This window comes from Peromyscus eremicus, chromosome 7, assembly GCF_949786415.1.
Source record: "Peromyscus eremicus chromosome 7, PerEre_H2_v1, whole genome shotgun sequence".
NCBI lineage: Eukaryota > Metazoa > Chordata > Mammalia > Rodentia > Cricetidae > Peromyscus > Peromyscus eremicus.
In genome coordinates, this window is record NC_081422.1 from 115833359 (window position 1) to 115904415 (window position 71057).

The 71057-nt window shown below is 49.3% G+C and overlaps 2 protein-coding genes across 2 annotated transcripts; one reads left to right on the plus strand and one right to left on the minus strand.

Moving 5' to 3' along the window:
• Positions 1 to 7877: 7877 nt before the first annotated feature.
• Positions 7878 to 41523, plus strand: Gask1a (golgi associated kinase 1A). Its single transcript, XM_059268952.1, has 5 exons — positions 7878 to 8085; positions 25409 to 26677; positions 37643 to 37765; positions 40356 to 40459; positions 41065 to 41523. The coding sequence occupies exons 1-5, from the start codon at positions 8083 to 8085 to the stop codon at positions 41273 to 41275; spliced, it is 1710 nt and encodes a 569-aa protein (XP_059124935.1). The 5' UTR covers positions 7878 to 8082; the 3' UTR covers positions 41276 to 41523.
• A 2432-nt stretch (positions 41524 to 43955) lies between these two features.
• Pomgnt2 (protein O-linked mannose N-acetylglucosaminyltransferase 2 (beta 1,4-)) lies at positions 43956 to 59632 on the minus strand. Its single transcript, XM_059268953.1, has 2 exons — positions 59515 to 59632; positions 43956 to 46698 (listed from the first exon to the last, which is right to left on the minus strand). The coding sequence occupies exon 2, from the start codon at positions 46588 to 46590 to the stop codon at positions 44848 to 44850; it is 1743 nt and encodes a 580-aa protein (XP_059124936.1). The 5' UTR covers positions 46591 to 46698; positions 59515 to 59632; the 3' UTR covers positions 43956 to 44847.
• Positions 59633 to 71057: the final 11425 nt, after the last annotated feature.

Consider the following 71057-nt stretch of genomic DNA (forward strand, 5'->3'; position numbering starts at 1 on the left):
AGCACTCATAGAGTTTAAGATAGCTGTGGGATGCTATTATCTCTGAACAAAGTTGGGGTTGACTGGTGAGTAAAGAGCTGTGGCAAAAAAAAAAAAAAAAAAAAACATTGTGGGCTAGTCCTCGAGTCCTTCTGTGTCCTGCCGTTCAGAGTGTCCCATCTCCACATCCAGCTCTGCTTCTCCCCTCCAGTTCTGACATGGTTGGGATGGATACCACTACAAGGAAATACGTGAAGGAGAAGTGGGCAAGTTATCAAAACGGCCCCGTCTATGAGAGAGGTGGCACTGGAGAGGTGATGGAAGCGACTGCTGTTGGCCCTGCGCCAAGCCCTCCTCTTGGCATTGGAGACTATGGCAGTTGCAGTTTCCTGTTCTCACTGAGCTTGGAGTTGGCTGGTGAAGACAAATTCAGAGAAGCAGTAATGATAAGAAGGATTGACTCGGTGCCAAAAAAAGATTGACTTAAGTCAGATCTGCTTCCAGCACTTAGTGACAGGATAGGCATGAGCGACACTGGAGAGGCCCAGCACAGGCAGGGTAGACGCCACTATGCTAAGCAAATACACGCTGGAGAGAAGGCAGAGAATGAAGCGGATCTGTTTAAACACTATGAAGAGAGACCAAACCGGCGATGAGAGAGTGGTGAGGAACAGTCTGATGTGAGTAGTCAGCGCCACCTGAGACCATGGAAATCCCTGGGCCTGTGCTGCCAAGGAGGGCCATATTTAGGTCTGTGGTCCTGAAGTAGCACGGGCCTGGGTCAATGTCTGTGGCCCATTGTACACATCCTCCTGCTCTGGGCTGCCATCTGGGGCCATGTTGATGTCCAAGGACTGCACAGAGCTGCCCCCTACCCCCAACCCCTCACCCCACCACATGGCCTGGGCATCATGGGAGAGCTGGCCCTACCCCTTGCTGGCTGCAGTACTTGGGAGCTCACCTGGGCAGCACAGTAGAGCTGACCCTGGTGGTATGGACATAGGAGAGCAAACCCTGTTGTAGAATATTGTTTTAAGGTGTGTTACATTTATTTATGCTGTGGAACATTTGTTTAATAATGCAAAGCTGTGTTGCATTCTTTTATGTTGCATTTATTTAACTCTGTGAAGCTGTGTTACTGTGCCTGTCTAAAACACTTGATGGCCTAATGAAGAGCTGAATGGCCAGTAGTGAGGCAGGAGAAAGGATAGGTGGGGCTGGTGGGCAGAGAGAATAAATAGAAGGAGAAATCTGGGAGAAAAGGAAGAAAGCAAGAGAACAAGGAGAGGAGGATGCTAGGGGCCAGCCACCCAGCTACACAACCAGCCATGGAGTAAGAGTGAAAGTAATATATACAGAAGTAAGAGAATAGGAAAAGCCCAAAGGCAAAAGAAAGATGGGGTAATTTAAAGTTAAGAAAAGCTAGCTAGAAACCAGCCAAGCTAAGGCTGGGCATTTATAATTAAGAATAAGCCTTCATGTGTGTGATTTATTTGGGAGCTGGGTGGTGGGCCCCAAAAGAGCAAAGACTAAAGAGTTAAAAAAACAACCAACAACACGACCCCAAATGTGTAAGTGGGAGAGCTGGCCCTGCCCCTCACTGGCTCTGGAATTCAGGCGATCTGGCCCCTCCCCTCACCAGGGCAATGCTGGAAAGCTGGCCCTTGTGGTGTGGGTTTGGGAGAGCTGTCCCTAAAGGTGTAAGCGTGGGAGAGCTGGCCCTGCACCTCACCTGGGAAAATGGGAGAGCTGGCCCTGGTGGCCTGGGTGCAGAACTGACTGATGACCATCTCAACAACCACCCAGGCCCAGATCCAGGAGAGTTGGTCCACCCTTACAGCTACCCCCATCTAAGAACTGCTGGAATTCGTGAAGGGGTAGTCCTGCAGAACCAAAGCTGCAGAATCTCCATGACTCAGGACAACAGCAGGATATCTGAGAGGAGTCCCAGTGAGGCTCCAGTATTGATAGTGTAGCAGAAGCAGAGGCCTTGAAACAGACAAATGGCTCATTGCAATGAACATTTGCAAGCAAAGCTGTTTGGGCAAAAGGGTATCCTGGGTGACACTGTGACATACCACAGCTTCCATGGTGACATTTTCCCCCCATTTTTTTATTTTTCGATATTTTTGTTTTCTTTGGGGGCAGTTTCAAGGGTGGAGGGCAGATATAGAGAGATGGGAAGATGAAGGATGCATGATGTAAAATCCATAAAGAATAAGTTTTTTTTAAGTATTTATGCATCTTTGCTCTGAATCCCCAAAGTGCCATGTATCTTCATACTTGTTCTACATTTAGGTATCTACAGTGTTGAGAATCACTTCATTTGCTTTAAAATACAGTGTTTTGGAGAAATTATTGTGACAACTTTTATAAATACGTTTTGAGATATTTCAGTATTAGTACATTCCTGGACAAAATACTGTTTCATGAAGTACCAAAGTGGCACTGTCACACTGAACAGACTGGAAACAACCATTTCAGCAGTATAATTCATAACGTGCAAATTCACAAGACTTTTCCTGAAGACATTTGGATTATTAAGACTTGGTTGTTGGCTTGATGATGGTTAATCTTGATTATTAGTCTGTTTGGTCTAGAGTCAGGATGGAAACCCAGGTACATCTGAGAGTGAGTTTCCTTTATTAGGCTCACTGAGGTGTGGGTGTGGACTAAGCAGGAGAAAGCTGAGAACCGGGACCCATTGATTCCTGACAGGTACAATGAGACCGTCCACCTTGTACTCCTGCTGTTAGCATTTCCAGACACTGTGGACTGTGCCCTCAAACCTGGAGCCAATGAGGCCTTTTTACAGTTGCTTTTGTCTGCATACTGAGAAAAGTAATAAAACTGGTACCAGAAGTAGTGATAAACCTGACCATGTGGTTCTTAGGCCTTTGGAACTGGTTTGCATGGGAGTGTAGTTTGCTTGGGGTAGAAAAGCCCTAGAACATGGAAGCAGAGGCTAATGGATCGTTCTGGTGGGATTTAGAAGGCTCTAATGCTGAGAGAAGTGAGGATAGTGCAGTCCCATTTAATTATATTTCCAGAACGTGAACAAGGACTACATCAGGAACTGGGCTAAGGGCTATTTGTGTGGTAAATGGACAGAATCTTCTGGGAGTAAAGGATCAACTTGGTGACAGAAATCGTGAGAGAAGATAACATCTGATGTGTGGCATGGATGCTTCCCTTATCCAGGTCTGCAGTCAGAAAAGAGTGAGACAGAAAGCTGAAAAATGCAGTTTAGTGAAGGAACTGTTTGTTTTTGTTAAAGATGAGGCAACTTTGAAAGTAGCTATATGTGTTAAAGAGAGCGGCTGTCATTGTTAAAAGGAAATCGGCACTATTGAAGAGGAGCCTGGCACTGCTGGGACAGCAGTAAGGTACCCTGAGGGCAAGATTCTACTCACTGAAGTCTAGTGAAAATGCTCATTTGTTAGAAAGGAGAAAACACAACATAAATGCCACTAAATACCCTGCTCCAAACCAAGGCTTAGGGAAGTATTTCTGCACTGAAGTGTGGTCTAAGAGTCCCAGGCTCCAGCCCTAGGTGGCAGCAGAACTTAGCACCATTGTCTACATGGTTTTACAGGCATGAAAGATTCAAGAATGAGAGAGAAAAGAAACTGGAAACAGTACCAAGATTGCAGAAAACCGCTGAGGCCAGACGATGAGTGGCAGTGTCTGAATCTGCAGTGAGGCCACTCTAAAGCTGTGAAGGTGAAGGCTAAGCTACAACAAAGCTCCCAGGATGTTAGAGATGTCAGAACCATGACACCATCAAAGACAAATGCCGGCATGGAGCAGAGTTGGCCCAAGAGGCTGTGGGTGCACAGGCAGCAGAACTAGAGGGGGAGACCTGTCAAAGCCCTTGGGAGCCTAGATGATTCTTTCACAGGTCCTAAGTGCTAGACTCAGGGAACTGTAGAATTTGGAGTTTGCCCTGCTGGGTTTCAGTCCTGCTTTGCTCTGATGACAAGGCCTGGCTGTCTCCATTCTTCCCTAGAATGGAAGAGTTTATGCTGTGCCACTGTATTGGAAACACACAACTTTTATTTTACAGGACCTCAGCTTCTACCTGACACCCAGAAACCTAGCTCCCATGATTATATAACCCAGGGAGTCTCACAAAAATTTCAGAGGAAAGAATAATATTTTATAACCATTTTGATGCATACTTCAAAGGGCTAATTGTAAACATTCACACATATACACACCCTTAGGTTGCTATGATATGCTTGAAGAAATGGGCCTTGGGGCTGGAGGGATGGCTTAGCAGTGAAGAGCACTGGATACTGTCTTAGTTACTTTTATATTGCTATGAAGAGAAGACACCATGACCAAGGCAACTTATAAAAGAAAGCATTTAATTGGGGTCTTACTGTCAGAGGGTGAGTCCATGACCATCATGGCGGGGGGCATGGTTGTAGGAGAGAGGCATGATGCTAGAGCAGTGGCTGGGAGTTCACACTCTTGTTTGAAAACATGAGGCAAAGGGAAGGGGAGGAAGAGAGGAGAGAAATGGCCTCAGAGCTCACAACTCCTCCAACAAGGCCACATCCCATAGTCCTTCCCAAACAGTTCTACCAACTCAGGACCAAGCATTCAAATGCATGAGCCTTTGGGGACCATTCTCATTTTAACCACCACACAATCTTGCATAGGACCCAAGTTTGGCTCCCAGCACCCACACTAGGCAGCTCACAGCTGCCTATAATTCTAGTTCCAGGGGATCTGACACCTGTTTTTGGCCACTGTGGGCTCCTGCATACACATGGTACACACAAATTCAAGCAGCATGTGTGCCAAATAATAAACCTTTAGAAATGGGCCATGTAGAAGCTATGTCTTGACCTCGAAGGCTGAGAATAGGATCCAGTTCTGTTTTACTTCAGGGATTGACCTGGACCTGTACTTCGACTGTGTTCTTTCCATCACTCCATTTATCTGCAAAATCCCATGCTGTAGCAGGCACATTTAGCTCAGCCACCAGGCGGGAAACATATTTTGGTGATTTTAAAAGTATATCATCAAAAAAAAAAAAAACCCCTTTTCTTTGCTCATTCTCTGGGGCATCGTGAAGCAAAAGTAATTTAATAACTGATGTTTTTGTCCTCAGGGTCCTCTCTCCGTCCCTCCCTCCCTCCCCCCTTCCCTCCTTCCCTCCCTCTCTCTCATCTCCAAGTCTGTTTTGGAGTAGACTGGCAGATTTATGGGGTTGTTGAATTACAATTGAATCAACTTTATGCTATTGGTCTAAATAATCTTGAATCAAATTCCACAGTGTGAACCCCCCAATATGAAACTGGTGGGTTTCATAAGACTTCTTCATACATCCTTAGTTTTGGTTAACCCACTTAATGTCCTTCTCACCCACCCCCTTTGGGAGACAGGGTTTCACTTGGTAGCCTAGGCTGGCCTGCGACTCTGTTATCTAGGCTGGCCTTGAGCTTGCAGTAATCTTTCTGTCTTAGTCTCCAAAGTGCTGGGAATACAAAGTGAGCTATCATGCCTAGGTGGATGCTTCTTTCTCTTTCCCCCTTTTCTATTCAGCCTGGGATCCCAGCCCATGGGATGGTGCCACCCACATTCAGGATTCATCCCTTCTCAGTTAACCCTTGCCCTTACTATAACAAAATACTGGAGACAATCACTTTAGAAAGAGAAGGGCTTCTCGAGTTTACAGCCCACGATCAGTGGCTTTGGACGTGTAGTGAGGCAGCAAGGCTTGGTAAGAAGTAAGGCTCACAAACCAGGGGCCATAGAAAAAGAGGAAAGGACTACAGTCCCACATCACCTTTGAGAACATAACCCAGTGACCAACGAACCACACAGAAGTCATCTAAAGGTCCTACTCTCCCAACAGCACTACCCTGGGACCAAGCCTTAGCCTTGGGACATTTTCAAAATCCAAGCTGCAGCAGCATCTGCTGCACTTGCTGCCACAAATAGCAGCCATGTGCAGGAGGATATAAGGACTGTGGTGACAAGAGTCCCTCTGAGCTATCACCTGGCAGGAAGCAGGAGGAGGGTGGGGCTTATTCAGCTAGTACCCTTAAGATGCCCAATGGAGAGGTGGAATCAGTCTGGCTGTGAAGATAGAAGCTCTAAGCGCTAGATCTTGTTGAAGGGTCTAGACTGTGGGGTCATTTATGCTCATTGTCTCAAACTGAGTTCTGTCTGTACCCCTCTGAGACCAGGGCTGGGGGACCTGCAGCTAAACCAAAGCCCAGAATATTGTCTGCGTGGAATGTTGGCCACACAAGGGTGTCATTCCTTCCTAAGCTTTGGTTAAAAGCATTTCTTGTGTTTTCGCTTCAGGCATCCACCTGGATGGATCCAACGCAGCCTGCCAACCTGGAAGTTCTGTGCCCGTGCCTGGTGAGAGACATGCAGAGTCCAGAAGAGGGCGCAGATCTGCTGAAGCGGCAGTCGGTTGGGAGCCAGTGGATGTGGGTGCTGGGATTTGGAAACTACTCTGGTCCTCTGTAAGGGCAGGCACTTTGACTCACCTGTTCCATTTGTTAACACAGGTTCTTCAGATCTTATTCATTAGTAGTTGGGCATGAAATCGAGTTAACTTGAGATCATCATTAAGAATATTAAAATAAAATATAAAAATATCAATTGGGGTGATGAGCTGGCTCAGCAGGCAAGTGATTGCCGCCAAGCCTGACGACCTTGCACACATGGGACCCTCATGGTGGAGGGAGAGACCAGACTCCAACAGGTTGTCCTCCAACCTCCACATGCACACACATTCACAAACACACACACTAAATAAAACGTAATTAAAAGCATATGAGAGTGTCACATGAATTGTTTTCATTTCCTTTCTGTTGCTATGTTAAAACACCCTGACAAAGCTGCTTCGAGGAAAAGAGTTTATTTTGCTCACACTTCTGGGGTACATTTCTTTACATTTCATCAACAGAGGAAGCTGAGGAAGCTGAGTCAGCAGGAACTTGAAGCAGCTGGTCACATCCCATCCACAGTCAAGAGCAGAGCATTGGAAGCGTGTGTGTGTGTGTGTGTGTGTGTGTGTGTGTGTGTGTGTGTGTGTGTGTTATGTGCGCTCAACTGACTCAGTTTTACTCAGTCCACAACTCCAGCCTGTGAAACAGGGCTTCCCACTCAGGTGAGGCTTCCTACCTCAGTACAATAAAGAAGGCCCTTCTCAGGCCAACCTCATCTAGACAATGCCCTCGCGGAGACTTCTTCCCTGCTGATTCTAGATTACATCAAGTTAAAGTTAATGAGACGGGGCTGGAGAGATGGTTCAGCATTTAAGAACACTGGCTACTCTTGCAGAGGACCTGGGTTTGATTCCCAGCGCCCACATGACAGCTCAAAACCACCTGTAATGCCACTTCCAGGCAATCTGACATCTGGCCCCTGCTGCAGCCGGCCCCGGGGACACAGAGGAACGAACTATCAGCGGCCAGGTCAGTATCCAGTATTGATTCTTTACTCTGGTCCCTTGAATGAGGGTCTGCTCCTTGTTAATGACCTTCAGTGGTTAAAGGATTTGCCATCCAAGCCTCCCTTGGGCACTGTGCCCAAAGCAACTGGAGAGGTCCAATAACTGACCTGTGATCCTGAGTTTTCACAGAGAGAGGCAATGTGGGCAATCCTCGGCCGGCCCCGCCCGGTGGGTTGCATCCGCACACCTTAGAGGCGCGATTGGGCTCCTCTATGTCCAGCCCTGGCGCTGAACCCGGCACGGGGCGGGTAGGGGACCCTTTCCTTCCCAGCACCGGGCCCTCGCCCCAGGCGGCTGCGGCTGGCCAGACGTGGGCAGGGCTTTTATTGTGAAAGGGGCCTCCCCCTCCCGCGCTTTCTGGGGACTGGGGAGGCTGGCCGTGCCTTAGGCTTTGCAAACTCTGAAAAGGTCCCCAGCGGTTGGAGGCGCCTCGCGGCAGCAGGACCCCGCAGACCCACGCGCGGAGCAGCCTACTGTGTGTCCTCCCCCGCTCCCCGCCGCGATGTGGCGGCGGGAAAGGTGCGGACCCGAGCCCAGCGCAGCCTGGCAAGTCTGAGCTCCAGGGATGGGACTGCCAGTAGGCTGAGCTGGGGAACCTGCTGGAGGACCGCGGGGACATGGTAGGAGTCCTGGGATGGGGCGGTGGGCACTGAGGCAGGCGGCCTCGAAGGCGTGCACGGCCTGCACACGCGGTATCCCAGGCCACAGTTATCCCTCAAGCTTTCTTATGGGGCCGCTTGACTTTTATTTCTGCCCGGAACTGGGGGTGCCCTTGGAAGAGGGTGGTGATAAAGGATTCGTGAAGGACCGACCCTCACATCGTAGCTGAATAGCCATCTAAGCAAAACGCTTGCTGACCAGCCCTTAGGGTGGGAGAGAAGATTCCATTGGGCACCCAAGGCAGACCTGATAGGGGAGAGCCTTTGGCTTCCTTCTTGAATTCCACAGTGTTCTGTGGCTTAGTGGTGTATTAATGTTTTTAAAAATGCCTTGCATCACCAGTGAGTTAGTCTCACTGCAGAGATTCAATGGCCTCACCTCCCTACCTGCTGGATAGGGGACTGTAGAGCAGTCGTGGGGTGCTGGCAGGTCTGAGGAGTCATTGATACAGTCCTGTGGGCTGGATTCTTCTCCAACCTCACAGACATCAAGAGAGGAAAACAAGAATTTGAAAGCCTGCCCACGTGGCTTTAGCTGAGGTACTGATGTAAACCCTCAGGCAGGCTGGTGAGCTTTGCTTCGGACAGAAAACCTGCAGCCCAGGGAGGGCAGTGAGTGGGGGGAGTGTCCCTGTCGGCTTTGTGAACTCCTGAGGGATCCCTTTCTCTCCAGGTTTTGGGGGGCAGATGGGAGATCCCCAGAGATGCTTTATGGGAAGCTGACCCACGGGGCCAGGAATTCAGGAGAGTCCTTTGTAGGTCAGTGTGGGAGCAGATGTGAGGGCCGGACACGGAGGCCTGAGCAGTGGGGGCTGGGGGCTCATGAGATGCCAAGGCCTGTATTTGGCCTCTCTCCAGGCCTTATGAGCATGAACTCTAAGTCTGAAAAGAGGCGTGGCTGGAGGTGTGGGGTATGAACTCAGATTTTACTGCATTCCTGGTTTAGGAGCAAGCCTGACATCCAAAAAGTATGAGCCACAGCCATGTACTCTGAGGGGTGTTAGTGATCTCTGGTCATGGACCACTTTTAGGAGTCTGTTCCTCCTTCCATTGTGTGGGTTCTGGGGATTGAACTCAGCATGGTGGTGTCTTTACCACCACCACCACCACCCCCCCCCCCCGCCCCCAGCCATCACAATGGCCAAAGTTCTGTAAAATACATTATCCTTCAGAACAAGGCTAAATGATATTTCTCCGTTAGTCTTCTGAACTAGTCTTTTACAAAGCAGAATGGAAGCAATTCCAGTAATAATTGAGTATTCATGTCCCTGGTGCTGCCTTGCCTGTGGGTTCTGATGCCAGTGCAGTCACCTGGCTGCCTACCTCCTGGCTTCCAGGCAGGCCCAGCCAGCTAGCCACCCCTGCTGGAGGCTGGGTGAGCCCCACCTGCAGCTGCTGCAGAATTCAGCCCACCTCCCTGCTGCTGGCCATGGACTTGGGTTTCTCCTAAGTGGCTGCTGGGAGGGCTATGTCACATGCTGTTGACTTGTGGGCAGTTTTTGTTTGGCTTTGGAAGGTGTTTGCTTGCAATGGGCTAACATCCTCTTCCAGTACCATCCAGAGAAGTCAAATCCCCCATCTTGGCTGGGGCAGCAGGTTTGTGGCTTTGTGCTTGGGAGCCAAGATGGGTAGTGGTTTTTCCAGAAATGCCATCAGCCAAGAACTGGCTAACAACTGTGGAAGGTCTGGGAGGAGGAGGAAAAAGAGATGAGTCTGTGGATTGTAATGGAGAGAGGGAGCAGGGGCATGCCTCAGGCTAGCTCTGTGGGTAGCCCTTTCCCTGTGAGATGGCCTGGGAGCAGGCAATGTCCCTGGAAGCCTGAGGGTGTGCCATGAGGCGGAGGTTCTGGGCTTCGGTACACGCTGCTCTGAGTTGGCTTTCCTCCGAGGTGCGGCCCCTTGGTAAGACAGTGTTGCTTCCCACTGGCAGGACAGTTGAAGGCTGGTGGTCATGTTCACGTGTTCATCCAGGTAGAGGTTGAACTTTGTGCTCAGGCTAAGGAGGCAATGCCAACAAGAGAAGCCCGACTCCATCCAGCTCCAGCCTAGGCTCTGTCCCACCACGCTGTAAGGTGAATTCTCACGCTCTAGGCTGAAGGAGACACAAGTTTCCATCAAGGAATAAAAAGTTGACTTGGTACTTAAAGATGCTTGGTGGCACATTTGAAGTAGCTCAGGAAGCCTCTGTGAGGTGAGTTCGGCAATATCAGAGGGTGAGAATTTAAAACATACGGAACCCACAGCTCCCTTCATCCTTTCTCCAAGGAAATGAAGGACTCCAGCCTGGGGCTTATAGGAAAACTTTTCGCAGTCAGAAGGAGAGGAGAGGGCTGTGGAGGCTTGGTGTGTGTGTGTGTGTGTGTGTGTGTGTGTGTGTGTGTGTGTGGTCAAGAGCAAGGGGCAGGGTTTCTAAGACGCTCATAAGAGGTGTGCTCTGTGGCAGGCCTTATCAGGAAGGAGGCTGTGTCTGTGATGGTCTGTATGGAGCAGGGTATGGCCTCAGGCCTGCTGTCTCCTGGTCTGTACAGTTTCTGGATTTCTCCTTCTGTCTGTCTGTCTGGGCTCTCCTTGTAGGATGCAAAGTGCAGTTGATTTTAATTTTTTTTTATGTAGAGTTGAGGCACAGTTCTGACAGAGTTCTTTTAAAGCTTGTTGCTGTTTCTCCTCCTGACTTGATTATCAAACATTTCCCTTTGGAGACCTGCTGCAGTTCTTTGCGCCGCTGGGACAGGACATACCTAAAAAGCAAGTTGAGGAAGGAGGATCTACTTTGGCCACAGTTTGAAGGTGCAGTCCATCTGGGCAGGGCAGGAATGGCGGCAGCTGGTCACATCACATGGCATCCACAGTCAGGAAGCAGAGATGAACGGGTGCCCAGCTTGCTTTCTTCTCTGTAGTCAGTCCTGAGCCCCAGGGATGGTGCTCCCCACATTCAGGTGGGTCTTCTCACCTCCGTTAAACCTTTCTGAAAAATCTCTCACAGACACCCCAGAGATGTGTCTCTTGGGGATTCCAAATCCAGTCAACTTGATAATAAAGGTGAAGCTTCATGGGGTTCAGCTGTGCTTTGAAAATCTCTCTCTCTGTTTTTAATCATCTTTCTCTTCTTTAATGATAAGCAATTCCTCCTTGTGTGGAATCTCACCTGTTTTTGTGTCTCTTTGGAGTCTCTGGGCAGCAATTCCCTGGAGAGTAGAGGCAGAGGGGCGGGCTGCCTGCCTCACAGCAGGCTGTTCTGAAGCAGAGGTATAAGATGGGCTGCAAAGGCTGGAGTGGGCTGAAGCTGTGTGAGGCTGTGGATGGGTCTTCTTGAATTCTGGAACTAGTGGGAGCGGAGTCTGAGAGTCAGAGGCTGGGATGCTGTGCAGGGGCCATGTGGGTACCCAGCCTATGCTGGGGGAGGGGAGGTGGGACACACTCTTCTTCCAGGACAGAATAGCTCTGTTCCCCACACAAAGGTTCAGTGTGTGCTTCTTGGGGACCTGGACCTTGCTCAGGCACTGGCCACCACAGGGCTTCTTCATGGATACTACAGGAGCGTCCTTTGGCCTCTGCACAGCAGACTTCCTGCAGGCATTGGTTCAATTGGCCCCACTGGTCAGCCACCCCGATTTCTCCCCAGATCCTACTGCAGCTACAAAGATGCTATTGTGTCCCTTCTTTCAGAAATGCCAGTTAAAATTATTCCTCTCCCCAGGAGCAGGTATGACTGGCTAAGTGCAGTGACGCCCTGCCTAGGAGCTCCTCCATCATATGCATGTCCTTTGTGGCTGTGGTCCAGGGTGACGGGTTTAGACTTTCACGATACCTTCCTTGGTTTTAAAGCATGAAGGGCTCAGAAGGTGAGTTCTGGATTCAACTCTGCCAGCACCTGGTGTCAGTCTGTGAACATGTAACCTCTAGCCTCAGTTTCCCTGCAGATCACAGTGCCTGCAGGTAGGGTTGTGTACACTGTGCTGTAAGGAGAGGGGAATCTCCTCTGCATGTGTGTAACCACACAGCCACACCCAGTCAATGGGGGCAGAGAAGTTGTTGTATTGAAGACAGCAAAGGAGGCCTGGGTTTGGCCTCTGAGACTGCCTTGTCACGGGTCTTTCAGGGCACCAAGCCGAGTAAGCACTGGGAATCCTACGATTTATGATCCCAGGAAGGAGGGGATCAGAGTTGAGACAACTGCTTTGATACCAGTCCTGTAGTCGTTCCCCATAATGGTAAACTAGAGAAGATGAACTCAAAGCAACAGAGGAGGCACTTAGTGTAGCAGGAACCTTAAAAGTCTTACTAATAAAAACAAACCCAGATCCAGGTACTGGGGTGAACACTGAAAGATCAGAGAAACAGAACCAGTCACAGCTAACCTCGCCTTGTCAATTCCTCAGCTGATCTCGTTTCCTCAATCTGGAAGTCTCTGAGTCCTCATCCGAATGGATCTCAGCTGAACTGCTGCTCGAAAGCTTAAAAGCTTAACAGACTCTAGTTCCTGGTCCTCACACCTTATATACCTTTCTGCTTCCTGCCATCACTCCCTGGGATTAAAGGCATGAGTCACCATGCCTGGCTGTTTCCAGTGTGGCTTTGAACTCACAGAGATCCGGATGGATCTCTGCCTCCAGAATGCTAGGATTAAAGGTGTGAGTGCCACCATTTTCTGGCCTCTATGTCTGTCTAGTGGCTGTTCTGTTCTCTGACCCCAGATAAGTTTATTAGGGTGCACAATATATTGGGGGACACAATACCACCACAACTTAGTTCAAGGATTCTTGACCTGGGGCCCAGGCATAGAATTCAAGGAGTCCTAAGCTTAGTTGAAACCTGTTAACCACTTTGATTTTACAGACCTCTAGCTAAATCTAGCATTTCTTTGATAATGAATGTGGCCACCTATGGCTTGATCACTAAGAGAAATCACTAACATTTTCTATCAGGAGAGTGGGGACATACTGTGAAGTACTGTCTGCTCATATCAGGAGAGTGGAAACATTGTGAAGTACTGTCTGCTGATATCAGGAGAGTGGGAACATACTGTGAAGTACTGTCTGCTGATATCAGGAGAGTGGGAACATACTGTGAAGTACTGTCTGCTGATATCAGGAGAGTGGGAACACTGTGAAGTACTGTCTGCTCATATCAGGAGAGTGGGAACATACTGTGAAGTACTGTCTGCTCATATCAGGAGAGTGGAAACATTGTGAAGTACTGTCTGCTGATATCAGGAGAGTGGGAACATACTGTGAAGTACTGTCTGCTCATATCAGGAGAGTGGAAACATTGTGAAGTACTGTCTGCTGATATCAGGAGAGTGGGAACATACTGTGAAGTACTGTCTGCTGATATCAGGAGAGTGGGAACATACTGTGAAGTACTGTCTGCTGATATCAGGAGAGTGGGAACACTGTGAAGTACTGTCTGCTCATATCAGGAGAGTGGGAACATACTGTGAAGTACTGTCTGCTCATATCAGGAGAGTGGAAACATTGTGAAGTACTGTCTGCTGATATCAGGAGAGTGGGAACATACTGTGAAGTACTGTCTGCTGATATCAGGAGAGTGGGAACATACTGTGAAGTACTGTCTGCTGATATCAGGAGGGTGGGAACATACTGTGAAGTACTGTCTGCTGATATCAGGAGAGTGGGAACATTGTGAAGTACTGTCTGCTGATATCAGGAGAGTGGGAACATACTGTGAAGTACTGTCTGCTGATATCAGGAGAGTGGGAACATACTGTGAAGTACTGTCTGCTGATATCAGGAGAGTGGGAACATACTGTGAAGTACTGTCTGCTGATATCAGGAGAGTGGGAACATACTGTGAAGTACTGTCTGCTCATTACAAACTTTGAAAGCCCACTGGCTTGATGTGCTTAGTGGGTTCATAGGGAAATATGGACACAAGTTTATTTTTATCAGCACATTTTAATCAGCCCATTTGATTGTCAGCAATTACCTTTGTAACCCTGCATCTTTAATTTCTCTGTTTAAAAAGTCCCCATCCATGGCTTTATGAGATAGACCAAATAATCTCTGGCATTAGGAAGCTTTAGAGGCTGTTTCTATGTTACATATGTGTGGGAGACCCGCTCCCACCTTTACCCCAGGGTACTCTTGAGGAGGGAGAGGTGAGAAATATTTAGGTAAAAGGATAGAGGGGAGAGAAACAGATAGAAACATAGGATAGCTCAGGAGGGCCTGGATCCTTATCCACTGGCCCCTTCTGTCTCTTCTAAAGGACTTTTTAAAGGAATACCATGGGATGTAGCAAAAGATCTCCCCTTGCTAGACCAAAGCACACTGCACATCCAAGTGCAGACCCTTCCAAACACCTGATAACCATGCATGTGGTCAAGCAATCCTCTAATTCAGCTCTGCTGGGTAAAGCAAGCTTAGATTTCACTAGGAACAAGCCTGCCACGGCCATACAGTTTGTAACCAAAATAAGTCTCTGTGTTTACTTGGTTGGGTCTGAGCGGCTGTGGGACTGGCAGGTGAGAGAGATTTGTCCTGACTGTGGGCCAGGCAGGAAAACTCTAGCTACAGCTGGCCTTGAACTCACAGAGATCCACCTGCCTCTGCCTCCTGAGTGCTGGGATTAAAGGCGTGCGGCGCTGCCGCTACCGCTACCGCCACCACCACCGCCTGGTCGATCACAGCAACTCTTATAAAATAAAGCATTTAATTGGGGGCTTGCTTACAGTTTCAGAGGTGAGTCCATTGACATTATGGTGGGGAGCGTGGCATCAGCAGGTGCTGGAGAAGTAGCCGAGAGTTCTACATCCTGATCCTCAGGCAGAGAGACAGAGACTGGGCCCACCCTGTCAAATAGTTCTACTCCTTAGTGAGCATTCAAATCTATGAGCCTATGGGAATCATTCTTATTCAAACCACCACAGGGGGCATTTTCTTGACTGAGGTTCCCTCTTCCCAAATGACTTAAGCTTGTGTAAAGTTGACATAATATTAGCATAGAGGTTAAGGCAGAATTATTGTTCTAAGTTCAAGGCCAGCCTGGGTTACATAGTGAGACCCTGTCTCAAACAAACAGTGAAACAAAGAAACAAACACCACAAACACATCTAAAAACCAAAACAGCCGGGCAGTGGTGGCACACGTCTTTAATCCCAGCACTTGGGAGGCAGAGCCAGGCCGATCTCTGGGTTTGAGGCCAGCCTGGGCTACACAGCGAGATCCAGGACAGGTTCCAAAGCTACACAGAGAGAAACCCTGTCTCGAAGAAGAAGAAGAAGAAGAAGAAGAAGAAGAAGAAGAAGAAGAAGAAGAAGAAGAAGAAGAAGAAGAAGAAGGAGAAACCCAAACAGCAAAAGTGTCTTCAACAAGCTTCTCCTGGGCACTGGGCACCACATTGGTCATGGCAGGACAGACATGCAGGACTTTATTGTATTACATCACTACAGAGTAATGTTATAATTCTGCTAAAATGCTGAGATTTCAAGATTTCTTATTCATTATCTTATTGAGTTCTTAATCCTTTGGATGCATAGGCTATGATCATTGGGCCCATTTTAGAGATCAATAGATAGAGGCTCACCAAGTCTGAGTATCAGCCAAGTTACAGGGATCCAAGGTGAGTTCCCAGGCACCAGTGCCAACTCTTCCCACCATTAGATACACCTTTTCCTGTGTCAACACCTCAGACCTTGTTCCAGAAGCATTTCCATTCTTTATAGTCAGACATAAACCATGAGCTTGAATGATACATTCCTCTAATTTAATCCTCTCCTTGGTTTTCTGCCGGTGATGATTACCAGATTGTGCAAATGTTGCTTTTGATTGTTCTGACTGGGCTCATCCGGGTTCTTCACATCCCCCAGAGGTGTGTTTTGAGGTGCCGTCCTTTATCCTGGCCCAGCTTCTTGCTCAACTCCAGGATCAACCAAGTAAACAACTGTTTGCAGCTGTGTTAGTTTTCCTAACTCTTTGGTGGCACTGTGGCGTCAGGCCATGATGTCTGGTGTCCGTGCCTCCTTTGGTCTCGGGTACCGGCAGGTGCAGGTAGAGACCATGGCCACCGACCCAGCCTTGAATAAGAAGCAAATGGCTGCCTTGAGGCTCCCTGTGCCCTCTTAACTGTGGCTTTCTTCCTAGTTAGATGGTGAATTTCTGGAAGGCAGCAGCCTAATGTGTATGATTCCTCCCACAGTGCCCAGAACAGTGTGGGGCAAGGGCAGAGGGCTTGTGCAAAAATTCTCCCCTCTCTCCTCCTCCCCTCCCCTCCCCTCCCCTCCCCTCCCCTCCCCTCCCCTCCCCTCCCCTCTTCTCTCCTCTCAACCTCTGTCTCTCTTGTTTTTCCTTTTGAGACCCAGGCTGGCCTGGACTCTCTCTCTGACCTCAGTCTCCTGAGTTCTGGGAGAGCCAGGGCTTTGTCTGACTGTTAAATACTCTCACATCTTATATTCCAGTCCCCCAGAGGTGCCTGGCAGGACTCTCTGAGATTATGACAATCCTTGCTTTTGTGGGTCTAACACAGTAGCTGCTGCTCACAAGTGGCAAATGAGCTCTTCGAATGTGGCCAGTGTTCCCAGGAACAAAATTCTGGTGTTACTGAACTCAGATGTGGGGTTCAGGCCAGTGGTTCTTGTACTGGACAGGGCAGCCTTGCACCGATAACTGTGCACTGTGTGGCTGGTGGACCAGGCTGCTGGCATCAGAAAGGGAGTGGGCCCAGAAAAAGAGAGATGTCCAAGACAAGTTAGTGTTGGGAGATAATGGTTCTGTGTGTGTGTGTGTGTGTGTGTGTGTGTGTGTGTGTGTGTGTGTGTGTTATGAGTACTGGGGCTAGCCACCTTGTCATGGTCAGGGGGAGACATGTTTCACTCTAGCTGTGAGGATGTAGGCTCTGGTGTATCTATCTCTATCCCACCTCCACCCCATGCCTTGCCCAGGGAAGCTGCAAATATGAATGTTTTTATGGGATTTTCAGCATCAGCCCAGATTTATTTTAAACACTTCAGGCCAAACAAAACACATCTGCAGGCCAGAACGGACCCACAGGTCTGGTTCACAAACTTTTTCTTTGTCCAGTCCTGTAGAAGTCCTTGACCTGCTGGAGGCTGGGGTAGACCTTAGAGCCAGGGAGTCGGGTTATCTCCTCTTATCATGAGTGTCTTCAGAAGAGGGGAGATGTGTGACTGGAAGACAGTCTGGCCCCCTTTGTCTCTGTGTCTGGGCCTCTGAGCAGCCAGAAAGTAGAAATATTTGGAAGCAGCAGCCAGAGAGTAACATGCCATTACTTTTTCAGTCACAATTTTCATTCTGCTCCACCCCGGCCCCAATTCCTGGCATTTGAGAGCAAAAAGTGTGGCAGACAGGAAATTTCTAACAAATGATGGTTCTCCAACATTCCAACTAGCCTGTGGTGTCACCACAGTGGTACTCATGTGAGCTCGGATCAAATGATGCTGCAGCTGAGTCTGTGAGGAGGGGGCTCCCAGGGCCAGTGGGTCCCCAACCCCCCTGTACAACCAGGCTAAGACTGGAGCCTGGCATCCAGCAGACACCCTGCTCTCATGAGCAGGCAGAGGGCTCACACTCTATCAGTGAAGGTCCCAGGGCTGCTGCCGTGGAGCTGTTCCTAGAAGCATTGCTGCCAAGTCACGGTCGTGGTCAGAGTGACCGCGGCACCAACAGCTGGGACCCATCGAACTGACCGTGGGTCACACTTGGCTTTGAATGCCTTGTACTGAGTCAAGTGATCTGAGCCTTATGAATGACAGATCACATTCATATATCACTACCCTGCAACTGTGTGTGTATGTGTGCATGGGTGTGTGTGTTGGAGACCAGAGGTGGATACCACCTGTCTCCTTCAATCACTGTCTTACGTTTTGAGAAAGGGATTTCTCAGTGAACCTGGAGCTCACTGGTTCAGCTAGACCAGCTGGCCAGGATGCTCCAATGACTCCCCTGTCTCTGCCTCATTACATTCGGCACCATTGCAGTCCCTCATACTTCCAAAGCAAGCAGTTTACCAACTGAGCCATCCCCCTGGCTTCCTTTTATTTTTCTTATTTTTGATGGCTCTTTTCCCTGGGGACAGTGCTTGTCTTAAGAAAGGCCTGTTTAGTGTATTCAACAATGGGCCACACTACCAGGGACATACTGCTGTTGTGGAATATTTAACTAGGCAAAGATGTGTTACATTTGTTTATGCTGCAGAATATTACTTTAACTGTGTAAAGATGTGTTACTTTTATTTCTGCTGCATTTGTTCATTAATTATGAACAGATGTGTCACATCTGTTTCACCGGCCTGTCTAAGGTACCTGATTGGTCTAATAAAGAGCTGAACAGCCAGTAGCTAGGCAGAGAAAGGACAGGCAGGGCTGGCAGGCAGAGAGATAAATAGGAGAAATCTAGGCTCAAGGAAGAAGAGGGAGAATGAGAGACGGAGGAGAGAAGGAGGGACATGCTGGGGACAAGAAGCCAGGCAACCCCAGCCAGTCAGACACAGAGAAGCTTCTGCCCCGGGAGTGTCCCTCATTCTCTCCTCCTCCTCCTTCTCTCTTCCTGTTTACTCTCTGCCCTGCAGCCCTGCCTATCCTTCTCCTGCCTAACTATTGGCCGTTCAGCTTTAAAACCAATCAGGTGCCTTAGGCAGGCAAGGTGAAACAGATGCAACCATCTTTACATAATTAAACACACATCCTCATATCATTAAACAAATGCAGCATAAACAAATGTAACACATCTTTGCTTAGTTAAAATAATATTCCACAACATACTGCCATAATCCCATTGGATGGATGAAGACTTTTGAGGCCCAAGGTCACACAGCAAGGACATGGTAGAGTTGGGATTTGGCAGCTGGCTTTGAGCCTGTGTGCTAGGTGAGGCAGGTGGCCCAGCCCAGAGAGGGAACTTGTCAAACAGCATGGAGATTAGAGAAAGATTTCAGTGGTCAGGTTTGTCTTGGAGCATGGTTCTGGGATCAAGATTCCCTAGAATCATTTGGTCCCAGGAAGTTCAGTTCTTTCAAAAAAAGAAATGTTAGGTGCTAGAGAGATGTCTCGGTAGTTAAGAGTGCTGACTCACTGGATGGATGGTGGTGGCGCAGGCCTTTAATCCCAGCACTCGGGAGGCAGAGCCAGGCGGATCTCTGTGAGTTCGAGGCCAGCCTGGTCTACAGAGTGAGATCCAGGACAGGCTCCAAAACTACACAGAGAAACCCTGTCTCGAAAAACCAAATAAATAAATAAATAAATAAATAAATAAATAAATAAATAAATAGTGCTGGCCGCTCCTCAGAGGACCTGGGTTTAATTTTCAGTAGTCACTTGGCAGTTCACAACCATCTGTAACTCCAGTCCCAGGAGGTCCAACGCCCTCTTCTGGCCTCCATAGGCACCAGGTATGCACACGGTACACATACATACATGATATGGACAAAACATTCATGCACATAAAATAAATAATAAAAATGTACATTTATTTATTTTGTGGGTGACTGTGTGTGTGTGTAGGTCAGAAAACAAGTTGTGAGAGTTGATTCTCTTCTTCCACCATGTGGGTCCTGAGAATTGAACTCAGGTCCTCAGGCTTGGTGGCAGGTGCCTTTACCCACAGAGTTGCTCACTGGCCCAGTGGCCACGGAAGCTTAGTTCTTAGCTGATCCAAGGCAGAGTGCATGCATGAGTTAGTTCATGCTGCACACAACATTGTTGTAATGGGGACTTCTGGGAGACCACTGGTAGCAGGGAGCCATACTTCCCCAGGGCTTTTGAAAAAGACACATATTGCTTCTGTCTTGGGTAGAAGCTACTGGGCTTGTTACTTTTGAGACCATCTCATTCTGTAGCCCAGGCTGGCCTCAAATACACAGCAATCCTTCTGTCTCAGCCTCTCAGTGCTGGGGTTATAGCTGTAAGCCACCACACCCAGTTATGAGAACACTTTAAATTTCAGGAGTGATTTGCTTCAGTTCTGGTTGGATGGCTCTGGGTTAGAGGGACAGTGGGTCACAACAGAAGCGGTCCCCAGCCCTCTTGCTCTTGAGAGCAATGCCCAGCACCCCCACACTCCTTGTTTCCTGGCCATTTCCTCTGGTTTTCATTTCTGAGTGCTTGAGGATGAAAGTTCACTGGACTGTGATTGGCTTATTCAAATGCCCCTGGACTCTGTCTGGGTGACTTAGGTCTTCCATCCACACAGTAACCAGGCCCAACCCCTACAAGATCAGACCAGATTGGGCAATTGGGAACATTCAGGGCGATATGGCCATGGGTGCATTCGTTGATTTCTGAGGTGACTCTCTTGGCTGCTGAAGTCAGGGTTGGTGTTCCTTCAGATTCACCCAGGAGCCTCTTGGTTCCATGGTGCTGTCAGCTCTCTCCAGTGCACTGTAGCTGATTCAGTTCTGTGAAGGCTAGGGAGGAGGGCTGTGTGAAGAAGTCACAGGAAGTGTCTGTGTGAAGCTTGGAGAAGGGGCTGTGGAGCAGCAGGAAGTGTGTGAAGTTACAGGGTTGCATGACGGTTAGGGAAGGGGCTGTGTGAAGTTGGGACTTCATGAGGCCTGGGGTAGGGCTGTGTGAAATCTCCGATGTGTCCATGTGAAGCCTGGGGATGCCTAGGGAAGGGGCTGTGTGAAGGGACAGGGCAGCTGTTTGAAGATCCCACAGTGGTGGCTTTCCCATGTCTGGCCCTCTATAAACTCACCCCTGCTTTTCAGGACCTGAAGTCTTCCCACCATTCTGTGGTGGGGGAGAAGTGTATTATCTTGGGAAACAATTAAATCCTGCCAGCCACATACTAGTCAGCTGATTTTGAATACAGTTCTTTGATCCTGTGGTCTGGGTGTTTCTGGTAACCAGTGTATGCATGGTAGGGTGTAGAGAGAGCCTGGTGCAGGACATGTGGGCAGTCAGAGGCTGTTATCAGGCATAGGCATCTCACCACCTTGGCCAGATGTTTTTAACTTTCTGGGCTCCAGTCTTGAATGCTGATCTGGTTCTGGAACAATCAGGAAGTGTAGAACCTGCCTGGTTCTTCTGTCTTTGTTTGTTTTGAATACTATAGATAATTAGAAACCGCTTCTGAAGTTGCTTCTCAAATATGCCCAGAAAGGAAGGAGTCAGATCCTGGCATTTCTAATTTGATATTGTTAGTCTTATAGAAATTAAGGAACAACACAGACAAGAAACATAGCAGCTTTTGTTTTGAATGAATGTGTAGCTCAAAACATTTTTATTTTCCGTCAGTGATTTTGCCTTGGTGCCCAGGGGTTACCACACACATCTGGTCTCATTCACGTCTCCTTTGCAGATGAGTTGGCCAGTCCCAAACAGTTAAATCTCCATTCAGAGCCAGTCCATTCCTGAAACACATCATAATCTCCATGAGTTCAATCTGGAAGAGCTTGCTGGGATATAACAGCAATTCTGCCAGCTGGCCTGGGTTTGTGCCTGGTGCTGCCCTTGATGCCTGCGTGGGCCTCACTCTCCTCCCCTGTAAAATGGGGCCAATGGATAAGTAACTGCACTAGTCTCTGGCTCATAACTCTGGCATGAGGATCAGTGAGTTAATGTAAGTCCCTCAAACAGTCCAAGGCACACAAGGAACACCAAGTGAATGTTCAGCTTCATTCCTTAGCTTTACTTCCTTTAAAATGGCTGAGCCAGAAATTACAGGGGTGAAAGCCCTTTCCTGCCTTGGAGTTGTTGATGTGGAGAGAAAATCACAAGCCCCCAAGGGGATGAGCACTGGAGCCTGGCCAGCTGGTGGCCTTGGAGACAGACAGCCTGGAACTCAGCCCGCAGTGAAAGGGACAGCTCAGCCTCCTGAGGCCCCACAGATCTGGACAGGAAAGGGTCCCTGTGTGCTTGGTGGCTCTGTGGCTGGGCCTTTTTCCAGGCCCATGCCCATACCATGTTCCCTGCCTGGGGTCTGACTCTGGGAAACAGCAGAATCCCACAGTCACAGTGACAAGTGACGATGGTGACATGTGGCTTTCATCTGACTCTGGAAGTCAGCTCATGTGTTCCTTCTCACCCCAGCCAGTGTTTTGTCATGACAGTTATGTAACTAAACCTGAGGAAAATGCACAGGATCTCCACATTCAGGACTCTCTGCCAGCCCCAGTCTGAGTAGTGATGAGTCAGTGGTCCGTAGAAAAGGGTGGAGGGGTCAGAAAGGGACAATGGTCAGGAACCAAGGCTTAGCACAGCTTTAGAAATGACCCCCAAATCAGATCCAGAACTGACTTTTACTAAACACACACACTGTCACAGGACACTGTGACACTGTCACTGGACACACTCATACTCACAGGTCTTTCACAGACACACTGTCACTGGACTCATATATATACACGTACACACACATGCCCTATCACAGGACTCAAACACACATATACGCACACAGGGCTTACATATATATACACACAGGACTTACACACTTACATACACAATCACATGGCATACCTACACACACTCGTGCCCACATATAACACAAAATAAATAAAACATAATAAGAATTAAGAAAAAAAACCCATAAGACTCAGCCACTAAGATACCTCCATCCTTCTCCGAGGATTGTGTCTCTGTTTTGGTCTCCAATACTCATCCTCCTGCCCGCCATTGGCCACGGCCTTCTCTGCTCACTTCCCCAAACACTCCAGCCTATCCCCTTCTCATGTCTGGACAGAACCTCTGCCGGACCCTACCAGGTGGCCTCTTCCCAGCCCACACTTGAGGTTTTAGCATGAAAAGAGAATTTCTTCTATGCTTCGGCCTTGGGTATCCTGATCTTACAACGTGCCCAGACCCGTGGGACTGGTTTCAGACCCCAGAAAGATAAGGGGTCGTCTGGAAAGTGGGGCATGTGTTACTTTTCTCCTTGCAGGAAGCAACTTGAAGGAGGAAGGGCTTGTGGACTCAGGTCTGAGGAGGAGGAGTCCATCATGGTAGAGAAACTATGGCAGCGGGAGCATGGGGCCGCTGCTCACACTGCACCCACAGTCAGAAGTTGAGGGAGGACAGAAAGTGGGGGTCAGCTATCAAACCTTAAGGCCCATCCACCCCAGTGACCCCATCTTCTATCAAGACTCCCTAAAGGTCCCCCAACTTTCTGAAGCAGTGCCAGCTGCTGGGTCCAAGTGTTCAAACACAGGTACCTATCAAACCCCAATAGGAAAGAACAGCAGTGACCCCAGCACTCATGGGAAGGGTGCAGCGGTGACCCCCAAACACTCACAGGAAGGGTGCAGCGGTAATCCCCCAACACTCATGGGAACGGTGCAGCGGTAATCCCCCAACACTCATGGGAACGGTGCAGCAGGCCTAATTACATAGTTTGATTGATTTAGTCCACATGTGGGCCCTCAGAGGGAGCAGTAATTGCATTCCATCTTCTGAGTCACAGGGACAGAGATGTGTGGCTTACACATCGTTCATAGCTTTGGAAGCTTAGCCCTGGGCCCAGGGTGTGGAAGCCCATTTTCAGGTTCCTCGTGACTTTACCCAGCAGGTCCGCATAGAGAGTGATTGGACCATGGGCCTGAGTGCAGGTGTCTGAGATGGTCTGCACTTGGCTGTGCTGGGGGGAGGTCTTTTGCTCCACCCCTTGGCGTTTCTATAAATACCAAAGGGCAGAGACAGGGCTCATTGGAATAGGTTCCAGACCCTCTCGAGGGTATTCTGTATTTTCTACCTGTTTATCTCCACATTCTAAATCCTATCTACTATTTCCTGCTCTCACTCAAGAAAACTCTGGGGAACTGTAGGGTTGGTGGGTAAACACCCCGCACTAGGGTGCCTGGACTGTAGGTTCTCTGGATCTCACGCTCTTCTGCAGCTCTGAGAGGGTGTAGATACTGGCTGGTGGCATCTTCCCCCAGGAACTAAAAGGCATCCTGGTGACTGGGTAGAGGGTGGGGACTTGAGAGGAGAGCTGTGGCTGAGCTAGGCAGAGGACAGGCTGTTTCTCTTTCCTCTCAGGCCGACAGCGCATGTGCTGGGATACTGAGAATTGTCGGGAGAGGCAGGGAAGGTCAGCTTAGGCTCCACTCATTGACTCTCCTTGCCTTTTCACAAACACTTTTCTTTTCCCAAAGTTTCATGTGTGTGGCCCGGCAGGGACATCTGCTCTTGGCCATCTGAGCCTCCCTTGGTACAACTGCCAACTCCTCCCAGGCTTCCTGAAGCCAAGTTAGGCCGGCATCAGGACCCAAACAGCCCCCCTTCTGCCCATCTTAGAAGGGGATTCATTTTCCTGGGGATAGCTAGCCCTTTGAGAACACATATTACGAATTCAACTTGGGAACACATGTTTTGTTTCAATTATAGAAGGAAAACCCAAACGAATGTTCCCTGGACTCTTCTCCTCTGTGTTATCTGAATATTTTCATCCATGCTTACTGGCCCTGATCTTCCTGCTCTCAGCTTTAAAATAGGAATTATCTAATCCCGATTTCTCTAGTTCTGATGGTTAAAGGAGTTCCCATACCATGGAGAGATGGCGGGAAGTGGGCCCAAGAACTCCTCTTGGTATCATTTGTAGAAATTCTCAGATGTTTCTGCAGAGATGTGCACACTGATGTTCAGCAGAACGTTGTGTGGCATACCCTCAGATTAGGGCCATGGCTTCCTGCATGGAGAAGGAGGTGGGTTTTGTTCCCTCCAATTTTCTTTACTTTTTATTTTTCTAAAGTTTATTTAGGGGTGTGTGTGTGTGTGTGTGTGTGTGAGAGAGAGAGAGAGAGAGAGAGAGAGAGAGAGAGAGAGAGAGAGAGAGAGAGAGAGAGAGTATGGGTACCCCACGGAGGCTGGAAGAGGGGACCAGGTCTCACGCTAGTGGAGTTATAAGCAGCTGTGAGCTGCCCAGTGTGGGTGCTGGGAACTGAACTGGGGTCCACTGGAAGAACAGCATGTGCTCTCAATGGCTGAGCCCCTTGCTCTGATTTTCTTAGCATGACTTGGACTTTCTATGGATGCTTTATTGGTATTTGTGTTTGAAATGGTAATAAAGACCACAGAATTGAAAGGAATGGGGTCAGCACTAGATGGTGGGTGAGTGTTGTGAGGCATGGTGATCAATGTTGTGCAGTAGCTTATATGGAGAAGTCTAGGTATGTCTGTAAGGATCAGTGAAGGCTGGCTCAGAAGCAAGCCATCTCTGAAGTCGGGATCCAGCTGACTGGCTGTCATGTCCCCTTGAGGGGCAGCTAGGTGTCCTGTTGTTGCTTTCTGCCACTTATGTTCATGGCCTTCACTGCTCTGTGGTTTCGAGTTGACGGCTTTCCCAGATCTCACACCATCTTTTTACCCTGTCCTCAGGCGTCTTGGCTCTGGAGAAGGCTTCGTGGAAGGAAGCGGTCGGTGATGGTGTCCTGCCTCTTGATGATTCTGTCTGCGGTGGCTGTCACTCACTTTCCTCCAGAGCATCCAGCTTCCACTCCAGGACTTGGTCCCATGGAGCCCCAGGGGAAAATGGGCATGCCTGACCCCAACATTTGGCAGACTTTGAACTCTAGCCAGAGGCAGCGGGCAAAAAACCCGGGCTTCCAGAGAGGCCAGGCTTTACCCGGAAATTCCATCCTGGTCTGTGCTGAGAAGCAAAGCCACAGAAGGCGAGTGGACAGAAGCGGACACCCACTGAGGGTCAGGAGAGGTGTTCCTGTGACAGGAGGTCTGACACTCAGTGCCCACCATCCTGTGCTTCTAATGGAGAATGAGGTCAGAGATGCAAGAGGCACAGCCCTCGATCAGCCTGGGCATGATGGTCCTGTCCAAGAGACACAGAGTAAGACAGACACCCTGGTTAGCCCACTCACAGGGAGCAGCCAGGCAGCTTTCCAGGCATGGGGAGGTACTGCTGCAGTGATCTTTAGGCCCCAACCATCAGAAGGTGAGGATTCCCTGCCAGGAGCCACGGACAGAGGCTTGACTGGTGGGAAGGCTGGGGGTGCCACCTCAGGTTCTGGGACTCATTGGTGGTCTGGCTCTGTTGGAGAGCTGCGAAGGTCCTCGTGGTGCCATACTGAGACCCCTGGGTTATTGGCCAGTGCTGTAACTGGAGGGCCGGCTCCACCATGGTTCACAGAACATGATGTGCAGACTCTCTGGCTACTGGCTCATGGGGAGGTGGTGGGCAAAGCCAGGGTCCCCGCCCATGGGCAGGTGCTGCAGGTCGGACTGTCTGCTGACGGTGCCCTCCAGGACATGTCTCCTCTCAGGCTCAGCCAGCTCTGCTCCCAGGGCCTCTGTGGGCTGGTGAAGAGGCCCAGTGACCTGCATGAAGTCCTGTCCTTTCATGTGGACCGTGTACTGGGACTCCAGCGGAGCCTGCCTGCTGTGGCCCGGAGCTTCCACAGTCCTCTTCTGCCCTACCGCTACACAGATGGTAGTCTGAGGCCCATCATCTGGTGGGCACCCGACGTGCAGCACTTGGGAGACCCAGATGAGGACCAGAACTCTCTGGCCTTGGGCTGGTTGCAGTACCAGGCCCTGCTGGCACGAGGCTGCCACTGGCCAAGCCAGATGCCGTGCCTGGGCATCCACCGTGCCGAGTGGTCGCGTTTGGCCCTCTTTGACTTCCTGCTGCAGGTAGGTGTGGTTGGGCAGTGGGGTGGAGTTAGGGAGTTCCAGGTGGAGGCCAGCTTCGCCCACTCCCCACAATGCTGGCAACTGTTGCGTAACTTTTCTGCCTGTTTATCCCATGGTACCCTAGAGCAGGGCTTCTTAAACATTTTCCACTCAGGGACTGGCTAGATGGCTCAGTGGTTAGGAACACTGGCTGCTCTTGCAGAGGACCAAGGGTTGGTTCCCAGGACCCACATGGTGGCTCACAGCCATCTGCAACTCCAATCGTAGGGATCTGATGCCCCCTTCCAGCCTCGTCAGCACCAGACATGTCCATGGTACCCAGACATACATGTAGGCAAAACACCCAAACACATTAAAAAACAAGACAGACAGAACAACAACAAAAACCTGACCACTACCAGAAAAATTCCATTTGTGACCCTGTTTTACCCAAGAAATTTTTTTGTGACCTTGGATATATAGGAATGTAAAATAGGCATATAAATGAAATATTTGCTGATAATAATGATGAAGAAATTTATTTTAAAACAATTCTCAGATATGCACAAAATCTTGCCATTTGTTAAAGATGAAAGCAAATTTGTATATTAATGAGAGGCATATGCTTATTTATTTTTATTTTATTTTGGTTTTTTTGAGACAGGGTTTCTCTGTGTAGCTTTGGAGATCGTCTTTATTTATTTTTAAATGAAGAGTTAGCATTTGGCACTATAGGACATAGGGCATCTTTAACACTTCACTTTTTATAGTTGATTATACTTTGATTTTATAATAAATCTGTAGTCCCAGACCAGGGAGGCGGGGCCAGGCAGCTCCAGGTTCGGTGAGAGTCTCTGTCTCAAAAAGTAACTGAGGAAGACATTCAAAGATGACCCCTGGCCTCCACAAATGCATGCATTCACATATGCATGCACACCTTCATGACACATGAGAACACACACACACACCCTCTACAGAAATGGCAGAAGTATGCTTAGGGCCATGTCAGAAATTACTGCAAATTCTGTTTCAATCTCAAGTTGCAAAATCAGGACACTCTCCCCCCAGTCTTACTGTTAAAATACCAGTTCACCACTGTTTACAATTTTTTGATGTATTTATTTTATTTTAATGTGAATGAGCATTTTGCCTGTGTGAATGTATGTTTACCACATATATGTCTGGTGGCCACCAAAGCCAGAGGAGGGCATTGAATCCCTTGGAACTGTAGTCACAGACTGTGACTCACAACTGTGAGCTGCCATGTGGATGCTGGGAATCAAACCCAGGTCCTCGGCAAGAACAAGTGGTCTTAACCACTGAACCGTCTCTCTAGTCTCAACACTGTTTATAATTTTATATCTTTGAACCAACATGGAGTCAAGAGTGTTGAAGTAAGGGAGGGAGGGAGAGAGAGAGAGAGAGAGAGAGAGAGAGAGAGAGAGAGAGAGAGAGAGAGAGAGAGAGGAGCCAAGGCAGAAAGAACAGAAGGAGAGCCATAAAGGGAGGTGCCCATCCATCTGGGCACTGAGTATTCACTGTGGCCAACTGAGACTCTTGCTTCTCTGTCTGAAAGAGAAAAGCCTAAAGTTGTTGAGTGGAGGGGGTGAGGTGGGATCTAGGTAGAGTTGATAGCAAGGTTAAGGTCCAACTGGTGGCTGTGAGTATCAGCTGTTTAATTGGCCCACTGTGCATGAGTGTGGCTGCTCCAGGCTTGTCCATGTGATGCTGGCTGTGGATATGGGGAGCTTGAAACAGCTGGTCATTCACACTCACAACCAAGAAGCAGAGAACAATGGATGCTTTGTGGTGATTGGCTCACTTTCTCTATTTTATGCATCCTAGAATCTCTTACCCAGGGAAATCCTGCCCACAATTAAAATGTGACTTCCCCTTTACAGTGGACTGTACCCCTGAATCATGAGCCAGAATAAACCCTTTGTCCCTTAAGCTGTGCTTGTTGGGGTATTTTATCACAGCAATGGGAAAGGAATTCAAGCCACACCCCGTGTGCGTGTTCTACACAGCTAGAGGGGCTGAAGTGTCTTGGGGTTGGATCACAAACTACCTCCAGTTGGATTCTTGTCCTAATGTCTATCTGTGGGCCCTGCCTGTGTTTGATGTTATACCAGCCCCAGTGGCTTCTGTTTGCTAGGTCGTTTATGGATATACTTAACACAAGTACCTGGTGGGGGTATACACTTGGTAAACGCTAGTCAGGAACAGACCCAGACCATCCCCATGGCAACCTTACTGGTGAGCTGCCATGTTTATTCATGTTCTCAACTTGAGCGGGCTGGGGAGGCAGCTCAATGGGAAAGGTGCTTGCTGTGTGAGCATGGAGACCCGAGTGCAATCCTTGGCTCCCCCGTGAACACCCAAGTGTGGCAGTGAGTGCTGGAGTCCCAGTGCTGGGGAGGAGGAGACAGACTATTGGGCGGGGGAAAGGTGCTGGGGAACACATCTGACCTCTGGCTCCTATACGCACATGTATAGGTATGTACAAGTGCATGCGCATGTGTGTACACACACACACACACACACACACACACACACACACACAGAGAGAGAGAGAGAGAGAGAGAGAGAGAGAGAGAGAGAGAGAGAGAGAGAGAGAGAGAGATTATTAGTGAAGTATAAAATGGAACCATTGAGGTCCAGAGAGATTAATTTCCTTGTCTAGGGTCACAGCCAGGGGACTGAGAGGCAGCCTGGCTGGCCTGGCCCAGAGCTTACCCACTTCTCACAGAGTCACTATTGAGCTGGCCAGTAATGGGAGCAGAAGGGGACATTTGCAGGGGGGCCTGGAGCCCTGAGACCCAGGGAGTAGCTGCTTGCAAAGCCCCACTCCAGCAATGTGCTCACGATGGCTTTCTGCTCTGCACAGAGCCCCTCTGTTCATCTCCAGGGCTGTAGCGTGGGACCCTTCCTCAGCTGCCAAATTCTGACAGAAATCTCTGCAGCCAAGGCACACATAGGTCAGCTGTGTGGTCAGACACCACTGGGCTGGGATCATGCCACCTTTCCCTAGCTTGCTGGACAGCGGTCAAGAAAAGCAACCATCTGGCTGGCAATACCTTCCTAGAAACCTCAGCGAGGCTGCAGAATGTGCAAATCTGCACGGGCACCTGAGGTGCTATGTGACCCACGGCTGGCCACAAGCACCAGATGCAGCTCACTGAGGTTGGTCTGCTACCAGCCTCCCTCACACTCCTGTTAGCAAATTCAGAGGCCGGGAAGAAAGTGCTAGGGTCTGGTACCACCATGTTTCCCTGTGCAGGGGGCTTTTCTCCCTGTGTTTGCTGGGGGGTCTATTGAGAGAGGGGGGGGGTTTCATTGAAGTCCCCCAAACCTGAGTTTCTTGGGGTTGCTCATAGGAACATGGGTGGGGTTACTAGAGCTTGGACAATTATGCCACTGAGGAACCCCCACCCCAACAACTGTTAACTGTTTATAGATCCTGGGGGTGGGGCTCATAAGTGTTGTGAGACATTGTTCCCTGACCCTCCACAGGGGACAGTTAGAGACCCACCTCGTGAAGACCCCTGTGGGTAATCACAGCTACTCTTACTTCCAGCGGCAATGACCTTGTCACACCTGGAAGACTGCTCCACACTCCAGTCCTCCTCTCAGGCGCATGTCACTGTCTGACTTGGGTGATCTGTGGAGAAGTCAGGTGAGCTAAGTTAAGTCGGTAGTGTTGGCATTTGAAGGAGGCTCATGGCCCCCTAAGCTAGGACCCAGAAGGCCTCAGCTGCCAGGATCCTGGTCTAGGCCCTGTCTCTTCTTGGGGACAACACAATGGCTCCTATTGTGTCTCTTGCCTCTGTTACAACCTGTCCAACTGAAACCTGAGAGATGCCTTTGTGTCAGTTCTCAGCAGCAGAGCCGACACCATGGTCCCAACAGGACTGCCCCACCGTAGGAGAGAAAGCAACCATCCAAGGGTGTATGTGACCCAACTCCACGGTGAAACTTGAGTGTTGGGGGGTAACCGACTCAGAGCTAGTCGGGAGGGAGGGAGGAGACGAGGGTGCTTATAGCCAGATCCCTGTCAGGCTGCAGCTGGGGGATGCTCCTGGAGGAGCATTAGGTGATGGAGCCGCCCTCCACAGCAAAGCTGTCCAGAAGCTGCAGCCTAGAGGACAGGCTCAACCATGCAGGTGGGCCGGAGGATGTCTGTCTTCTGTCCAGTTAGAGCCATTACCTCCCTGTCAGACAAAGCAAGGCCTTCAGTGCAGTGGGTGGCCCTCTGGCGTCTCCCTCTCCAGCTCTTTGTCTTGGCATTCAGCCCCAGTCACTTCCTAATCCAGCTAGAGCATGGTCTCAGGGCCACACACACACATGCACACACACACGGGTGTGAGTGGGGGTCATGTACCTCCCCTCCTCAGACACAAAAGGAGATAACTCCGAGTGAGCGTGACCTCATCAGGGAGCCCTTCAAAGCTGGTGAAGTATTAGTGCGTCCCCCACTGGCCTCAAGGAAGTGAACAGTGATCTGTGAACCGCTATGGGACGGACGGGTTTGGGAGGATGCTGCACCCCTAAGGACCACGGGGCAGCAACTGCAAGGTTGGAGCCCACTTCTGCAAAAACTCTGAACTACAGTGACATGTAATCTTGTCAATTTTAGTTCGGGGTCTGAGCAGACACACCCCAGTCAACATGGGAAGAACCCCAAGGAACTATGGAATAATATCTGTTCTGCTGAGCCCCTGGTGTCCTGAAACCAAGAAAAGGAGCAAGGTGTGGAACTGTGAGGGGCTCCCTTGCATCCCCAACAATGAGTCTCAATTTTTTTCTTACCTCACTGGAGTCCTGCCTTTATTTAAAAGCCTTTTAAACAGAAAATGAAAAAAGAAAGTCTGTGTTCTTTGTCCCATTTCATTCATGGTATTAGTTACTTGTCTCACAGCTGTGACAAAACACCTCACAAAAGCCACTTAAGAGAGAGAGGGTTTATTTGGGCTCTGGCAGGGGAGACAGGAACATTAGGCCATGGGTCACATGACCCCCTAGTCAGGAAGCAAAGAGAGTTGGACGCTGGTGCTCAGCCCACTTTCTCCAGCCAATGTGGTGCCAACCACATTCGGAATAGATCTTCCCACCCCAGTTAATCTAAATGATTCCTCACAGAATGACCCCTGAGATTTGTCTCCATGGTAATTTCAAATGCCGTCATGCTGTTAATAAAGGTTAACCAGCACAGCTGGGTTGTTGGCTGTTTTTTAAGTACTTCTGAAGTTTTTCTTTGGACTGAGGAAAGCAGCATTCTGTTTTCAGTGCAGTGTACTATTGTGGTTGTGACTATCAGGAACTTTGTGAAGACTCTTTGTTGAGTAGAAACCTCACTTTGCTCTGTGAAAATGATCAAACTTTGCATTCTGACGGTGAGTCTGTGAGTTTTCAAAAGGCCACCCTTGCTCAGTTATTTTAAAAGTTCTCTTCTGTGTTTTTTTTTTTTTCCATCTTGGGTCCATCTGGAAATATTTAAAGCTTAAATGTCCTGGTGCCATTTGTTGGAGACTCATCCCTCCCTTTGAAATGCGACAATCCCCAGCTAGCCAACTTCTTTATGTATGTGCGGCTATTTCTATACTGCTCTGTCCCAGATGCCAGCATTACTGTGTTCTAACTATGGAGAGTGGTCTTACCTTTCTCACTGCTCATTTCAGAATTTGCTGGAATAATGTTTTGGTGTGATTTTTACAGTCAGCATGTTGCTTCCATTCCCAAATCCTTCTGATACTTTATTGATATTAATTTAATTTTTGTGGGCTGACAGCAAAGTTTCGCCATAAAATTTATCATTCACTGGGCATGGTGGTGCACAACTTTAATCCCAGTATAAAGGAGGCAGGGCAGCAGATCTGTGAGTTTGAGGCCATCTTGGTCTACAGAGTGAGTTCCAAGACAGCCAGGGCTACCTTGCTCAAAAGAGAGACCTTGACTCAAAAACAAACAACCAAACAAACATGTTTCATGCCAGAACAGGCCCTAGTGTTCCATCTGCCTGTGTTTCTGGGAGGTGTCTTGCATTTTTTTCCCAGTGGGCCTGTCCTAGCTATTTTTATGTCAACTTAACACAAGCTAGAACCATCTGAAAGAGGGAAACTCAATCGAGAAAATACCTCCGTAAGATCCAGTTGTAGGGTATTTTCTTGATTAGTGATTGGTGGGGAAGGGCCCAGACCATTCTGGGCTGGTAGTCCTGGGTTCTATAAGAAAGCAGACTGAGCAAGCCAGTAAGCAGCACTCCTCCACGTCCTCTGCGTCAGCTCCTGCCTCCAGGCTCCTGTCCTGACTTCCCTCAGTGGTGGACTGTTGGCCGGAAGTGTGAGCCAGACAAACCCTTGCCTCCCCAGCTCGCTTTTGGTCCTGTGTTTCATCACAGCGGCTGCTCATTGACTGTGGTGTGCCTGTGATTTCTATATGGTCATCTTGTTACTCCCCTCCACTAACTCCATTTTATTCTCCACCTTCTCCCCTGTATGTGTATGGGTAGGTGGATAGGGGTGTGTGTGTGTGTGTGTGTGTGTGTGTGTGTGTGTGTGTGTGTTGAGGCCAGAGGTTGCATTCCTCAGGTGCCTATTGACCTTTTTTTCTTTTTCTTTCTTTCTTTTTTCTTTTTTCAAAAATTGGTCTGGAGCTAGTCACTTAGGCTAGCCTGGCAGGCAGCTGAACCTGGGGATTCATCTGTCTCCACTTCCCCAGTGCTATATCTAGAAGCACATGCCATCATGCCTAGTTTATTTGTTGGCTTATCTATTTTTAATTTTGTGTATGTGTGCATGTGTATGTGTATCCACATGTGCATGCGTGTGAATGACCCTGAGACATGAGGAATTGACTCTCTGGGAAAGATAGTGTTTCTATGAAGGAAAGAATGACCCCCACCCCAGGAGAGGTTCTGGATACTTAGACTGCCAAGTGGAAAGGAAATGAGGAGGGTCCCAGCTGAAGGGTGTGGGCCACAAGAATATCAGGCATCTTTTCTGGAATCTGCCTGGCTTGGCCCAGGAACCTGGTGTACCTAGTCAGAGGACTAGAGCCATACACGTCCTGTGTTGGCCCTGCCTGGCCTTCCATCCCTATCAGAGGGGCCTATGGCCTTCCTTGACCAACTGCAGTGTCTTGTCCCAGCCAGATAATCTGTTTGGAAGGTGACAGAGCCAGGCATCCCCTGAAACTAGGTGGTGGGTATGGAGGGCAGGTTCCAGGGACTACTGGCCTCCCCGGGGACCTTGTGTGTTCTTCATGGTTCATTTATTCTTGCACTCAGAAGACCTTACTATGTTTTAACTTGTGTTGAATGCATTCTGGGTTCTGGGGTCAGACTGGTTATTTTAATTATTTATTTTATTTTGGTCGTTTATTTTCCTGTCCAAGAATTCACAGCTGAGTTCCAGAGAAGATATGCCTGCTACACCATCTGTCTTCATGGTCAGAGTCAGGCTTCCTGGCTTCAAGTCCATGGGTCACCACTCCTAGCTGTGTGGCCCTTAGGGCACTGGTCAGTCTTCTTCCGTGGCTCACTGTCCTCTTCATAATTGGTCCCTCTCGACCCCCTGGAAAGACCCGGGGCACTGTGCTGGTAAAGGTCTCAGGGTGGTGCCTCCACAGCCTGAGCTTTGCAAGGCCTTCACTAACTGAAAGCCCCAGATTGGGTTACAGTTTGCGGCACTGCCGGGCTGGCTCAGTGCACTGGGAGTGCACAGAATCATCATTTCTCTGGGTAACTCCTCATTTTTGCAAAGAGTGGAGGAAGGGCAGAGTCCTGAAGGAATGTGGGCTGCAGCCTGAGCTTGGTCACGTTCAGCTGATGGGAAAACAAAACAGACAGCGTGGCAAAATAATCAACCTGGCACCTCGGTGAGCACACTCTTCCTGCCAGGAGTCCAGCACGGCCCATGTCTGCAAATAAATGATGCATGACTGGAAATCTGAACAGAGCAGCCTGGAGATGGGGGTGCGGTGCAGGGGCAGGGTCCTGTGCTGGCTCCTAGAGATGGGGGGGGGGAGGGGGGCTTGGCAAGAACAGGGTCCTGTGCTGGCTCCTAGAGATGTGGGTGGGGGTGGGGAGCTTGGCAGGAACAGCAGTCCTGTGCTGGTTCTGGCTGTGCGTCCAGGGCAGAGCATAGGCCAGAGCAGTTACCATGTCCATGTTCCAGTCTCCAGCCAAAGGCAAGGCAAGCAGGCAGGGTTCCTGGGTTATAGGCTGTCCTAATTTGCTTTCTATTGCCATGATAAGCACCACGACCAAAAGCAGCTTGGGAGGATGCTGCAAGCCATAGAAATATGTAGGGGCTGGATCCCAATAGTCTTTGATAGGAGGAAAAGGTTTATTTGATCTTACAGCTTACAGTCCATTGTGAAAGGAAGTCAGGGCAGGAATTGAAAGCAGGAACCTGGAGGCTGGAACTGAAGCAGCGGCCATGAATGAGTGCTGCTGGCTGGCTTGCTCCCCGTGGCTTGTTCACCTTGGTTTATTATAACACCAGGACCACCTGTGTAGGGGTGACACCACCCACAGTGGGCTGGTCCCTCCCATATCAATCATCAGTTGAGAAAATGTCTCCATAGAATTGCCTGCAGGCCAGTCTGATAGAGACATTTTCTCAGTTGAGGTTCCCTCTTCCAAAATGACCCTAGCTTGTGTCAGGTTGGCAGAAAACTAACCAGCACACCACACCATTGCTCTCCAAATACTAGGCCTGCCTGGAGTCACGCCACCAAATGCTTATTCCACGTTGGGCTCTGGGCCTATGTACTGGGGGAGCAGGGGAGACAAGTGCCTCCTGAGGGGAACTTCGGGTCAGTCCCTCCCAGGAGTGTAGACAACAGAACTCTTACAACCATGTGCCCAAAGCATATGCCCTGCTTTAAATCTTTCCTTTGCCTACGTGGTTCTCCATGTGGCCACATAGGGTGGTGCCACCCCATTTTTTAAATTTAAAAATCACATTTATTTATTTGTTCTGGGGTGAGATGCATAGAGGTCAGAGGTTCTGACAAGCCTGGATCTGAAGAGGTGTGGTGCACCTGGCAGCAACAGTGGTGGTGTGGGTCCTCCCCCCTGCCGGGGTTTCTCTTGAAACAGAACTTGGTACTAGGATGTGGGTAGGAGCAGTTCATCTGGGAAGTGGTCCCAGAAAGTCTGCTGCATAATGGGGAAGAGAGGCAGAGCAGGAAGAAAAGCCCACAGAGAGGTCATGAAAGGCTGCGTCATGGGCAAGTGAGACCCGACCCTAACGAGGGTCTGTGTGGCAGTGCAGAGACCTGCGAAGAGTGTGCACATCAGCTCTGACAGTTCATTGGTGGGAGGTTGCCTCTGGGTGGAAGGAGCATTAATTTTATATTACTTCTAGTCTGTCAAGTGGGTAGGTATTCAGGGACCAGAAGGCCCCTCTGAACTCAGGAATGGGATGATGAGACCTTTACAGGTGAACCTGGGTTCATGGGTTGGGCACCAAGAGCATCTGCTAAAGCCTTAGCAACCACACACCTGGAAGGAAGAAAACTCAGGGAGCACAGCCCTGAGAGTCAGAAGCTCAGGGAGCACAGCCCTGAAAGTCAGGAGCTCAGGGAGCACAGCCCTGAGAGTCAGAAGCTCAGGGAGCACAGCCCTGAGAGTCAGAAGCTCAGGAAGCACGGCTCTGAGAGTCAGAAGCTCAGGGAGCACGGCTCTGAAAGTCAGAAGCTCAGGGAGCATAGCTCTGAAAGTCAGAAGCTCAGGGAGCACGGCTCTGAAAGTCAGAAGCTCAGGGAGCATAGCCCTGAGAGTCAGAAGCTCAGGGAGCACAGCCCTGAGAGCATGGCACTGAGAGTCAGATTCTGAAGCATAAAGGCTTGACTTCAGCAAGGAAGGAGAGAATGTCAGAGAACAAAGAATGAGGCTCCAGGGAGCCTGGGGAACCAGGGAGGAGGGAAAGACGAGCAGGGGAGCCTGGGTCCATCTGCACTGTGTGACTGACAATCTAGGGGACCTCAATTGGTGAGGCCAGCAGACACAGCTCAGCAGGGAAGGGGACTCCCGTGCAGGAAGTCTGGGTGCTTTTGATTGGTGTGCATGCCCAACGGCCCACACCATCTCTGGGATACTGCCCTCCTCCTTGAAGAACGGCAAGTGTGAGTCACTCACGGAGATCAAGGAGTCCCCACCATTGCTCACTGTGGGTTGATTGTTTTGGTCTTAGTCTTGTTAAGGTGAAGGAAGAGGAGAAGGTACCAGAGAATCCAGAACCATCACCCTGTGACTTGGAGGCAGCAACAAGCACAGGTGGTGGCCGCAGGTCCACAACTATCATCTGTTGTTGCTGCCAGTCAGCCAGGCTAGAGACCTGGTTCAGCTCTTGTGGGTACCACCATCCTACTCCCCCCCACATGCAGCCCACCTTGTCCACAAACAGGGGACCCAATGTCAACTTCAAATCCCAGCTGTATGTGTTCTCCTGTGACTCCAAATGTGTCTGAGCTTGGGATGATATGGTCTGCAGTGAGGAGGAAATGAGGTAGAGGTGGCAGTGACTGCTGGTCATCTGAGGGACAGTCCTTTATACACTGGCTAACTCTGACACCAACCTGCTGCCCATCAACTCATTCTGACACTCTGGGGTCAGGGTTGGGTCCTGGAGTTTCAGGACAGAAGCCTGGCTCTAGCAGACTTAATGGACTAGGCTTGGCCACCCTTCCTAACGCACCAACATAAAGAGATGAGTAATGGTGACAAGCAGAGGAAGCAGAGAGGAGCCAATAGGGGGTCCTGTGATCCCAAGCTCGTCTTCAGGATATTGACGAGCTCCAGGCTTAAAAGAATTAGGGCAGATTCCTCCTCCTAGCTGGAGGCTAGTGCAGGGCTCACTAGGACAGACAGGCCCTGAATTCTGTCCCCAGGCAGCCCTGGACTGGTGTGGGGCCCAGTGGGCCAAATGGCCTTGATACTGGGTCTGGAGAAGACCGGTACCATGCTAGCCTTCTCTGCAGGTTCATGACCGCCTGGATCGCTACTGCTGTGGCTTCGAGCCTACACCCTCAGACCCCTGTGTGGAAGAGGGACTCCGAGAGAAATGTCAGAACCCGGAAGAGCTGCGGCTGGTCCACATCCTGGTACGTTTCTTGTGCATGCACAGTGCCTTGCCATGTGAGCACTGGGTACACCTCTCTCCTGCAGAGGATGCTCCTGATAGCTGGACACAAGGGTTTCCCAGTCTTCTTTCTTTTCTTTGCCAGCAAACCTTGGCTGAAATAATACTTCTAGGAAGCCAAATATATAAAACAGACAAAATGGACATTGAGAATGCAGCTGAGGTGGAATGGGTGTGTGTGTGAAGCCCTGTTTTTTTTTGTTTTCTTTCTTTTTTTTTAACCAACAAAGTCCAATTCGGTTTTATTGTGGTTCCTTACAGAAGCAGAAATGACTTAAAGACAGCTATATCTCTAAAGTCACCCCAGCATGGGTGATAAAACATAAAAGCTGGGGATGTGGAGGACACTGCACAGCCTGCAAGAAACTCAACAGGCTGAAGAATGTCCTTTCTAGGTGGCTTGGTTGGTCTGAGCCTCTTCCAGAAAGCTCTGCCGGTCTTTGTCTTCTAGGTCTCTGCTTCTTCCAAGCAGCTGGGGTTGTGAGACAGAGACAGTCTTCACTGCTTATAAACTACCCTCCCTAGTAAAACTGGTCAGTTTCAGGGACTTCCTGAAGCTATTCTGAGTTGTTTACTTCTTGTCATAGTGAAGCTCCCTGAAGGATGGAATGGTAACACCCCCATGGCAAGAACTGCTTCTTTCCCTCCCAAACTCAGTGTAGATGCTGTTCTGCCTATTTGGATAGTAAGTGTTGTGTGATCTCTATTTATTTATTTATTTATCTATCTATCTATCTATCTATCTATCTATCTATCTATCTATTATCAGCTTGATACAGTATACATTCTTATCCTAATAGTGAAATTTTTCATTGAGGCTTGCCCAGTAATTGAGTAAAACCAAAATTTACTATAAGCCACAGGTATCCTAGGGTCCCCCTTGCTATATAGCCTCCCTGGTTCTGTGGGTTGCAGTCTGATTGTTCTTTGGTGAAGCCCTGTTTTCACTGCTCCTCAAGATACTTCAGGGAACTTTGAGGTCTTTCAGGGCTCTGAGTGGAAGAGAGAATGTAGCAGCAATCTTAAAAGCTCTTATTAATAAAGTCAAACCTGAGGCCAGTTATTGGGGTGTACACTGGAAGATCAGAGAGACAGAACAAGCCACAGCTACCTCACCTTGCCAATTCCTCAGCTGGTCCTGTTTCCTCAGACTGGAAGCCTCTGAGTCCTCATCCAGAATGAATCTCAGCTGAACTGCTGCTCAAAAGTCTGAAAGCTTAACCAGCCAAATGCTTAACCAGCCAAATGCTTCTAGTTTCTGGTCTTCACACCTTATATATCTTTCTGTTTTTGCCATCACTCCCTGGGATTAAAGGCTCACTTCTTGGGATTAAAGGTGTGTGTCACCATGCCTGGCTGTTTCCAATGTGGCCTTGAACTCACAGAGATCCAGAGGGATTTCTACCTCTGGAATGCTAGGATTAAAGGTGTGTGTGCCACCATTTTCTAGCCTTTGTATCTAGTGGCTGTTCTGTCTCTGACCCCAGATAAGTTTATTAGGGTGCACAATATTTTGGGGAACACAATACCCCCACAAGAGAAGAGGTAAACAGAGGGAATGCTTTGGTCCTGAAGCCTCAATTGCTAGGGATGGCTATGGGAAGTAGCATGGGATTTCAGAGACTGTGTGGGAACAGAGTGTGTGCTTGGGAGTGTAAGCCAGAAGCCTCTTATTGCCAAACACCAGATTTTAAAAGTGTGTGTGTGTGTTCCCGTGAGTGCAGGCATTCTGTGAATGCCAGAGATTGACATCAGGCATTGTCCTTATCATTCCTCGCTTTAGTTTTGAGACAGGGTCTCTCACTGAACTTGCCAATCCAGCTCGACTGGCCTTTAGCGTCCTTTCTCTCTTCCTCAGCACTAGGACTGCAGATATGCACAACCTCACCTGGCTCTTTTTTATGAGGTTCTTAGTGTTCAGCATGGTAAACCCTTTGCCCACTGAGCCATCTCCCCAGCCCCATGCCATATATATATATTTTAAGTACTAGAGAATTCTGTCTTGCTTGTTTTAGTGTGGAAAGGATATAAGAGATGCTAAAGACTCTTCCTATGAAATTAGGGTATGGCCAGTGATCTGTAGAGATAAAGGACATGGTTGTATGTTCTTGGTGATATTTAGGGACAGATGGAAGAGATGTGTGTGTGTGTGTGTGGTGTGAAACACGCCTGTGATGTGGCATGAAGCTTCTGACCCTGAGGAGTGTGTTTTTTTCTTTTGCACCTGCCAGTTCAGTTCCCACCCACGCTCCTGACCCCACTGTCCACTATACCAGGAATGAGCCCCTTTGCCTTGCAATTTAGAAGGTGCAATTATGGCTCACTGCTATGGGTCCAGGTTTGAGTTTGCCCCAGTTGCATATTAGCTGTGTGATCCTGTGTAAATTGCTTAATAGTTTTATGCCTCCTGCGGCTTCTGAGACAATCCCCAGAGATGGTACACAGTGCTGGTGTAGAGTAAGCCCTCAGCCATGGGACACAAACTGACAGAGTGGTACTAGTTACACTCCGATTGTACCAATGGCTGCCCTTGTCCGTCTTCTTCCCCTGAGGTCCGGAGCAGTGATCCATCTCACTTGGTGTACATAGACAATGCTGGCAACCTTCAGCATCCCGAAGACAAGCTGAACTTTCGGCTGCTGGAGGGCATAGATGGGTGAGGATCCAGGGCATTGGGTAGACGTTTGAGGGATGAGGCTTGATGGCCCTGCTGTAGACTGTGGAACCTTCAACTACAGTCCTTGGATGGCCAAAGTCCACCAGAACAAAGTTGGATCTGAGGCTTCAGGGACTGAGGAAGGCTGAGAGGAGCTACAGTCATCAGACCTGTCCCCCCAGACCTAGAGGGCTTCTGGTTCCTGCAGAATACCAGCTGCCCTGCTTCAGTGTCTGAAGGCTAGCTCATCCTGGATCTATGTGAAAGAGCTAGCCTGGGGATCTGCCCTTCCTTGTCTACTCCCAGTAGGCAACTCAACCTTCTCAGGGCCTTTTGGGGCCCTAAGTGTGCCCAGCTGAGGCCAGAGTGGTAGAATTGGTTCTCCAGGCTTCACTGTAAGATGAGGCCTGAGAGCACTACCATTTGCTTTTATGACACAGCAAGTCACAGAATCCTCTGACAAGGAGCTAGCAGGCACAGACCTGGCATTTTCCTGGCTCATTTTGCTGGGTTCCCCAGGGGGCAAGTTCTGGGTTCATGTGGAGACTCTCTGAGCTCACTTATGCCTTTCCTTTCTTGCATGGACTCTGGGACTTCGGCCCCAGGTTTCCTGAGTCTGTTGTGAAGGTTCTTGCATCAGGGTGTCTACAGAACCTGCTGCTCAAGTCGCTGCAGATGGACCAGGTGTTCTGGGAGAGCCAAGGTGGAGCCAGAGGTCTGAAGCACGTCCTTGAGACACTGGAGAGGCGAGGGCAGGTCTTGCTGAGACATATCCAGAAGCACAACCTCACACTGTTCAGAGACAAGGACCTGTGAGCCCATCTCTGTCTGGGCAGAGCACACCTTGTTGGAGGACTTCCCACAATGTAAGCCTGAGCTGGTGAGTGTTGGCCATCCTATTGACAAATGGGAAAAGCCAGAAACTGGAGGAGCCTACGGTGCCATGGAATAGTTTACCTGCTGGGGATGGTGGAAGACCTTCAGCCTCACATTCCTGTCTGCATTCTCAGCTCTGGCTATTTACTCCCATGCAACAATAAATGTGTTTAAGAATGTTCTGTGAACCATTCCCTGCACATGTATATGCAGTGCTGCGTGAGGTATGTAGGTATACACATGAACCTGGAACTTCATGAATGTTAGGCAAGTACTCTACCAACTGAACTCACATGCTCAACCAGAGAAGCCTATTTTTTTTTTAAGATTCATTTTTTAATGAAAAATTTACTTTCAGGTGCATAGGTGTTTTTCTTGCCTATAAATTTGTGCACTATGTGCATACCTGGTGACTGCAGAGGCCAGAAGGGACCCCTGGGACTTGAGTTAGACAATTGTGAACTGCCATGTGGGTGCTGAGAATTGAACCTGGGTCCTCTGGAAGAGCAGCCAGTGCTCTTAACCACTGAGCCATCTCCCCAGCCCCTAACTGTGTGTGTGTGTGTGTGTGTGTGTGTGTGTGTGTGTGTGTATGTGTGTATATAATTACACATGTGTTTGGGTGCCTGTGGAGGACAGAAGAGGACAATCAGACTGCCTAGTATGGGTGCTGGGAACTAAACTCTGTGTAATCCTCTACGAGAGCATACTCTTAACCATTAAGCCATCTTTCCAATGGCAACAGGGAGAAGCCCTTTATAAAAACTGAATTTCCCTTATTACTGTAGAAATTATCTCCATCCCAGTGTTAGCCATTGCATGTTTTATGGGCCGACTTTTCAGTGTAAGATGTCTGATCCTTCCTTGGTAGTGTGTTAGCTTTGACTCTGAGCTGCAGCTACTCAGCCCTTTCTGTTAAGCTTGTCTGTGTTTCCTCTCTGCCATCTACAGCTTGACTCTGTCTTTCATGAAGTAGGAAACTAATTCTATGCAGTCAAACTTGTTGATTTTTGCCTGTGAGTCTCCCCGGTTCCTGTCTTCTTAGGCTGTTTTCCTTCAGATCACAGAACTATCATTGGTGTACTTTATTCAGTGCATATTTGTGTGAAATTTGCATTTGAAAGTGGCTTGAGTTAGGGGTGTAACTTAAGTTTCCTTGCTCCAGATTCTATTCAAGTGTCTATTCTGTTCCCACCAATCTGAAAGTATACTCTTATCAGATAAGTTCCCAAGCACACAGACGTCCACTTGTGAACTGTACTATGCCCTGCTGACAGTTTCTTAGCTCCCTACTTCAACAGGACACTGTTCTAATCAAAGTTACTTTATTCTGTCTGGTAGCACAAGTATCCACTTAAAATATTTGTGTATGAGTGTTTTGTCTGCATGTATGTCTGTGCACCACATGCATGCAGTGTTGGGAACTCAAGTTGGGTCCTCTGGGAGAGCATCTGATGCTCTTAACTGCTGAGTAATCTTTCTAGCCCTCTAGAGAAATATTTATATGAGCCTTTAAGGGGAAAATCAAAATTTCCATTTTATTTTTAATTTCTCTTCATTTATGATGTTGTGTGACCTTCATTGTTTGTTAGTTTGTTTTTTGGGAGAAAGGTTGAATAACAGCTAGCAATATTTACATTTTACTCCTGACTTTAGTGAGAGCATGTCTGTGGTTTCACTGTTAACTGTGATCAGGGAGAATGCACGACCAAGCACTACCCAGGTCAAATGTGATTTTTGTGGCTATTCCCCATGGATGCACTCCTCTTCATAGCCTCTGTGCAAGACACTGCCCATGCAAGGTGGGCACAGCATGCTCCCTTCACAATCCCGATGCTATCCCACTGTGTCATCTCCTTTGACAATCAGAATTAAAGGTCATCTGGGTACTCAGCGCCAACTTCGCTTCCTGTTGTCCAAGAAGACTTGCCCAAAGGCTATCTCCCTGTGAGCTGTAGCTTAAGGTGGCTCCTAAGGCCACCTCCAAATATAGGCCATTGCCACTCCGTTGCCCACCAGTGCTAGATGATAAAACACTACAGTTGAAGACACCAAACACCTGTCACAGGGCAGAGAAATCAAGTTGGAACTGGAAGCTTCCTCACTGCCCACTAACCCTCAAGGTATTATAAAAAGTGTTAGGCAGGCTTCTGGGGGAGGATAACCAGTCTTACTTGGCTGCAGACTCTATGTGCAACAATACCAACCGGCCAGGCAGGCTGAGTCTACTGATAGAGTAGTGGCAGGTCTGTTAAGGGGGCAACCAACTGCTTTCTGATTGGATTCAAGGGCCATCCCACAGGAGAGAATTCAGGTTTGATGTTATCACCTGTTCAAAAGCCTGGCTGGGAGGTCATGGGCTCTAAGGGGGATGTTTCATGGCTATGGCACGCCTATGAGACTGTCTTATAAACACCTTTCCATGCCTATGGATCAGCGCTGCTCTTAGCTCTGGCAGTGGCCAGCAGTACCTGGAGACCCGTAACTGGTTAAGTGCTGAGGGTAAGTGACTGACTACTGAATGCTCATCCCTGGGTATACTCTCTCCAATGCTCAAGGAACATTATGAAAGGGGCAAAAAGAAGGGGTGGTGGTGTGGAACACTGACCTCTGGGTACTTTTGAATACACGGCAGCTGTGGTGACCGACACAGGATCAGGTCCACCTATATCCACCATGGAAATGGGACGAGCTTGTGGGGCCTCATCCTTCACTGAGGAGCACAGCTGATGGATGGAGGGAGACATTTTCTCTAGTTGAGCAGTCGATGGTAAGGCCCGTGCAAACAAACCCTCAACCGTGTGCTTTCTAGGCAACCCTAATGAAACTCATTGGCTCATATAAAGACCCACTCAAAAGGACATGAAATTAGGAGGGGTGGGTTGTAAAGAGGAAAGGCTCAGTAGCAGGGGCAACAGGAAAGGTTAACAGGCTGAATAGGACTAAAATACATTATACATATGCATGAAAACCCAATACAAGGTATAATTCATATATGAATATGAAATCATATGAAACCCAATACAAGGTATAATTCATATATGCTAATAAGACATTAAAAGACTTGACCCACGATGTTCATAATCATTTAATGACTGCTCCAAACACACCTGTCACTCAGCTACAGGTGAAATTCGTAGAGACTATCTGCCTAGCCCACCAACTACATGACCACTGTTTCTAGAAGCCAGGACCTGTACCAAGGCCATGGCAGGAAACAGCACAATCAATTAGCAAGATCAGATCCCTGGGACCTGCCTGTGCTGCCTCCTCACCACAAAGGAATTCCTCCTGGGTGGGAATAATCAAAGTGGCAGAGGGGGCATGCACCACCTCTTCAGGGCAAAGATTTCTGCAAATTGCACACCCGCAGCAGTAAGACACTGGGAACAGGCCTAGCCCTGGCCTACTCAATAAATAGATGCGTCATCACCATAGTCGCCAGCAGGACTTGGGCCTGGGAAAGCTGAGCTGCAAAGGCCACCTCCTGAGGCCCGGCCATGGCCTGCTGGCTACGTGCTGCACACCAGCACATCTGCAAAAGGTCCCAGGAGGCTCTTGTTAAAGATGCAGCGGACCCACACCAGGTAGGTGGTGAAAGGTTTGATGTTCTCCGTGAAGGTGTGATTCTGCAGGGTCAGCATGTAAGGTGCGTACGTGTTCTCCCCCTGCTCCTGCAGCCACACCTCATACTTCACCTCCCTCACTTTTAGGTACTTGAGGTTCCATGGGATCTGCCAGGACACAGACAGGTGGGCCTCGGTGGCACCCTGCACAGACGCCTGGCATCGGGCCTCCCGCACCTTGCCTGGGTACAGGCTGATTGTCCACCTCTGCCTCCGCGGCCCCGGCCGGCCCTTCACCACACGCCGAATGGACTGCATGAGGGAAGGAATGTCCACCCTGGTGTCCTGGTAGATTCGGAAGAGCCACTCAGGGTTCCGGCAACAGAGATGCCGGGGGACCTCTCGGCTCTGTAGGATTCGGGCCTGCTCAGCCCGGTCCAGGTGGGTGATGCCCCCTTGGTCCCAGGGCCGCTCAGGGTGTGTGACTGTGTTCTCCCGTATCATGTTTCGCCAGGCTACATACTGCAGGTCCATGCCAGGTAGAGTGGCCAGCGTCTTATAGGGGGTGTAGTGGTCAGGGTTGACAGCATAGGGGAAGAGTTCAACTACAGTGGCCCCACGGGGCAGGAAGAGGGCCGTGACCAGCTGGGCCCCATGCATGCTGACTAGCATGGAGGCGTTGCTGACCAGCCGCACGACATCGGCAAAGGTGTGGTCCTCCAGGGACACTGTCACTGTCTTCATCTGGAACTCTTGTGCTAGCTCCAGCAACAGCTCTGCCTCGTTCAAGATGAGTCTGTTCTGGGTGCGACTGAAGACCAGAATGTATTCCTCACCCAGGGGTGCCCCTGCGTGGCTCACATTCAGCCTTTCGGTCATGAAGCGGGTAAACTGCCGGATCTCATTGCCTGAGACGAGGATGTTGGCCTTTGGGCCCTGGGGCTGGACAAAGCCATACTGGTACCAGGTGGTGACCTTGGACAGGCCCACAAAAGCATGGGAAAAGCAGAGCAACCGGCCCAGCGTCTTGAGCTGAGCACGCAGCAGCGGCTGCTTGGGGCTAAGGAGTTTATAAAGGTCAAAGTGGGCGCCCTCGCCCCAGCCCTCCATGAAGAAGAGCCGGGCCTCCTGGGCCAGGCCAGGGAACTGCCTCAGCGTGTAGAAGAGGGGGAGCAGGTCGTCATGGAAGACATGCATGAGGTTATCGGGGTTGAAGCGGTTGGCGATGAGGGCCACGTCAGGCACGAACACTGGCTTTGGCATGAAGCGCAGGGCCGCAGCCGGCAGCTCCACGAAGTTGAAGTATTGGGCATTGTGGTCCTCCACAGTGGACAGGTCCAGCAGGGCGGGCTGGAAGCGCCGGGAGCCCAGGTTGGGCAGCATCACGGAGGAGTTGCCATGGAAGAAGATGAATTCTTCAGCCTCATTGGAGTAGCAGAGCCACTTGAAGCGGCAGATGCGGTCTGTGTGGGTGCGGCCTGTGCACACCATGTGGGTGCCGCCCTCCATGAGGATCTGCAGGGCCTTCGGGTAGTCAATCCTCAGCCCCGGAACTGGATCCAGGGACTGCTGTCCGAGGGCCAGTTCCTCCTCTAGGGTGGCCGCGTGCTCCCGCAGCCGCACATGCTTCCACAGGACTGCAGCCAGCACAGACACCAGAAGGGCATTGAACACTGCAGAGAGGTGCATCCTACTGCCACTGAGGGGCCTTAACGAGACGACGGCTCCTGGGCAGTGCCACAGCCCAGGTGGGCTTCACCCATCCATCCCTATGTGTGCTGGAGGACAAGAAAAAGCCTGTGAAGGGAGAGAGAGGAGTCAGCCCAGCCAGGTGTCTCAGCACACTCCCACTATGTGCTCCTCCCACACCTGCTTCCTTCGGCAAAGCTCCCTGGTTACAGCCACAGCCAGACATGAAAAAATAAGCGACTCTTAACTAAAAAGCAGCTGCAAGTCCAGTGACAAGTTCTAGGCTTTTTAAAATTTCGTGTGTGTGTGTGTTCATGGGCACATGCATGTATGCTTGGAGGCCAGAAATCAAGTGTCTTTCCTTGATTGTTCTACACTTTGTATTTTTGAGACAGGGTCTCTCACTGAACCTGGTACTCACTGATTCAGCTAGACTGGCTGGCCAGTGACCTCCAGGATCCTCTTGTCTCTGCCTCTCCAGTGCTGGCATTGTAGAGGTAAGTAGCTCCTCATGCTTAAGTGGGCAGACACTACTCAGTCATCTCAACAGCCCTCGGATCACACCAGCGTCACTCAGCTGCAGAGCCGGGAGAGTGAAGATGTTTTTGAGCTGCTGCAAGAAGCAACAACCCCTCTGCCTGCAGGAGCGGCCCGCATGTTAAGCAGCACCCTTTTCAACAGTAGCAGCTGGTGGAATCTGTTCTGCTTTACCATAAAATACCCTGTGGTTTCATCAGTCTCTGAGGAAAGACATTACCACCACCAGAGCTCTGCAGAACTTCAGCAAGGTCCAGGTTTTGGGCCAACATCTATCTCCAAACGGAACCCCCTATGTTTGGGGTAGTGCAGTAATTAGTGCCAGTACCAAGACACAGTAAAGGCCAGGTACATTCATTCCCTTGGCCTGCATGGCCTTTCTTTTGGAATTCAGTCACCCTTTGGAAAAAGCAAGCATTTGGCAGCCCCGTCCCAGGCTTTGGTGGTCAGAAGTGACGCACTGGCTGAAATTCAAGTCCTGGCACCCAACTGTTTTCTGATATACGAATGGAGCCATTTCATCCATTAGATTCCCTGATAAGTGAGGCTTCCATGATAAGTGAGGCTTCCAGTGCAGGGAAGAGAAAAGGGCTGGGACACTTGATGAAGCACATGCACATTCCAAAGTACCCTGGGTACACTGCTGCCATCATGATTCAGAGCCAGGGCTGGCCAGTGCTAGGCAGACACTGTCCCTTACATTACTGCCACTTGAAACAGTGTTTTAAATTTAAGCACAGAAATCTTGCCACAGAAGACAGAGGCCAGTCAGTCACCCGACTAAGGTACCCTGGCCTGGGCCTCTACGTTAGGTCAGCACAGGGTGATCATCTCCATCGATGTCGATCTTCCTAAGGAGTCTTCAGTGTGTCCACATTTCCTCTGAGCCCGTGCTGAGTCTCCTGGGACCCAGAGGAGGCAGAGACACATAGCTCTTAGGGTGTGGAGAGCTCACCTCTGGAGCTCTGGCCCGACCCAGTGACATGCTCCAAAGAGGGACCAGTCAGGCGGGGGAGAAGCAGCCAGTGTGTGCTCCTGCCTAAGGGACAGGAGGAAAGGGGTGTCCCCTGGCTGCCATCTGCCAACCGTAAGCAAGCTAGCTTGAGGGCACAGACAGAATGCTAAGGGTGGTACAGCAGGAGACACAGGAGGCCCTGGTGATGTTTCTAAGTCTGCTGTGAGAGAACTTTCTTCGTCTTTGAAGCCAGACTGAGTTGTGGTTCTGGCTTCTGACAGACAAGCACATGCCAAAAGGGTACAACTTTCTGAGCAATGTGCTCAGACCCAGCAGAATGATGCTGCATCCATTTCCCTGGGACCCTTCTGTGTATACGAAACTCTCTCTCTAAGACAGCTCCAACACAGCAAACCAAAGTTACAGAGGATCAGCAGCTTGACACAAGTGCCATCTGCTGGATGGAAGCGGGACTGCAGCAACCCAAGGTAGCTGGAGAGACAGGACTTGGCTGTTTCTGGGCCCTCAGGTGGACGACCCATGCCAGGGCCTGCCAATATGGCACTGGCAGAGGTCAGGACAGACATGGAATGTGCCACAAAGACTTCACTGGGCATGTTAGGTTCTGGTGTTACCCTTTCAAGGGGGAAAATGTGAAGCTTTGATGAGAAAACATTTGCTGAACTGTGTGTTCTAAAGCATGCAGTGGACTGACTGGGTTTCAGGCAACTTTATAGTCAGGCAGCCTGAATCATGGCTGAGCGACAGGAATCCGGCGACCAGAACGGTGCCACCTTGGTTAGCAACCCACACTCCTCTCTGCTGGGATTGTGTACAGACTTGTTCTATATGGCTCGGGGTCCACTCATGGGGCTAGCTATTCTGGCTTAACCTTTGAGTGTCTTCCCTCCCCACACACTCAGGTGAACCAGGAGGGAGGATAGACAATGGACTTGTTCTTCATCCTTGCTTTAAATCTTCTGGGGAGTCTTATAATGGATCTCCTTATGGTGTCACAGTGGAGAAGCCAAGGTGTGGGGTGGCCAGTGATCACCATAACATCCTTCCTGTCTTTCCCACATTCTCCTGCATCACCCCACCCCCACTGCATTGTAGCACCTACTTAGGCCAGCAAGATAAAAAGTTCTGGCAGAGTCAGATCTCAGATAGAGGCAGAGAGCACTTTAATAATAAAATAAAAATAGATGGGGCTGGCAAGCCTCCTTGGGTGAGAGGCAGGGGCCACCGGGGAAACGTATCCTGTCTCCACCCATTGTCCCTAAAAACCTATGCTGGTTCTTTAGGGTCTGCAGGTGAGCATGCTGTGAGGGCCAAAGGACACACCCACCCTCTGGGCTCCAAAAGTGCCCAGAGCCTCCCATCAGACGGGATCTGACAAGATGGAGGGTCTGTGTCGATGGACATTTTACACAGAGAAAGAAGAGCCTGCCTGTCTGTTTCTGGATTGTGCAGGCCCACCATGTGCATCCTGAAAATAGCATCCTCAAGCCTGGCTGAGGACAGAGAAGTTAAAACACTGTTCTAAGAAATGGCCTCAGAGATTTAAATGGGCTCTAACCCCAAATTCTACCCCTCATCAGAAGTGGCTTCTGTGGCCCCTCCCTGCTCTGCTGTGGAGAGGACTGTAAACAAACTTTTGGGAAACAAACTTGTATGTGACTAGTGTGTAAACATGTGAGGGTGTGCATGCACATGTGTGCACATGCCTGTGGAGGCCACTGTGTGGACAAGTACCTTCCTCAATGGCTCTCTACCTTACTCTTTTTGGATCTGTTTGAACACTTGGTGCCCTTGGAGGCCAGAAAAGGACATCCAATGCCCTGGAGATGGAGCCACAAATGATTGTGAGCTGTCATGTGGGAACTGGGAACCAAAGGGGTTCTAAGAGCAACAAGTACTTTTAACTGCTGAGCTCTCTCTCCAACCCTACCTTATTTTTTGGGTCTCTTCACTGAACCCGGAGCTCACCAATTTGGCTAGCCTGGCTTGGCTGGCCAGCAAGCTCCAGGGATCTTCTAGTCTGGCTCCTATCCCAGCCCCCTAGCACTGGGGTTACAGATGTTACAAGTTACCGTGCATGGCTTTTTATGTAGATGCTGAGAATTCAAATTTAGGTTACTTTACTCAAGGAGCCCAGACCCCTAGAAATAACATGGAAAAGATGCCCACTACAGAAGGAAGGCACAGCATTTTTTAGCACCCCTTTTTCCTGATGTGGGGGACTCGGGAGAGGAGCTGGAAAGCATCACTCACACCTGTCTCACATTTCCTGCCATGGTACAGACTGGTCTATGCAGTGGACCTTCCTTCTAGGAGAGGTGTGGAGCAGAGAGCTGAGGATGATGCCCAGGTGAGGCAGAGTGTGGGAGATGGGCCCACCCTTCACCTCTAGCAAGAAGCCAAGCTCTCGGTGAGTCCTGTCCCAACTTGGCAGGACCTAGAATCACTTTGGAGACAAAACATGCCTGCTAAGGCCTGGAGCTGTGACTCAGCGAAAAGCTGTGTCCTCAGATTTCATGACAAAAGACCTCAGCGTACTTCCTTCATTGAACCAATGGTAGGCACTGCATGGATGGGGACAGGCCCAACACTGAACATGATTAACCACCAGCATGGTGTACTACCAACAGAGGGGTGGACACCAGCCAACAGTGCTGAGCCAGCATTCCTGCTCTGCAGGGCAGCGGAGGGTGGGTGGGTCACTGCAAGTGAACCAGATTTTCCAGTGATCTTATGTACAAGTCAGTGTGTGCAGGTGAGGGATACAGTATGTGTGTGCCTGCATGTGCATGTGTATAGATATATGCATATGTAAATGTATGTCTAAAGATATGTAAATTATGTGTGTGCATATTTTTATGGAACAGAGTCCAAAGAGAACGCCAACAGAACGGGAAATGAGGTTCTGCGTTGGCCAGGTTAGTGGATGTGTCAAACACAAATGACAAATGGCTTCCGTGACCTCAGTTCTCACTGTGGCAGAGGAGACTTGAAGCCCCTGTGACACCTGACGTGATTCAGTGGTCACAGCAAGGCACATGTGCTGAGGAGCAGTGACAGCAGCTGGGGATGAGGTGGCCATCACTGCATGCCATCCTCCTCCCTCCAGACGTCAGGGAGGTAAGCCATCAGTAAGGAAAGCAGTTTCCTGTCCATTCCTATCTGATGTCCCCTCCGCTTCACTATGTCACATGGTCACCCGGCCTGGCTTTTGTTTAGTAATTCCCACTTCCCAGAGGCTAGCCCATAATAGTCCCCAGAGGAGGAACAAGGTCAGGTGGGTACAGAAGCTCAGATGCAGACAGAATGGGCCTCAAGGCCTAGGCTGGTTCCTTTTCCTCTTCAAACCTCTCTCCTCATCTGTGGACTTGGGCACTGTCTGCTACAGTTACAGTTAGAAACGCAAGTGTGGTTAGGATGAATCCAGTTTAGTGGCTCAGTCAGGACAGGGCTTGACAGAGCGAGACCGTAAGTCCACAAAAGCCTTAAATACAGGCGGACACAAGGATGCTGGAACACTCGTCACAGCCCAGCAGTGAGGGTGAGACTTACTGCTGACAGGACTCACCTCAGCCTGGACATCCGGCATGGGCACAGTCCCCATTTCCTGAATGCCCTGGACAGCCCCAGCCCCAGCCCACCCCACATGGGCCTTAAGGTCTGACACGGAGGAAGCATCCCAGGATTCCTAGACTAGTCATGACTGCAAACTCACAGATCGGGAGCCAATGGGAAAGCAGAGCCAGGGCAGACCACATGACCTGGAGCCTGGGGCCTGGGAGGGACAGTCAGAGCTCAGCCTGCTGAGAGCTTGGCAGGACAGCAGCCGCCTTAGGCTGGGACAACTAACCACCGTGGGCTAGGTAGCTTAAACAACAAACTTACCTCCTCACAGTGCTGGAGGCTGGAGGTCCAGAACTCAGGGCCCTGGGTCAGGACAGTTCAGCCTCTCACAGCACTCTTCTGATTTCCGCAGACAAAATGTGAAAAGCCCTAATTTCTGGCAACCGTACAGACTGAGTGAAGACAAGGATAGGGTGACCAGGTGTGCGTCGGTTCATCAGGCCTGGGCTCCAGCTTCAGGACGGTCAGAAACAGCTCTTCACCTGTCGCTCCAAGAGCAGGGCTATGGCAAGGGGGGTTTGGTCTGCCAGCTCCGGCCAGGCCTAGGCTTGCACAAGAGCCAGTGGCCCAGTCCAGGAGCGGTGGTGGGATGGTTGTACACTAACGTTACAGCAATCTGACTTTTAAAAGCTGCCCAGATTTGCTGCTGAAAATGGTAGAATCCTTACTTTGACAATGAGAAGTATTTTTAGCCTGAACACAGCATGTGTTTACTAGTGCTGAACTATGGAAGCCTCAGGTGGCACGTGACTAAGCTCAAACACACTCCACAAGGTCGGGCTGCCCCTCAGGACAATCTCTTCCAATCTCCTCCACCTTCCCGTTTACTAGGTAGTTACACGATGGTTGTATGTGCACCAAAACTACATATGGGCCTAAGGCTGAGAAAAGCTGCACATTTTAAGCACACTGGACTTCCTGGGAAGGGAATCATTCCTTCAGGAAGATGCAGGCAGCCCAAGCGTCTTTGTAACACGTAGCAATTAACTATAAAGGTGCATTGAGCAGTTCTGCGCTCACATGATTGAAGTTTTTTGTTTTGTTTTTAGATTTTTATTTTATTTTTAATTGTGTGTGTGCACATAAGTGCAGTTTCTGTGGAGGTCAGAGGTCAGAGATGTTGGGTTCCCCTGGAGCTGGAGTTACAGACATGAGTGAGCCAGCAGACATGGCCGGGATCGGAACTCGGATCCTCTGCAAGAGCAGAATGGGATCCTAACCACTGAGCCATCTCTCCAGCCTTCACCGTCTACCCACTCATTCTTATACTAACACCTTGACCTGGAAAACACCCTCTTGAACTCAGAGCTGGAGACTGAACCATGTGTCAGCAGCTGATGTAACAATGAATGGGTTTCAGCTCAAGGAAAAACTCCAAGAGGTTCAAGTTCTTTGCCCTGGTGCCGTGGGTGATTAGCCCGGCCCTTCTTGTGCAGGTAGGAGGGCTCAGGTGAGCTGGAGGTGGACTCAGCCTCTCCTGCTGGCCTGCAACCCTCTTACCAGGGAACCGTTCCCCAGTGATACAGACATCTGCTCACAGTCTGGGATCCACCTTCTTAGCATGAATGGGTCACTGGAAGCTGACTGGGCTTAGGCTCACACAGGGCACAAGGAATATGATATTACAAGTTCTTAAGGTGAAAACTGCAGATTTCGAGACAAGGTTTCTCTGCACAGCCCTGGATGCCCTGGAACTCTATGTAGACCAGGCTGGCCTCACACTTACAGAGATCCACCCGATTCTGCCTTCTGAGTGCTGGGATTAAAGGTGTACGCCACCGCCGCCCAGCTCAAAACCAATTCTTACAGGGACTACCCAGACCCCAAAACATCCATGTCAGGTGGGACTTGGACCCCATGTGAGACAGAATCCATCAAGACTCCAGGAGATGCCCATGGTAGGAAAGACAGTAAAAAACACCAGAAAGTAAGCCCAGCACACACAGGTACAAGAGACCCAAAGAAGCTCTACCTGGAGGTAGGTGGGTGAGTTCTGGGCAAGGGTTCAGAGGGGTGTGGTTGGTGGTGATCGCTATGTTCCTGTGTCCAGCTCTCCTGGACACAGCAAACCACGAGACCTCTAAGTCTTGGAGTGCCTTCCCCACCTAAGCAGAGCCCACGCCACAGTTCAATGGGAACTTCAGGCTTTGGGGTGGAGACAGCAGGGTATGAGGCAAGCCATTTGGGAGTCTGCAACCCTGCCTTAATGACGGGAGGGTGATGACCGCCTCAGCTTGGGGTTCCCTTGGTCTCGTCACTATGGTGTTACTCTCAGCCTCCTCCGTCCTAATGATGATGACACTATCGTAGCTAACACCCACTGGCTCGTCACTGGGTGCACGGTAGGTCCTCTGTTTCACCTCAGTGACAATTTTTATTTATATTAAAGATGGTGGAAGAGAAGGGAGGGCAGGAAGCCGCTCAAGTACATATGAGACTTCAGGGTGGGGCTGGCTCTGGTGTCTGCAATCTCCTCATTTTACAAGGAAACAACTCCAGCTTACAAAAGCTGCACAGAGTATGGAAACCAGCCCCCCATCTAGATTCTTCCTAAGTTGACACATTTCTCACACTCTGTCACTAACAAACTCTTTTCTCAACTATTTAAACATAAACTAGATGCCAGGTATGGTAGTATATGCCTGCAACCGCAGCATTTGGGAGTGGATACTTACCAAGACCTTGTCTCCAAAACAAAACAACAAACAAAAAAATTCTGGTGACTTCTTCCCTGATAGCCATTAAGAACACATTTGTGAGAACAATTTTCTCTTACATAATGCAAATTAAGAAAATTAATATTGATGATACTATTTTTTATCCATGGTCCCTATGCTGTGTCCAAAATCCAACCCAGGATAAAGAGTCACACCTCTCACCTCTCGATCTGGGATTCCTTCTTAGTCTTTCCTATGACCTTGACAGTTTCTTTAAAGTTTGTTTTTTATCTTCCAAGTGTTTTTCCTGCATGCATGTACAGTACCCATGGAAGAGAGTACTCTGGACACTCTGGAACTAAAGTTACGAATGGTTGTGAACTACCATGTGGACGCTAGCAATCAAACATCTGCAGGAGTAACACCTGCTGTTAACCCTAAGCCATCTCTCCAGCCCCAACCTTGACAGTCTTTAGGCCAGATAGCTATTTTTTTCTAACATGTGCCTCAATCTGGGTTTAATTTTCTTATCAAGTTCAGGACATGCACTTCTTCCAGGAATCAGTCTACACACTTGACCCACAGTTCACACTGTGAATCTTTATGAGACACTCACCTTGAGGCAGCCCCGTGGGGAAAGCACAGAAATTCTACCAAATGTAGGATACTTAAAGGAACAGGCCCCTTCCCTGGGGAAGGAAGATCCAGGAGCCGTTTAGGGTTGTACAGTTTGCTCAAGGGGTAGGGTACAACTCTTCTACTCTTGTGGCCCACATATGCATGACCCAGAATTCTTTCAGCTGAGCTCAGGAACCCATGTTCTGATAAAACTTCCAGATGATTCCACCATGTGCTTAGTTTCGATGTAAAGTTGTTCTGACATCATGCAGATGCAATCTGCAATCCTCTAAAGGAATTTCCATTCAGCCACAAGGAAATGGCGGACCCAGCCAAGGATCTCCTCCCTGTTACTAAAGGCTGACTTTGCTAACGTGACTTTCAAGCTGAAGTTCCAGGACAGTGCAGACTGAGACAGCTTCCACACCAGAAACTTCCAGAAAAGCTTCCCCTACCTGATCTTTCCCGGGCAGACACCACTGCTTGTGGTGTGGAAGTAGTGCAAAATGAGGCCAGGGAAGAAGAGGGTATTCCAAACCGCGGCCAGTGGCCCACACTGGCAATGCCACGTCATCCTGCCGGCCAGCTGAGAAGGCAAGCCTCTTGAGAAAGAAGCGCCTGGACAGCATCTCCAGGTCCTTATAATACAGCTGCCGCCACCCTTCTCAAAGCTCTGGGACCAAACGTAACCGCGGCAACTCACAGAAAGCCTTTGCTACCATAGCAGCAACAGCAGGGATAGGCAAGCCAGGGTCCTCGTCTCCTTCCTGAGTGTGGCTTAGGCCTGTGCACACTGCACGGCCTGGAAGGAAGGGGCATGCGGCACAGGTGGTCTGGTTTTCTGATAGACACATTGGGTCCGAGGGTAGATACTGATGAGACTGAGAGACGCCATAGAAAATGAAAGATTTATCCGTGCTGGCCAGATCAGGTTGCTGGCCTCTGGTGCAGAGTTAAGGCCAATGCTACCACTACCTCGCTTCTCCTACTATGCAGACGTTGTCTGGAGTCCTTTCCTATAAGCCTCACACAGCCTTCCAATGCAGGCCTAGGGGTCGCATGTCTTTGCTTTTCTCTCTCCAACTCCTTTGGTGGGGCTGGGGGTCAAACTCGGGGCTTCCTATGTACTAGGCAAACCCCTGAACCACAGCCCCAGCCCTTAATTTTCTGTCAATAAGAGAAAATGGCACCTATGGGTAGGTTACATGCTTAAGGTCTTATAGCCCAAGTAAGGTCACCAGGATGTGAGCACGCCTAACTCCAAGGGTCATTTTTAAGTCCCACACCCAGCTGTCACCACATCTGATGGGGTCTCCAGTGTTAGGTGAGCAAGGAAGAACTCGGAGCAGGGAGATTTTATGACTCAAGGGCAGGGCAGGTGTGGAAGGCTCTGGAAACACAGATCCACAGGCTTTCCATGGTAACTTAGCAACCCAAGGCTTCTTACTATAATTACTCTCCCGGCCAGGCAGAGAAAACACCTGGCTGTGGCTGGTGGCTTAGGAAACTGTGGCCATTCTCTCATCCTAAACAGAGTCTAGGTAGCAAGCCGGGGTGACGATTATCCCCACTGCCCTGGTGCTGGGCTGAGAAGGTTCAGCCATCAATACACAATTATAAAACCACTACCTTTCATAGCCTCTGGAAACAAATTCTCCCAAGTCATTATTTTATGTGAGGTCTCTCAGGCAGCCAGGGCTACAGTGGTTGCATGGGGACTCAATCGGGACTCTCACCTCACACCCACAGCTCTGCTCCCAAAAGCAGAGCTCTGCCTGAGATGCACACAGCTCTCACTCTTTCCAGCAGATAAACAAGGGTTTTCTTCCAACGAAGCTTTCTAGGTCCTACCCAGGCTGCAGACTCACCCACCCAGGCTGCTCTCACCAACCCACAAGGTCCAGGGATGAGAGCTAAGGAAGCCTTCCTGCAGGCTGCCTCTTCCTAACGCCTTACCTCATCTCACCCAGGGGACCACCTCCTTCAGCATCACCACTGATGGGACAGTAGGACATGTGGAGGCAGGCTCTAACCCAAGTGTGTGCCTAAGAAATGCCTGTGGTGGGCCCTAACTGGTTCCTGGACAGGAGAGCCCACAGGCAGCCGAGAAGAAAGGAATGGCCCAATCAGAGATGCCAGGTGAGTTCCAGCCCTGACACTTAGCAGCTAAACGATGCGACACCATTATTTTTTTTTTTTTTTTTTTTTTTGCCCCCAAGACAGGGTTTCTCTGTGTAGTTTTGGTGCCTCTCCTGGATCTCAGACCAGGCTGGCCTCGAACTCACAGAGATCCACCTGGCTCTGCCTCCCTACTGCTGGGATTAAAGGTGTGCACCACCGCCACTGCCCGGCTGCTACACCAATTCTTAATCACTGCAAACCTCCACCACCAGTCTGAGAGACAGACACTTCTACTACTTCATGGTGAAGGGAGGGGGCAAGTTTGTGGATTCAAAGAGCCAACGGAGCAAAGCACTATGCCTACAATTATTCTCACAGCAACTCTACAAGGAAACAGTGAAATTACCACCTGTTTCAGGACTCATGCCAAGTGTTCTACATATGTGGTCTCATCCCCGCTACAAACCTCAAGTAGGTGTTATGAACCCCATTCACACTAAAGGGCATATGCTGGGGGCTGTTATATGGATTGTTCAGTACCACATAGCTATTATGAGATGGAGCTGAAGTTCAAACTCAAGCCTGAACTGCAAAAGCCCATGGTAGCATCTTTGGATTCTCCTTCCAATATCTCATCCAACTGGAAAAACCCTGGGGATCATTTTAGCAGTTCCTGAGGGAGAGTGTCCCTCCAGCAACCAAGTTGAGGCAAGTGACAAGGCCCCCTGGGAGTGGAGTGTTGGGTAATTTAATTTTCTGACTCTCTCAATATTCTCAAAAAAGACGAAGCAGGGGGATCATAGCTTTGGTGTGCCTGAGAACCTTAGCGAGACTTTGAATCAAGGCAAAGAGTGAAGAGATAGCCAGGGGGAGGGGGCGGCTGTGGCTCAATAGTAGATCATTGCCCAGCATGCACGAGGCTTTGGATTCAATCTTCAGCATTGAAAAACAAACGAAAAACACTGAAGATGCCCCGACACTCCAACACACCAGGATGTTCACGGTGAATCTGCTCACCAGCATCCTCCCTCTCCTCTGCTCCCTTCTGGAGGCTCCCAGGGGCTCTGAGCTCAGAAGTGACCTGCCAGCCACCTATGAGCATAAGGGACCTAATTTTCTTCTGGCTCTGTCAATACCCGGAACTCAGATCCTTCATGTCAATGGGTAGGCTGGTTGAGCTCCCAGATCCTGGCAGCCTGGGTGCAGCTAGTTTGTGGAAAAGTCAGGACCTGGGACTAGAACTCACACTGTTCAGGACCCAGACAGAAAGCCTCGCCAGCATTATTACCTCATGGAATCCTCACAGAAGCTCTGTGAAAGGTTTTTTTTTTTTTTTTTTTTTTTTTTTATTTGTTTTCCACTCTATTTTACAGAAGATAAAGGAGGGACCTGTGGGAGCCCACAGAGGTTTCCCAGTGAGAGCTGAGCTTGCTTTACACAGCAGGGCTGCATATGGGATGGATTGACCACGTATGCGGTTACCAGGTGTTTGTTTGGGAGGGTCTGCACTTGGCTGTGCTAGGGGAGGTCTTTTGCTCCACTCCATGGCATTCCTATAAAAAGCCCTTTAAAAGAGACAGAAGGGCCGGTGGATAAGGATCCAGGCCCTCCGAGGCGATCCTGTGTTTCTGTTTCTCTCCCCTCTATATTTCTAAATCTCTTATCCCTCACTCCTCAGAAGTACCCAAGAAATGGTGGGGGCTGGTCCCCCACAGGGGTCAGAGAAAACGAGTGAGTTAATTAAGGGGACATGGCCAGTAAAGAATTCAAGATTTCAACGTCCAGCCCCCGGCACAATCCAGATACCAAAAACGAACTGTGCTGTTATCTGTCCCATTATCCTGAGATCCTCTTTCCCAACAGGCTCTGGGGGCTGGTTGGCATAAGGTCAAAGGATACTGGCTGCTCATCACTTGCGGCATGATTCCCAAACTTTGACCCAGGACTCCCACCAATGACTGAGAATACGCGTTCCTACAGGCAAGCCCATCAGGGTCCTCCTTCAGTGGCTCTCTGGGCATTGTCCAGCAGGCCAGACAAGCTCCTCTCATCGATTGCCCGGCTGGTTCCCTACGGACCCCTAGGGTCAGCGACAGGCCGGCCCAGGCACCGCTGTAAATGCAGCTGGCACGGCCCAGGCCCCCTCTGCTCACCTCTCCTTGCGCCACCTGTGCCAAATGCGCACCATCCTTTCCCAGGCACCAGCATGTGCGTCCCTGCTGTCAGCGGCTGTGCAGGCTCCACCTGGAAGGTCTAGGGCGCCACCGGGGGCAGGCTCACGGGCCCACCCCTCCAAGCTCTGCGCCTGCTCCAGGCGGCGTCCACCAACCCCGCCGGCCTCCCCTGCAGCCCAGGGCCCGGCACCAAGCCCAGCCCGGCCCAGCGCCTCACCTGAAGCCCGGCTCTGCGCCCCGCCTGCTTGGAGCCCGGGGCCCAGCTGCGCCGCAGACCCCGTGCTGCCCACCTGACGCCCGGGTGTCGCAGGTGTTCTCTGTGCGCCTGCCCTGGTGGAGAGCGCACACACGGGAGCCAGAGCGCGTGCGCAAGCCGCGGGCTCCGCCTCTCTGGCCTCGGCCCAGACCACCCCTTCGGCTTACGGAATCCTGGGAGTTGTAGTTTTCAACTCCTGCACGAGCCTGGGACGACCAGAAGCTCTACTTGGTGTTCATTTTACCCAATTATGGGAGTTCTGATAATAAATTTAAATACAAGACACACCAATATTCATATGTCACCTATTAGAGGCAAAATAATCAATACCTTAACATGCTTTTAAGACTCGTGAAGGGGCTGGAAAGATGGCTCAGTTGTTAAGAGTGCTTACTGCTCTTCCTGAGGTCCTGGATTCGGTTCCCAGTACCCATATCGGGCAGCTCACAACCGTCTGTAACTCTAGATCCATGAAATCTGAAGTCCTCTTCTGGCTTCTGAAGGCATTCATGCTTGCGCGCGTGCGCACACACACACACAAACACACACACACAAATTTTTAAAAAGTAAACAAGAAGACAGAAATATAACACAACAGGGCGTTTACAGACGATAGCACCATCGCCACGTCAGGCGCTACCGCTCGTGGAAGGAGCTCAGGGCAACCATCCTCAGTTCTTCCTGTTGATGATCAGAACACACGTGCCTCCATTTCTGGACTCGTGCATTTTTGCTCCCTTGACTTTTTGCTTCAAAAAACGAAGATTTAAGTTGTTCAGAGACTGACCCAGGCGGTGGTGGCGCATGCCTTTAATCCCAGCACTCGGGAGGCAGAGGCAGGCGATCTCTGTGAGTTCGAGGCCAGCCTGGTCTACAGAGTGAGTTCCAGGACAGGCTCCAAAGCTACACAGAGAAATCCTGTCTCAAAAAAAAAAAAAAAAAAAAAAAGGGTTCGGAGATTGTCTTGGTTAGGGTTTCTATTGCTGTGAAGAGACACCATGACCTCAGCAACTCTAATAAAGAAAACGTTTATCTGGGGTTCAGTCCATTATCATCATGGCAGGGAGCATGGCCCCTTGCAGGCAGACATGGTGCTGGCTACAACATTTTGAACAGAAGGCAGCAGGAAGTGGACTGTGATACTGAGAGAAGCTTAAGCAAAAGAGACCTCAAAGCCACCCCCACAGTGACCTTCCTTCAACAAGTGCACACCTCCCAATAATGCCACTTCCTATGAGGTTATGGGGGCCAATTATGTTCAAACTGCCTCAGAGGGCCACTGACCAGGAGCACCCACACACCCCATGGAAATACAACACTTCATTTCCACCCATCAAGTGAGGACACGCTGTCATTAGTGTATAACTGTTTTTATAAGATTGTTATTATTATCATTATTGTCTGTGTTTGGGGTTGTTGGGTGCGTATCGAAACACTGATGGGGTCAGGGGACAACTCTGTGGTTCTGTCCATCTTTACGTGAGTTCCAAGGATGGAACTCAGTCTGTTGGAATTGCATAGCAAGGGCCTGTACCCACTGAGCCATTCGCCGCTGAATAATGATTTCTAAGATGGTAGTGCCCCTGGGTTGAGGCAGAAAGTTGATAAATTTGTGCAGGACAATTTGGTAATAGTCCAAAGACCCTGTAAGTGCTCAGTCAAACCTCTAACCAAGATGTAATCACTGCAGATGAGTGCGAAGACAAAACAGCATGTTCACGGTCATACATGAAGGCTTCAGTGGCTCAGTTAACTTCAGACGGTCTCCCCTCAGACGATCTCCCCTCACATCGTCTCCTGTGTGGCTTCTTGTCAGGTATTCTGTTGTGTCTGTCATGTGCTCTTTTGTAGAACGTTCACTGCTTTACAATGGAACTATAGCGTGTCATGAGTGGGTGTGGGAGACAATACTGGAGCCTGGATTTGACATCAGACAGAGCTGAATGAATCTGCTGGGTCATCACGTGACCTTTTTAAATCCTGAATTTCTCACTTGGGAAATGGAAATCGTGACAGTGCCAACATGATACACGGGTGCCACGTGGATCGTTGTACCTTTGAGAATGGGGAAGATTGGTGGACCCTCCCAACTCCTTGTGTTTCAATGGCTGGTTGGCCACAAATCCATCCTAGGACTTCGTGGTTGCAGTTGTAAACTTATCCATACTGGCCTGTCAAACACACACACACACACACACACACACACACACACACACACACACGCACACACACACACATACATGCACACACACAAATTTATGAAAAGATCAAACAGATTGTACTGACACTGAGAGTTGGGACAATGCCACTCATCGCAAGGCAAATAATGTCAGGATTAGGCACTCTTTGCCTGCAACCATAAAGAGGGCTCTGTGGCCTCCTGCTCCGCCCCCAGCCCCTGTCTGTGCCGTCTGCCCTCACCCTCCCCACCCCACCCTCCCCTTCCCCTCCTCCTCCCCTCCTGCCCTCCCCCTCCTCTCCCTGCCCTCCCCATATGGCTCTTGGCTTTTCTAAGGCAGCAGTCACTTCTCTTTGTGTCACGGAGGGTGGGCACTGACGGTCTCTGGAAGTTCAGCATAACATCCCCCAGGCCCTTCAGGTCTCAACCTTTGTCCTGTCTCAGAGGACCTTAGTTTCAGACAACGTGTCTACCCTGGCTGGCTTGAGCAGAACAGTGCACGTGAAGGAACATTAGGTGACATGCAGACTTACCAGGATAAGGAGGAAGAGACTGCATCTAGGGTCTGCTCTGACGAGAGGATCGTGCCAATCTAGGGTCTGCTCCCACGAGAGATAGGGTCATGCCAAGCCACGCCAGCTAGCTGTAAGGAGGTCAGCTTCCTCGTCACCATCCCTACACAGGGAGCCATCTCAGAGTGACCTTCCTTCACCTGAGTCATAGTGTGCATGTGCTTGGCAGAGTCTGGGCCTCAGGGAGATGCCTATGTGCAAGGGGTCCTGAAAACAGTCTGCAGCTCTTCATCTGCAAGGTGGAGGGCATGGAAAGGGGCTCTGGGGTGAGAGCAGAGCTAGGCAGTGGCTACTCGCCAGGCATTTCCTGCCTCTAAAAGGCTGGTCCTTTCATAAAAGGAAATTTGTTGACAGGTTTAAGACCGCTTACCCTTTGTCTTGCTCTATGGCAGTTAGAATAACCTTGGACAGTGTGTGCTTATCGTCCTGTGGGAAGACCTTCCTAGCCTGTCAAAACTGGGGAGTATTTCCAAGGAAGATGTTTCAGAAGGGAGAGAAGTGGGGAGGGAGGGAGAGATGGAGGGAGGGAGGAAGAATTTTCTCACTGTAGTCTATTGTTTTTAAATGGCTTTGACATTGACTGGCATCTACCTGTTGATGTTTTTGAGCAAGTCAGACCCCAAGGTCACCATCTGTCAGGGACATTTACCAGTGTGTATTTTCATCAGCCTTGTGATAATCATCACTGTCAACTTGACCAGATTTAGAATAGCCTAGAAGATTGCCTGTCAGGGTGTTTCCAGAGAGGGCTAACTGAAGGAGGAAGACTAATGTGTGGGTGGCATCATCCCATAGGCTGGAGGCCTGGAGGTAGTAAAAGGAGAGTCTTAGTTAGGGTTCTATTGCTGTGAAGAGACACCATGACCACAGCAACTCTTATAAGGAAAACATTTGACTGGGGCTGGTTTACAGTTCAGAGGTTCAGTCTGTTATCATCATGGCAGGGAGCATGGCGGCGTGCAGGCAGATGTGGTGCTGGAGCTGAGAGTCCTACACCTTGATAGGCAACTGGAAGTGGTCTGAGACACTGGGCATGGCTTGAGCATATATGAGACCACAAAGCCTGCCTCCACAGTGACACACTTCTCCCAAAAAGGCCTACTCCAACAAGGCCACACCTCCTCATAGTGCCACTCCCTTTGGGGGCCATTTTCTCTCACACCACCACAAGGGGGAAGTGAATGAACTGAGTACTGGAATTCCCTTCTGTCAACTGCCAATGCTCCCAGAGTCAGGATGTTCTGCCCAGGCATATGGAGCCAAGCAACTGTGGATCCAACCCCCTGAGACTATGAGCTGAGATAATTATTCTCTTGAAATTGTTCTCAGGCATTTCAGTCACAGTGGCACAAAGTAACAGATAGAAACCTTCACAGATTTTTGGTCCATTGGCAGTTGTGACTGGAAAACATTGTATGCAGGTCAAATCTCCAAAGTCAAGCAAAATGGATGATGTCCAGCAAATCTTGGAAGATGGAATGAATACTCAGTTGTTGTGTTACTCACAGAGACTCCAGGTTTTCTTTATTAACAACCCAAATTCTCTTGGGAGATTATTTACAGATCTGGGGGACATGTAGTCTGTAGTGGCTACTGCTGTGTTGTGGGATACTTGATAACACTGTGTGAAGATTTGTCTCTGTCCTTCCTTGCCTGCCTAAGGCAGCTTCTGATTGATTTAATAGAGAGCTGAATGGCCAGTAGCTAGGTAGGAGAGGACAGGTGGGACTTCCAGGCAGAGGTAGGAACTCTGGGAAGGAATTGGGGGGGGGGGCAGGCGGCAGCACAAGGGTCACACCAGTTAGACTAAGTTTAAGTTTTAAGAGCTAGTTGGGAACAAAACCCAAGCTAAGGCCAAGCTTTAACAATTAATAAAAAGTCTCTGTGCCATTATTTGGAAGCTGGTGGTCTGAAGAAAGTCTGCCTACAAGGATGCTCTGTGGAGCAGCACCAACTGCTGCTGCAGTCTCACACTGAATGAAGAGGACGTTTTGTGTTCTTAGTTTTATGTGAATGACACTGTATTAGTTTATCTTTGCTCTATCAAAATATTGGATGGAGCCACTTGAAGGAGAAAGGGTTTATTTTGGCTCACATTTTGAAGATGCAGTTCACCACGGTGGGATGGTGTGGTGGCAGGAGTGTGAGGCACCTGTTAGAAAACAGAAGGAAGAACTCTGGCGCTCAGCTTTCTCCTTTTCATTCGGTTCAGGGCCCTAGCCCACGGGATGCTGCCGCCCATGTGAGGGTGGATCTTTCCTCCTCAGTTAAATCTTTCTGGAAACGCTCTCACAGACATGCCCAGAGTGTGTTACTCGGACAATGAAGATGAACATTGCAGACAGTGTTCTTCAACTGTTTCCTTCGCCCAGCATTTAGGGTATTTGCTAATGTTTGAGGAGTCTGCAATGTACAGTCTCAGACCACATAACTTCATTCAGACAAGGGATTAGCTCCCCTTGTCAGTCAAAGTGAAGGTGAGGCTTGCTGGCTTTGCTTTGTTCGCTTTCTGAGAGACTCTGTGGGCTCTGCCTTGCTCTTCAGATGCCCTCACCATCCCCACCAGGTCCTCAGAAGACACTGCCAGCCCTTGGCCTGATGTTGTCGGGTGAAGACAAGGCTCCTTAACTCACTCTGTCCTGTATTTTGTTTTCCATAAAATGTGTGATCCTGGATTGTGAAAGAGACAGTTTGTTAAGGCAAAAGCAGTAAGAAGGTTGATATGCCAGTGTGATCTAGACAGTAAGCGACCTCATCAATGCATTAAAATTCTCCATTTCAGAGAGGAAGAACATGCTCCAAGAGGGGAAGCCAAGGGCAGCTCATTAGAGCAGAAATGCCACTGCTTCCCTGGGGCTGGGTAGGAAATCCAGTATCAGCTGCCTGTTGTAGCACGAATCTTAAAGGGTCTTATTAATAAAATCAAACCTGAAGCCAGGTATTGGGTTAAAGCTGGAAGATCAGAGAAGCAGAACAAGCCACAGCTACCTCACTTTGCCAATTCCTCAGCTGATCCTGTTTCTTCAGACTGGAAGCCTCTGAGTCCTCATCCAGAATGAATCTCAGTTGAACTGCTGCTAGAAGCCTAAAAGCTTAACCAGCCTAGTTCCTGGTTTTCATGCCTTATATACCTTTCTGCTTCCTGCCATCAATTCCTGGGATTAAAGGTGTATGTCACCATGCCTGGCTGATTCCAGTATGGCTTTAAACTCATAGAGATCCGGATGGATCTCTGCCTAGGAATGCTAGGATTAAAGGTGTGAGTGCCACCATTTTCTGGCCTCTATGTCTGTCTAGTGGCTGTTCTGTTCCCTGACCTCAGATAAATTTATTAAGGTAAACAATATATTGGGGAGCACAATATCACCACAGCCTGTTCCCCTGCTCTATCTCCTCAAAGGCTCTGCACAGAGTTCTCTCCATGCTCCTGTCTCAATTCTGGTGTTCCCAGCCCAGCTAACACACAAGGTGGTGCCAGGAAGCTACAACCAAGGAGTAAGAAGTGAGGCAGAACAGGGGCCTTCATGCCACCCTCGGGGACACAGTGGCTCCACACAATGGCTCAGCTCAGAGCTCTGGAGGCTGAGGTTCTTCAGTCACTCACTTAGTGAATGGAGGCGCTCAGGCTGTTTCTGGGTTCATTAGCACTTCCTTCTTCTCCACACATGTTGATGGAAAGTCACAGAGATCCTCAATGCTGAAGACCACTTCTACATCGTAGGAGGCTCTGGAAAGAGAGCATGGCTGGGCTCCAGCAGCACCTGCTGTACTGCTGTGGTGTCTCCACTCCTGCGTCCCTTTACAGGGAGCCTTGTGCCGCACACTGTGGCTGCTGCAGAGTGGGGCAGATAGTCTCAGAAGAGCAGTGATCGTCAGATATGCACACAGCACATACTAACCCAGGGGCGACAGCAGATGAAGGACATCTGAGGGCCCAGCGAGGGAAGAGCTGCAGCAGACGCCTGTTAGAGGAACTGGGGGTTCTCAAGTTATCCCTGTGAAGGCTGGAGGGATGTGGGGATGCATTCAGGCTAGAAAGCAGGAAGAAGGATTGGGGCTGAGACCAGAGGTTGAGCCTGGGGCAGAGCACACAGACGTGGAAGCTGCCATCAAGGTTTGACCTCTGTTGAGACATAGAAACATGGAAGCGTGGGAAGTGTGTTAGGCTAGGAAGTCACATGATCATATTTTATTTTTTAAATTTTCATTGTAGTAATGTAGACATGACAAAATTTATCATATCAGTCGTTAAACGGACAGTTCAGTGCTATCGAATACATTGTAGTGTAACCAACACCACTTTCCAGCTACAGAATCCCTTCATCTTGTAAAACAGAAGTTCTGAAACCATCAGATGATAAGTTCTCATGCTGTGTACACCCGCAGCACCAGACAGCCACCTTACACTTTCTGTGAGCCTGCCTACTCTCTATTTATTAATTGTGTGTGTGTATGTGTGTGTGTATGTGTGTGTATGTGTGTGTATGTGTATGTGTGTATGTGTGTGTATGTGTGTGTATGTGTGTGTACGTGTGTGTATGTGTGTGTATGTGTGTGTGTATGTGTGTGTATGTGTGTGTATGTGTGTTTATGTGTATGTATGTGTGTATGTGTGTGTATGTGTGTGTATGTGTGTGTATGTGTATGTATGTGTATGTGTGTGTGTATGTGTGTATGTGTGTGTATGTGTATGTGTGTGTATGTGTGTATGTGTGTATGTGTGTGTATGTGTGTGTATGTGTGTGTGTATGTGTGTGTATGTGTGTGTATGTGTGTGTATGTGTGTGTGTGTATTGTTGGAGACTGACCCAGGACTGTTTGACCCAGGACTGTTGTGTCTTGAGTTTTCTGCTTCGTGAAGTCTTGCAAAAACAGGGCGTCCTTGGCCTAACCACCAAATTTACGTTTAGATAAACCACTTGGCATAAACTGTAATCGGCCAGCTGCAGAAGCCTGGGACCAAAGAAACACCCTACCCTGACCACCCTGACTTCTTCTCAAGAAAATTTTTCCACTCTCCCTGCTCCCCCTCCCTGCCTGAAATCCTGCTTATAAGCTGCAACATCCTGCCAATAAACGAGACCTTGACGCGACTCAGACTGACTCTGTCTTTCTTTATGCGCCTGGTTTCCTTCTTCTCTCGCTCCCATTGGCTTTCAGGTGGTTCCCTCCTCGAGACCCTCGAATAACCTGACCTGCTGGACGGGTCAAGTGGCGCCCGAACGCGGGGCTCGAGGCACGGCGACCCATCGGACGACAGACGAAAGAAGGTCCGGCCGGACACACATATTTTGGTAGAGGCGCCCGGACAGCATCACTCGTGCGACGCGGGCTACCTTGAGGTAAGACTTGTCGTCCTATAAGCCATGGGCAAAGTTTTGACTAAAGAAGCTCTCTTCATAAAAGAGATGCAGGATAGTCTCAGGGAGAGGGGAATAAGAGTAAAAAAGAAAGATTTAATAATTTTTTTTTGTTTTTTGTTTTGTGGAGGAGAAATGTCCCTGGCTGGTTATCAACGGCACGAGCATTCACCCCCTGACTTGGAATAAAGTAGGAAAAGATATTAATAAGATACTCAAAGATGGGGAAAACATCCCAGATGCCTTTTTTAGTTTTTATGGTGTGATTAGAGATGTTCTAAAGGAAGCAGAGGGAGACGGGCGTGTTTCACATTTACTAGCCCTTACAGAGGATTTTCTCTCAGACTCCCCCTGCCTGACACCCAAGGGTCCAGAGGTTTATTGACATCTACCGGTAAGAGCGCTCTCTGTCTTGTTTGTGTCTCTCTGTCATGTTACTTTTGTTTTGTACCGGTCGATCGATTTGTACTTTGCAGGCTCTCACTGGGGCAGACATGTCCGGACAGTGAACCTGGCGGTGAAGGGAGACGTCCCAGAGCCCTAAGGCCACCTCAGAGGTGACCATTTGGTTTAGGAGCATCTTTGGGTATCTTCCCCCACGGTGGGAGGAAGTGCCACTTTGTATTTTGTTCCGGGAAATTGTCAGAGCCATTTTGTGAGGTTTTTTTGTATGTTTTGTTGTGATCATTGTTACTTTACTCTCTCCTTCTCTTCCAAAAAAAAAAAAAAAAAAAAAAAGGTGCATGTCTGATTGACAGGGTTGTGGAAACCCCCCGATGTCTGTTTGATCAAGGACAGAGATCCTCGAGTCTGGATTGTTTTTGATGTGATTGAGCCTGGAGGGTTACCCCCCCCCCCCCAGAGCACGTCAGGCTGTCATTGTTCTTGGAGCTTTGTTGGTTGTCTTGTTGGGTCAAAGTTTTTTCGTGTGCCCTTGGTCTTGTGTGTAATGTATTAATTGTTCTCATTGTTGACTTGATTGTGATGGACGCTATGGGACAGTTCCCTTCTTCTCCACTAGACCTTTGCCTAGCCCACTGGAAGGATGTGTGAGCCACAATAGAGGGAACTGGGTCCCCCACTCCCACTCCCCGACTGAACTGAGATAAACAGGTAGCTCCTGCCAGATGGGGCTTGCATACTGCAGGAGGGGCTTGCTGGCTGTGAATGAGGCCGTCGTCTCAGTGCTGATGTTCCAGTTCTTGGATTGTCTGTGTAAATGTTATTTGTTTCTGTCTGCTAACCTCCCTTATTTTCCTAGAGGAAGAGGAGGAGAGAGAGGCATAGCAAAGGCCACCTCCCTCCCTCCATAGCACTCTTGCTATCAGGACTGCAGCCAGCTGGCTGCCCTCAGGAGGGTGGGGGTGCGTGCTCTCGGTACAGGCGGGCAAAGACGGGAGCTCTGGACAGGGCAATGGGGACTGCCTGCAATTGACAAAAACTGTGTGAACACTGAACAGAGAATCTGACTTTAGTCAGAGGAGTTAACAAAAACTTTTTTTCAGGAACACTGGCAGCCAAGGACACGCTCTATGCCCACTGCTCCCCCTCCCTTCCTTTACTGTGATAACTTCAAGGTCTCTTCTGCCGGCCAGCCGCTTCTCTTGTTAACCCTTCTCTGTCCTGGTATTGCTTAAAAAGAAATGTTAAATTACCAGTTCAAGATACTGGGAAAATTATGCTTTTGTTTCCACAGGAAAAATAAAAATTGACATGGGTTTTGGTCATTTGAGTTCAGTGGGTTACAAATACTTGCCATCATTTAAGAGAATTGGTTTCAAATTATTGCTGGTTAAGATAAAAAAAATGTTTTTATAAAAAATGACTTGAGATATATATATATATATATATATATATATATATATATATATATATATAAATGAAATATGTTTCAGATTTCTTTGTCTTGCTATTCTGCTGTTACATTGAGACTCCAAAGGGTCATAGTTGTAAAAATGTCTGTCTACTCTACAGGTATGAATGAAAAATGTGGCCACATGTATGTTTGGTTTTGAATGTCTGAGTTTGCATGTCCTTTGTGTTAAGGAACACAAGTTAATACTAGTCATCTGGCTATTCAGATACTAGTTTAAAACATAAACTGTTCTATTTAAATAAAAAAAACTGAGAGGTATATTTGACTAATATATTTATAAGAGAACAAATTGACCTGGTTATTGTTACCAAACTTAGAGATATTTTTAAGATTGGGCCTAGATTTGTTTGGCTCAGATACATTTAATAGATAATGGTCCTCAAACCTGTCAAAGATCTGGTAAATATGGCATTTACATTATTTGATAAAAAGCTTACTATAGCAAACAGAGACTCCAAGCTCCCCAGCTCCTAGCAATGACTCCCAAGGAATGGCCAATTCCCCTACACTATGTCAAAAGTATGTAGCTCAGTCTATCGATCCAGTGAGGGTCCAATACCCCGAAGTCTATATTATACATTATATGGATGATTTGTTAATAGCAGGGACATCTGAAGAAAAAACACAAAATGTAGCTCAAAAGATAATTACCACACTTCAGGACCGAGGATTTCATATAGCTCCAGAGAAGATACAAACCCAATACCCCTTCCTGTTTTTAGGGTTCGAGTTACACCTGGACTCCCCTGTGCTTTTCATAGATGGGTCAAGTAATGGTAAAGCTGCTTATGTCCTCAATGGCCAAAAGAACGTTATGACAACCCCTTTCAAGTCAGCTCAGCTGGTGGAGCTGTATGCTGCCCTTGCTGTCTTTAAAAATTTGAAGATTGCCCCTTTAATTTGTATTCAGACAGTAGATATGTGGTAGGGGCTTTACAGGCTTTAGAAATGGTCCCAATAATCCAACCCATTACTCCCACCTTCCAAATGTTTTCTGAATTACAAAAATTAATCCGACAGAGGTCACTACCCTTTTATGTTGGCCATATTCGTGCCCACACAGGCCCACCTGGACCCCTAGCTCAGGGAAATGAACTTGCCGATTCTGCTACACGTTCTATCTTTATTTCTCATTTGGAACATGATCAGGTAGCAGCCGCTCATGAGGCACACCGCCTTCATCACCTCAATGCTCAAACTTTGAGACTAAGGTTCTCAATCACTAGAGAACAGGCTAGGGAAATTGTAAAAAGCTGCAAAAATTGCCTGATGCTCTTACCCGAACCTCGTTATGGAGTGAACCCCAGAGGGCTTATACCTGGACAACTATGGCAGATGGATGTCACCCATGTTCCTTCTTTTGGCAAATTAAAGTTTATACATGTTACTGTAGATACCTTCAGTGGATTTATTTGTGCCTCCGCTCATAGTGGAGAAGCCACCAAAGATGTTATCAATCATATGTTTCATGTCTTCACAGTGCTGGGTCAGCCGAAATGTATAAAAACTGATAATGG

Coding starts and splice junctions, on each gene's coding strand:
- Gask1a (XM_059268952.1), top strand. Junction 26,678..37,642: donor TCTTTGACTTCCTGCTGCAG/GTAGGTGTGGTT, acceptor CCTTCTCTGCAG/GTTCATGACCGCCTGGATCG. Junction 40,460..41,064: donor CTGCTGGAGGGCATAGATGG/GTGAGGATCCAG, acceptor CTTCGGCCCCAG/GTTTCCTGAGTCTGTTGTGA.
- Pomgnt2 (XM_059268953.1), bottom strand. CDS start 46,590: ATGCACCTCTCTGCAGTGTTCAATGCCCTTCTGGTGTCTGTGCTGGCT.